General features: G+C 39.7%; 3 protein-coding genes across 7 annotated transcripts in view; 1 reads left to right on the forward strand and 2 right to left on the reverse strand.

The window, feature by feature from the left end:
- The first annotated feature begins 6,343 nt into the window (after nt 1–6,343).
- CSTF2 (cleavage stimulation factor subunit 2) lies at nt 6,344–30,165 on the forward strand. 4 transcript variants are annotated; one of them, XM_025431723.3, is made up of 16 exons: nt 6,344–6,499; nt 7,537–7,615; nt 8,145–8,314; nt 9,015–9,151; nt 9,615–9,734; nt 9,849–9,986; nt 11,855–11,978; nt 17,011–17,073; nt 19,656–19,715; nt 19,896–19,982; nt 20,363–20,504; nt 21,469–21,644; nt 22,187–22,479; nt 25,888–25,998; nt 27,141–27,266; nt 29,955–30,165. In XM_025431723.3, the coding sequence occupies exons 1-15, from the start codon at nt 6,442–6,444 to the stop codon at nt 27,261–27,263; spliced, it is 1,881 nt and encodes a 626-aa protein (XP_025287508.1). In that variant the 5' UTR covers nt 6,344–6,441; the 3' UTR covers nt 27,264–27,266; nt 29,955–30,165. The 4 variants fall into 4 exon arrangements, with proteins under 4 accessions (XP_025287508.1, XP_025287509.1, XP_025287510.1 ...); XM_035711835.2 differs by lacking the exon at nt 6,344–6,499 and adding an exon at nt 6,546–6,687; XM_025431724.3 differs by lacking the exon at nt 19,896–19,982.
- Nucleotides 30,166–32,438: 2,273 nt separating this feature from the next.
- NOX1 (NADPH oxidase 1) lies at nt 32,439–59,860 on the reverse strand. 2 transcript variants are annotated; one of them, XM_025431726.3, is made up of 13 exons: nt 59,637–59,860; nt 54,268–54,363; nt 49,183–49,293; nt 48,862–48,946; nt 48,369–48,520; nt 48,084–48,265; nt 47,864–47,996; nt 38,916–39,008; nt 37,550–37,785; nt 37,188–37,350; nt 36,638–36,784; nt 36,334–36,458; nt 32,439–33,248 (listed from the first exon to the last, which is right to left on the reverse strand). In XM_025431726.3, exons 1-13 carry the CDS (start codon nt 59,679–59,681, stop codon nt 33,122–33,124), a joined length of 1,695 nt encoding a protein of 564 aa, XP_025287511.1. In that variant the 5' UTR covers nt 59,682–59,860; the 3' UTR covers nt 32,439–33,121. The 2 variants fall into 2 exon arrangements, with proteins under 2 accessions (XP_025287511.1, XP_025287513.1); XM_025431728.3 differs by lacking the exon at nt 36,638–36,784.
- Nucleotides 59,861–72,029: 12,169 nt separating this feature from the next.
- The window catches only part of LOC112649336 (NADH dehydrogenase [ubiquinone] 1 beta subcomplex subunit 2, mitochondrial-like), a 309-nt gene continuing 249 nt past the window's right edge, over nt 72,030–72,089 (reverse strand). Inside the window, exon 1 of the mRNA XM_035712308.1 lies at nt 72,030–72,089. This exon is cut by the window's right edge and continues 249 nt beyond it. Coding sequence (XP_035568201.1) covers nt 72,030–72,089 — 60 coding nt within the window.

Consider the following 72,089-nt stretch of genomic DNA (forward strand, 5'->3'; position numbering starts at 1 on the left):
AAACAATAAAAGAAACAAACAAAACGAAAAGGCCACCTACTGAAAGGGAGAAAATACTTGCAAATGACATATCTAATAAGTAGTTAATATTCAAAATATATAAAGAACTTATATAATTCAACACCACAAAAAAGAATCCAATTTAAAAATGGGCAGAAGACATGAACAGTTTTCTAAAGAAGACATATAAATGGACAAAAGACACATGAAAAGATGTTCAATATCCATTTTCATCAGAGAAATGCAAATCAAAACCACAATGAGATACCACCTCATACCTATCAGAATGGCTAAAATAAAAATAAAAAAATAACAAGTTTTAGCAAGAATGTGGGAAAAAAGGAACTCTTATGCATTACTGGTGGTAATGGAAACTGGTGAAACCACTGTGGAAAGCAGTATGAAGGTTCCTCAAAAATTAAAAACAGAATTACCATGTATCCAGTAATTCTACTACTGGGTATTTACCCAAACAAAAGAAAAACTCTAAATAGAAAAGATATATGCACCCCTATGTTTACTGTAGCATTATTTACAATAGCTAAGATATGGATGCAATCCAAGTGTTCATTCATAGTTGAGTGAAGAACATATGGTATATATACAAACACATAAACATATACATACACATACACATACACACACTCTCTCTGAAATATTACTCATCCATAAAAAAGAATGAGATTTTTGCCATTTGCAACATGGATAAACCTACAGAGTATAAAGCTAAATTTAAAAAGTCCATCAGAAAGACAAATACCATACGATTTCACTCATATGTGGAATTTAAGACATAAAACAAAGGAACAAAAAAGACAATAAAAAAGATTCTTAAATACAGAAAAACTGGTCGTTGCTTGAAATAAATGAGATCAAGAGTACACTTATCTTGATGACCAGAGTAACATACAGAATTATTCATTATATTATATTCCTGAAACTCATATATATAACACTGAATGTTAACTTTACTTAAATACAGACATTTTTAAAGAAGAGTAAATTTAATAAAGGAGATGCCTTTAGTGCTAAAAACTAAAAAAGGTTGCTGAAAGAAATTAAGGAATACACAAAATAAATGGAAAGATGGCATCCCATGTTCATGAGTTGGAAGATTCAATATTGGTACGATGTTAATGCCACTGAAAGCAATCTACAAATTCAAAGCAATCCCTATTAAAATCCCAATGACCGTTTTCAGAAATACAAAAATCCAACCTAAAATCCATATGAAATCTCAAGGGATTCTGAATAGTCAGAATAATCTTGAAAAAAAAAAAAGTTGGAGGTCTCACACTTCCACATTTCAAAACTTACTAAAAGCTACAATAATCAAAATGGCATGGTACTGGCATAAAGACAGACATGCAGATCAATGAAATAGCCCAGAAATAAACCCTCACATTTATGTTCAAATGATTTTTCAACAAGGGTGCCAAGACCATTCGGGGGGGGGGGGGCGGGGGCGGAGAAAAACATTCTCTCCAACAAATGGTGCTGGGACGACTGGATATCCACATGCAAAAGGATGAAGTTGGACCCTTACCTGAACCATATATAAAATTATCACAAATTATCAAAGACCTATATGTAAGAGCTAAACCTATGAAACTCTTAGAAGAAAACATAGGAGAGAAGTTTCATTACACTAGATTTGACCAAGATTTCTTGGATATAACACCAAATACACAGGCAACAAATAAAATATACATAAGTTCGATTCTATCAAAGTTAAAACCTTTTGTGCATCAAAGGACACTGTCAACAGTGAAAAGGCTACACATAGAATGGGAAAAAGTATTTGCAAATTATGTATCTGATGAGGGATTAGTATCCAGGATTTAAAGAAAAAAAAAGACTCCTACAACAACAAAAAACAATCCCATTAAAAAATAGAAAAGGGGGCAGCCCAGGTGGCTTAGCGGTTTAGCACCACCTTCAGGCCAGGGTGTGATCCTGGAGACCTGGGATCGAGTCCTATGTCGGGCTTCCTGCATGGAGCCTGCTTCAACCTCTGCCTGTGTCTCTGCCTCTCTCTCTATTTCTCTCATGAATAAATAAATAAAATCTTTAAAAAAAATAGAAAAGGACTTAAACAGACATTACTCCAGAAAAGATATACAAGTGGCCAACGGCAGATGAAAACATGTTCAACCTCACTCATCATAGAAAATACATATATGGGTCTCTGCACCTGGCTCTCCATTTAGAACTCCTAAAACCCTTATAATTTCTAAGTGATAAGAGCATTAGTTGTGTCTCTTATTCTAATATTTGGTACTTGACCCTGTCCCTGATACAGGGCTCCTAAATCCCTTGTAAATTCCTAAGTGATAACAGCATTAGGAGTATTGTTTGCCCTAACGAGGCAACTCTGGGTGGATTCCTAGATGGGGGCTGGTCACCAAATAACTAAGCCATAATAAGATGTTGGAATTTTCAGCCCCACCCTTCGTCCGCCAGAGAGGGAAGTAAGGTTGGAAATGGAGTTAACGACTGATCTTGCCTAAGTGATGAAGCCTCCATAAAAATCCCAAAAGTAGGTAGGGAGACTCACAGAGCCTCCAGGTAGGTGAACACATCCGTGTACCAGGGTGCCACATCCCAACGCCATAAGGACAGAAGCTCTTGCACTCAGGACCGTCAGAGCTCACCTTATGTATCTCTTCATTTGGCTATTCACCTGTATCCTTTATCATATCCTTTAAGAAACTGGTAAATATTAGTACCTCTTTTCCTGAGGTCTGTGAGCTACAGTAGCAAATTAACTGAACCGAAGGTTATAACCAATCAGTGAGAAGCACAGGTGACAACCTAAACTTGCAATTGGCATCTGACGTGGGGTGGGGGCAGTCTTGTAGGATCTGTGGGATCTGACACTCTCTCCAGGTGTCAGAATTGAGTTAAATTATAGGACACCCATTTGGTATTGCAGAAAATTGCTTGTTGTGGGGGAAAAAAACCCACGTATTTGGTCACCAGAAATGTCAAAATTAAAGTGTTCCATTTGAAAGCAAAGGAAACACACAGGAGATAACAGTAGGTTTCCCAATATAGTAGTGAAAAGCAAATCAAAACCACAATGGAATACCACTTCACACCTATTAGGGTGGCTATCATTCCAAAAACAAAAAAGTAAATAAGAAATGTTGGTAAGGATGAAATGGGAACCCCTGTGCACTGCTGATGGAAATGTAAAATGATGTAGCCACTGTGGAAAATGGTACAGTGGTTCCTCAAAAAATTATACAAAAAAATTACCATATGATCTAACAATTACACTTCTGGATATATATGCAAAAGAATTCAAAGCAGGAAAAAAAAGAATTCAAAGCAGGAACTCAAACAGGTATTTGTACTCCCATATTCATAGCAATATTATTCACAATAGCCAAAAGGTGGAAGCAGCGTAAGTGTCCATAACAGATGAGTGCATAAACAAATTTTGGTGTGTACATACAATGGAATATTATTCAGTCTTAAAAAGGAAGGAAATTCTAACACATACTACAACATAGATGAACCTTAGAAGACACTATGCTAAGTAAAATAAACCAGTCACAAAAGTAAACATAGAGTGAAGATTCCACTTACGTGAGGTACCTAAAATAGTCAAATTCATAGACGCAGAAAGTAACACGGTGGTTGCCAGGGGCTGGTGGGAGGGGATGATGGAAGATTAAAGTTTAATGGGTATGGAGTTTCCATTTGGAAAAATAAAGAAGTTCTAGAAATAGGATAGTGATGATGGCTGCACAATATGAATATACTTAATGGCACTGAATTGTACATTAAAAATTGTTAAAATGGCAAATCTTATTATGCATACTTTGCTATAATAAAAAAATATGCAGCACACTAAAATAATCTGCCAGGTTTTGTGAGACTGAAGATCTATGTAGAAAAGCTTGGTAATTTGTACAGCCCTTCACAAATACTAGCTCTTTTTAATCATTTTCACCCTGTTTACCCCAACCTGATACCATTATCCACATGTTCTGTCCAGTCATGTTCACTCAGCAGTACACTGTTGGTGTTTAATGTGGTACAGTGATATCCACCTTCGATATCCACCTTCCACGTGTCACTCCAACAGGCTCCCAGAGTTCTGGTTCTGAAACAGAACAAGCCCCCCAAAAGACAAGTTTTAGACAAGCCTCATTAGACTCTAAGAGAAAAAACTTAGAGACTTCCTCCTCTTGCCCAGTTTTCCCCAATGCTTGGTTTGGAAGCAGTCCTCATTCAGCAGCAAGAGGTCACCATGCCATTGCCAAGAACAGGGAAAATCTTCCTCCAATTCAGCTGACCACCTAACTCCCTGGCCTGCTACCAAGCAATATATCTTGTAATGCAGCCCTGGAGCAGGCGAACAATTGGGAATCTTCTGGATTCTAGAAAACAAATATAGGAAATGTATTCATTGAGCATGAATTGAGAATAAAAGTAATTAGATAAGAAAAAAATGAAAATACTAAAATTAAAAGACCAGAATGAAGAGCTTGGATGAACTGACAATTCTCTATATTGTAGCCTCAAAGCTGAACCCTCAAATACTCACAGAAAGAATACTGCTGCAGAACAAATGTGATAATGCAGTAGTGCAAAATTTAGGAATGATGTTTCTTTCTGAAAAGCAGGCTAATTGGGACCTACAACCAGATATTTACCAGGATCTGTGTAAGCATTCAGGTGCTACTCATTGAGAATTTCTCCTAACATGAGTAATGCCACAGTGCCATCTGCAATCTTTTTCATGCAATGATATATATCCAGGAGTTGCTGCCTTTGCAGATATTCCCAGGAGGACCTATGAAAGATTTTATTACATGGCTCTTTGGGGAACTTTAAATGTAGATCAAACATGAAGTGGTACTTACCCCCAGCCTTGGAAGTTTGACTTTCTATGACCAAGTCTCTGTGCCCTCACAATGCTAAATGTCTTTGTTTCACTTATGACTTAACCAAGATTCTTATTATCATCAAGACTAAATAAGAATTCGGGACTTTCCCACAAAACTTTCTGCCAATGCCCCACAAATCTTTGTGGCTTCCCAAATTCTTTGACTCTCCTCCAGGCATCCTTTCTCTTCTGCACAAGCTCCCAAATAACACTTATTCTAAATATAGTCCCATTTGTGTAGAAATGCACCTTTCCTAGTTTTTCCCCTTACCTCTTCATACTACACCTATACTCTTGTGTAACTGAAGTTCAGTCATAACACCTACAACAACATCAGACACCCTATCTTCTGTCTTCATTTTGTTATAATCTATAGGCTAAAGGTATGTGTCACTCCAAGAGTGTTGCAGTGAAGGAAAACGACTCTGAGGGACAACAGGCACTAAGGCAGGAGTCACTAGCACACGGCCTGTAAATGAAACCCAAATATACAAAAGCAAAAGCTTAGGAAACATCCCTTGCACACTCCTCCTTTTTTAACCAGTAAAGTAGGGTTGGTTGATGAAGTGAGAGAACCAACAGTCCATTCTCTACAAATGATTGATGGCAGCACAACAAGCCCCTGGTTATAGATGCCTCAACCTGTACTAGCGAAGTTCATTGTTATGAGCCACTGTCCCACAATCCCCAAGTCATACGGTCTAAATCGTTTTCCAAAAATGGTAATAAAATATGTCGAGTCATTCATATTCCCTCAGTTATACTGGGAGGCAATAGCTACAGCAGCTAAGCATTCAGTCTCTGAGCCAAAGCAACTTGAGTTCAAATCATGCTTTAGCTGCTTGTTGAGTACCAGCAGTCAAAGACCTTTTCTAGATACCCCTTTGCCTCCGCCTTCCGCCACCTTGCTCCCTCACCACCACAGAGCACATGGAACCCAGGGGCAGACAGGGATCTGTTCTCCCTTTACCTCCCCATCTCCTCAGCTACGGTGACGCCTTGAATCTGAGCGATCCTCATTCTCATTCCCTAGACCGCCACTACTGTTTCCTCACGTTGCTTGGTACACTCCAGCCTTTACAAAATAACAGGCAAGCTGCGGGGGTGGGACCAAGCACTTTTCCCTGAAAGGGCGGAACTAAAACCAAAGCGCTAAGGTTATTAGCAAATGACTTCCCTGTTACCATGGTAAAGCGGCAGCCGCCATCTTTATTGTGGTCGATGATTCCTCGTGTTGGTCTCAGAAAAAAAGGAAAAATAAGGAATTTTACAGATTAAAATCCTGGAAGCTAGCCTGGGGCCGCTCAAACCTAGTTCGGGAAAGAGTTATCCTCTGGTCGCAACTCAGCTCGGAGGGGTTAATGCTCTTGGGGACGGAAAGCGCGCCGGCTGCAGACCGAATGACGCCAGAGGAGGGGCCATGCTGTTCGGCCCGCCCAGGTGCTTCCGGCTTACGCGCCGTACAGAAGCGTGTTTAGCGCAGAGCTCATGCGCCGTACACAAGTGTGCTCCGGCGCACCGGAAGCTTCCGGAAGAGAGCGATGGCGGGTTTGACTGTGAGAGACCCTGCGGTGGATCGTTCTCTGCGTTCGGTGTTCGGTGAGAGGAATTCGTGAAGCCAAGCATCGGGGAGGGACAGAAAGAGACAGGGTGCGGCGAGGAATGCCCCCTGCACCTCATGAATCGCCGGAGAAGCTGGTGATGGGTCGAGCTTGCAGCTCTACCTGCCTATCCTGTGGGGCGGCCAACCTAGTGGACTCGCGGGCAAAGTGATGCCTCCCCCTGAGGTCTCACTGCCTTTCCATGATGTGGCAGAGGAAGTTAAACTAGCATTCAGCTTCTATGCATTTCTTCTTTCATGAGCTTCACTTATTGTCTGGAATCGAGGGCGCATGGCAACTGTCCCTTACTACTTTTCACCCTCTACCCTAAAATACAGATTATATGCTGAGTGTCTATACGCTCCTTGTGTCCACTTCCCGCCCTTTTATAAGGACTTTTATCCTCTGTTGTTTACTGTGACATTTTAGTTCGATATTGATTGTGGCCACCTTACGTCTTAAGGTGGATTGTAAATGAATGAATGAACGAATGATTAAGACCTTGTCGAAGAAATTTTAAAGAGGATCATAATATTTTGTTTAAGTAACTGTAGTGATTTTTAAAGCTTCTTTTGGAAAGGACATGATAAAATAGTTTAGAATAATTTTTAAACATCCTTCACTACATTCATGGTTATTCTTTGTGTGCGTGCGTGTAGAAATATGGACATAATGAGCCAGTTTTTAAAATTCCAATTGCTTTGGTATTTTTAGTAGTTATTGATAAGACTTGCAGATCTTCAGGTAAGTACCAATGCCAAACTATTTTCACTGAAGTTAAGGAAAATCATCACACTTGTCAGATGAGCCTGAGAACTGATATTTAGAAGTGCCTATACCTTTAGTCTTAGCAGTTTATATGTTTTGTAATTAAAGTCAGCAGACAAGATTGAAATCATGCCGAAATACCATGGAACTGCAATTGTAGGAACACTATTTTGAGATATTTGTTACATTTTCAGTAGGTGGACACTGTTTACTTACAAGGGAAATAGATCACAAACTCAGAATTTTAATGTCTATTTTCTTCCATAGTGGGGAACATTCCATATGAGGCTACTGAAGAACAATTAAAGGACATCTTTTCTGAGGTTGGACCTGTTGTTAGTTTCAGGTGAGATTCTCCTTTGACTACTTGGGGTTTTCTTTAAAATCACAAATTTAGGGACACCTGGGTGGCTCAGCGGTTAAGCGTCTGCCTTTGGCCCAGAGCGTGATCCTGGAGTCCCCGGATCGAGTCCCACATCAGGCTCCCTGCATGGAACCTGCTTCTCTCTCTGCCTGTGTCTCTGCCTCTGTCTCTGTGTCTCTCATGAATAAATAAATAAAATCTTTAAAATAAAATAAAATCACATATTTGGCCCTTAGCAATAATGGCAAGGTTTTTACTGGTGACTTTTCACATGCATCCTTCTGTTTGTAACAGCCTTATTCAGATATAATTCACATACCATATAATTCACAATTACTTTTACTAAATGATACTTTTTTTCATTTAAAAATGTTTTAAAAATATTTCAGCAAAGCAATCAGAGTAATAAAGTTATTTGTCTTACAGTGAACCAAATTAGAACATGGCCGTGTTAGCAGGAACCCTGTATGTGTGTAGCATTTGTGCCTGATACTTGGTTCTACCCTTCCAGGTTGGTGTATGATAGGGAGACAGGAAAGCCAAAGGGTTATGGCTTCTGTGAATACCAAGACCAGGAGACGGCACTTAGTGCCATGCGAAACTTGAATGGACGTGAATTCAGTGGGAGAGCCCTTCGAGTGGACAATGCTGCCAGTGAAAAGAACAAAGAAGAGTTGAAGAGTGAGTATAAACCTGATTTATATGCAACGTGAGTTAGTAAAGATGTAACAAGATTTTTCCATTTATGATGTTTTTAGCACCTGCTGAAATGGTTAGGCACATAGCTTCTTGACCCACTTGAGGCACCTGCATTAGGGAATTGTATATCTTTGAGAAATAAAGTTGACTTTAGGAGTTGTTCAGGTGTGAAGGAGTTAATTTACAGTTGAAGATGAATTCAGGTTCATCAAACCATTAGTTGCACTAACTATGTCATTAGTTTACCACTGCTGTAACTATTTGCCAGATATGTAATTGGTGGGATTACTAAGGCATTCTGGGTCTTTTCATGTGGTAACAGACCAGGAATTCCATTTTGAAATTAGCATCTTTTTCTATTATTTTGTTTCTAAAAATTAGCATCTTTATTGTTTCGTTTCTGGAGTGACTTGTTAGAGGAAATTAATATGCCTCATCCCTAATTAGGTTAACATTTTCCATCTGTGTGATCCTAGTCCTAGCTTTCTTCTAAGAGTGGAAAATATACTCTGTCACTTTCCTCTACAGAAATAAGAGACTTGCAACTCACTTATTTCTCAGTTCCAGAAAATGTAAAGTTACAATGGGTCCTAGAAAGAAAGTGGCCCTAGAAGGTAGATACTTAAAATGATTTAGCTCATAATTTTGCCTCCTTAACTTTTTGTACTTTCTTCCCGATCAGGCCTTGGCACTGGTGCCCCTGTCATTGAGTCACCTTATGGAGAGACCATCAGTCCTGAGGATGCCCCTGAGTCCATTAGCAAAGCAGTTGCCAGTCTTCCACCGGAGCAGATGTTTGAGTTGATGAAACAAATGAAGGTGGGAGGAGGCATTAGGTTAAGAACAAATCAAATCACATCAAATTTTCATAACTTTTGTTAATGGAAATAATTCCCTGAGCTCAAATATAAGGTGTGCCTGTTGACCACCATTTCTTGCACCTTTGATATGCCATACGTGCATAGCATATTTTACATTTCGTGAAAAAAGCTTTCCATTTTTGTACACTAATATAGCTATACAATCTGGCTTTTTGTGGCCCATGGATATCAGATATAGATATTCAAATGTTAACTTTTCTCCTAAATGGTGGTTTTATGGTATTTGAAATGCCTCTTCCTTCTCTTGCCTGTCATGACCAAAATTTTGTGTGCTGCGCAAAAACTGATGATAGTTTAAAAAGCCTCTTGAGTATTATATTTCTCAGATGAAAATAGTTCTAAGTCACTGTTACTTTCTAAGTAATTATTGAACCTGATGATGAATCCATTTATCTTCTCAGCTCTGTGTCCAGAATAGTCCCCAGGAAGCACGGAACATGTTACTTCAGAACCCTCAGTTGGCTTATGCTTTGCTACAAGCACAGGTAGTGATGAGAATTGTGGATCCAGAGATTGCCCTGGTGAGTGCTTCTTATTCTTCTATGGAAACACCATGGTAAACCTTGAGTGGGGTAGGAACTGCCTGTTTGCGTTGTTAAACAGACAGATCATAGATTTGTCTTTTCATTTTTTAGAAAATTCTGCATCGCCAGACAAATATCCCAACGCTGATCGCAGGCAACCCTCAGCCAGTCCACAGTGCTGGGCCTGGCGCAGGATCCACCGTGTCAATGAACCAGCAGAATCCTCAGGCCCCTCAGGCCCAGTCTTTGGTAGGGCTTTATCTCTTAACATTTCATTTTACCTGTTTGAGAATGCCATTTTCATTTTAGTTCTTTAGACTAAAAGAACAGTCAGGAGCTGACGATAATTTCAGTTCCTGGACATAAAAGCAATTTTCAGTTTGCAGAGTACATGACCTCTGAATGAATATAGATTTGATGCCAAGTTTGTGAAACAAAGAGATCCTTCCTGTGTGTCCTTTTATATAGGCTAATTTGGTGTTTATGTGCATGTGTAATACTACGGTTGGCACTTTGTTATTCTGCATACATTATTTCTTTTAGTATTTACAGCAATTGTATGAGGTTGGCACTCTTATTATCTCCTTACCAATGAAAAGAAGTAGAGCTTGCTTTCCAAGCATGACACAAAACTAAAGCCATAAGAAAATAAATAAATTTGGGACACCTGGATGGCTCAGTAGTTAGGCATGGTACCTTTGGCTCAGGGCATGATCCTGGGGTCCCAGGATCGAGTCCCACATGGGGCTCCTTGCATGGAGCCTGCTTCTCCCTCTGCCTGTTTCTCTGCCCCTCTCTCTCTGTCTCTCATGAATAAATAAATTAAATCTTTAAAAAAAATACGTTTGAAAACTGAAAAATTTCTGTATGGAGAAAAAGAAATAAACACAAAGACAAATGACAAATTGGGAAAAAGTATTTGCCACACACATGATGGACAACAGGCTGATTAACAGTCCTTAATCATGGGCAGCCCGGCTGGCTCAGCGATTTAGCACCTGCCTTCAGCCCAGGGCGTGATCCTGGAGGCCCCGGGACCAAGTCCCACGTCAGGCTCCCTGCGTGGAGCCTGCTTCTCCCTCTGCCTGTGTCTCTGTCTCTGTCTCTCTGTGTCTCTCATGAATAAATAAATAAATAAAATCTTTTTTTAAAAAAAGAGTCCTTAGTCATGTTCAAGAATGTTTATTGCCACATTATAATAGTAAAAAGTTGAAATATCCTTAATATACATCAGTGGAAGAATGGGAAAAATATTGCATATTTATTCAGTGGAACACTTATAATGGTTAAATAAAGGACACGTGTCACCATGAATGACTTTCAACAAACATAATTCCATATAGCAGTAAAGATAAACTAGGATATATGGTATCAACACAGATAACTCAAAAGTGAAAAAAGTGAATGTGAGAGCTTTCCCAACATATGGGATATATGTGTTTTCATATATCCCAAAAACCCGTTGAATGAGTTGCAACTATGTTTAGTATGTAATGATTTACATACAATTTCAAAACATCTGTAAAAATTCTTAAGTGGAAAAAAAATTCTTTTTTTTTTAAAGATTTTATTTATTTATTCATAGAGACAGAGAGAGAGAGGCAGAGACACAGGCAGAGGAAGAAGCAGGCATCATACAGAGAGCCTGACATGGGACTCGATCCAGGGTCTCCAGGATCACGCCCTGGGCTGCAGGCGGCGCTAAACCGCTGTGACACCGGAGCTGCCCCGGAAAAAAAAATTCTTAAGTGGTTGTCTTAAGAAAGGATGCACTTGGGAAGACCATACGGGAGATTTCAAATATATATATTTATTTCCTAAACTGTACGTTTATTTTCTCTACAATTTATATATCTGGAATGTTTCATAATTAAAGTGTTCAACCTCAAAATACGGTAAACATAAACAGAAAGAACAGTAATTACCATTTTTACCATTCAGAGTGGGGGAGGTAAACAACTTGAAGTCAACCATAGGTGCTCCATATGGCCTCACAACTGATCAGATTTGTCAGTCTCTTTTCAGATTATGGTCCATCTTAATTGTGTTCTATTAACCAGGCTCATCATGTGTATTGTCCAGAGGTGTGTACATACTCTATTTTTTCTTTTGGTCAGGGTGGAATGCATGTCAATGGTGCACCCCCTCTGATGCAAGCTTCTATGCAATCTGGAGTTCCAACACCAGGGCAAATACCAGCAGCTGTAACAGGACCTGGTCCTGGTTCCTTAGCTCCTGCAGGTATGTTTCATTTGCAGTCTTCACCGTTTTGGTATTTTGCTAAAGTTTTGTTGTAGCAAATGTTATAATGTAGCCAAATTATTACATGGTAATGAGATCTTGATATAAGATTAATATACAGGGGTGCCTGAGTGGCTCAGGCAGTTCAGCATCTGTCTTCAGCTCAGGTCATCATTCCAGGGTCCTAGGATTGAGCCCCATGTTGGGTACCCTGCTCAGCAGGAATCCTGCCTCTCCCTCTCCTTCTGCCATTCCCCCACTTGTGTGGAGTCTCTCTGTCAAATAAATTAAAAAAATATTTTTTAAAATAAAAAAAATTGTATATAAAATTAACATACAGTTAGGAAATGTGTATCGTAGGTGGAGGAAATAGTTGATCTCTTATACACGGAAAGCAGGGAAAAGGACCACAAAATGAAAAAGTATGGTAAAACTTCCAAATTAACAAGGGGGAAATAGAATGAATGGAAACTAGATTAAGCCAGCAAATAGAAGGAAAAGAAAACAACATTGTGAAGTAAGTAATAATAAATGTAGAGTAAGGAGGAAGGAATAAATTTTCATATAGTTGTTATTCTGCTGAATGTGAATGGACGGAATTTTCCCACTAAAAGCCAGAGACTTATATAGGTTAAAGGGACATTTAAAAAACAGACACAAAATACATAGTCACATTTGTTATTATTATATTTAACAGATGTGAAATTACATTTCATTAAATATAATCAGACCAAACAACAGAATTTTTAGAACTGTATTTTCATTGAAAGTAAAACTCTATATTTTCTTTGAAAGAAATTAATGGAGTATTGCTATTATGCTTGTAGCTTTTTGTCATTCAGCAATCATAACTACAGGCACTGAGTGGGGCACATGACGGGATGAGCACTGGGTGTTATGCTATATGTTGGCAAATTGAACTCCAATAAAAAAATGTAAAAATTAATTAATTAAATAAAAAATAAAAAGAATTGAATGAAATAGCGATTCCCTATATGAAACTCTTGTATGAACACATGACATATATCAATATTTAAAGTTTTTTATGCAACAGATTTGCCTCTTGTTAATTATCTAATCTGGGTTAGATTGACTACAACATACTCATAGAGGATAATTGAATCTACATTGTTCTGTTCTGGGGCATCTGGATGGCTCAGTAGTTGAGCTTCTGCCTTTGGCTCAGGTCATGATCCCAGGGTCCTGAGATCGAGTCCCACATCAGGCTCCCTGCAGGGAGCCTGCTTCTCCTCTGCCTATGTCTCTGCCATCTCTCTGTGTCTCATGAATAAATAAAATCTTAAAAAAAAAAAAAACCTTGAAATATCTTTCAATGAGGGGCACCTGGATGGCTCAGTTGGTTAAGTGTCTGCCTTCAGCTCAGGTCATGATCCCAGATCCTGGAATTGAGCCTCACATTGGGCTCCCTGCTTGGTGGGGAGTCTGCTTCTCCCTCTCATTCCTCTTCACCTCCTCAACTAAATAAAATCTTTAAAATATTTTTTTTTAATGAAAGAAGTAGATTCTGTATTTTATATATTTTTAAGTTATGGGTGCCTAACTTTATAATATCTTAAGTGGTCCTACAACACATGACAAGTATGCAACCCATGACATGTGTAGCTCATAATGTGAGTTGAAAAACACTCAAAGTGGTCTATATCTTTTTCAGTGAGACAAGTGCATTGATCATGCACTTGGATGTCACAGGAGTGTCAAACTGTTGTAAAAGTTTCTAAGTGTCTGCTCTCCATTTCTGCACTTATATTGTCATAAATTGTTAACATGCAGTGTGTGGATCAACATTGTCTGTGGACCACACTTTGAGTACTTTTGTACCAATAGACAAAAAATAAGACACTGAGGGAAAAAGTACTGGAACCAATAAGCATGATTTATCATGATTTATATTGGGAGATTTATATCTTCAAAGAATACACTTTCGCCCCCAAATGACCTTGGAATAGTAAAAAAAAAAAAAAAAAAAAAAGAAAAAAAAGAATGACCATGTACTTGGCCATAAAATAAAAACAAATTTAAAAAGTAGAGATTTTACATTCCATGTTCTCTCGTTATAAGCCAATAAGATTAGAAATAATTAAAAGATGACTGAAAATAACCTTTACTTGGAAAATTCAGGAACATATACTAGGTAATCCTTGAATTAAAGAGAAAATAAAAGGAAATTTTTAAATCATCCAAAAGATGACAAAAAGTAGTGTACTTTATACAAAAAAAGTATGACAAATAGTGATGGCAGTACTTGAGATGAATATCTTCAAATGCCTGTGTTGTTAAAGAATAAAGGAACTCTACTAGTTTTAAAAAATTAGGAAAATAAATTTTTTAAAGAAACAAGATACCAAGAAAGAATTAGGAAATATAGAAGCTGATGGGGTGCCTGGGTGGCATTGTCGGTTAAGCGTCTGCCTTCAGCTTAGGGTGTGATCCCAGGGTCTTGGGATCGAACCCCAGTTAGGCTTCCTGCTCAATTGAGAGTCTGCTTCTGTCTCTGCTTCTCCCTCTGCCTCTCCCCTGCTCATGCTCGCTCACTTCCTCTCAAATAAATAAAATCTTAAAAAAAAATAAATACAAAAGTTGAAAATAAGTGTGAAAGGAACTTAAATTACTGAATTTTCAGGTGGTATTTTTTGTGAGCTTGTAGCATTTCTGTTTCTTAAGTTACTAAAACATCACTAAGATTCTTGAAATACCCTGTACAAAACTCTATGACAGTTGAGGAGGAGGAACAGCCTAATAGAAAAAGTAGGCAAAGAAAATGAGTAGGCACTTCATGGAAGAGCAAATCCAAATGGCAACAAAATCAAGCTCATTTGTAGTCATGGGATTGCAAATTAGATAACAAGATTTCACTTAAACCCATCAGACTAGCAAAAGTTTCAAAGAGAGATGATACTATTGGTGGAAAAGTGGTATCATAAATTGCTAGTGGAACTGTGAAAGTATTCAGCCTTTTAAGAAAATAGTCTATTTAAAATAATCATGTACTCTTTGACCCACCAATTCCACTTCTGGGAAGCTAGCCCATACAAATAAAAGTGTCACCTTGTGATGGAGTATAACATGAGAAATTATGCCCATAAGTCCTGCCACTGCTTTCCTCAGACCCTAAATCTTTGTATTGTTTTAGCGAATGGTCTGAATAAATCATAGAATGGTTTGTGGTTAGAAGAGACCTTTGAAATTATTTAGACCTGTGGTTCTCAAACTTTAATGTACATTAGAATCACTTGATTAGCTTATTAAAGTACAGATACTGGTCCCCATCACCAGACTTCTAAATCAGCAGGTCTGAGGTCGGGCCCTGGAATTTGCAGTTCGTGGTTTTGTTTTGTTTTGTTTTGTTTTTTGTTTTTAAGATTTTATTTATTTGAGAGAGGGAGACAGCAGAGCAGGGGGGAGGGGTAGAGGGAGAAACAGACTCCCCCCAGGGAGCAGGGAGCAGAATATGGAGCTCGATCCCAAGACCCTAAGATCATGACCTGAGCTGAAGGCAGATGCTTTACTGACTGAGCAACCCAGGCACCTCTGGAATTTGCAGTTCTAACAATTCTTTAGTGATATTGATGCTTCTGGTCTGAGCACCACATCCTGAGGACAACCGGTTTAGACCAACTCATTTACTTTACAGATGAGTAAGCGTGGGCGTATGTTAACTTTATTAAATCACTTGTTCAGAATCACAGTCACTTAGTAGGAGTAGGGCTAGGACAGGTTCAGGCTCTTAATCCATGCTTTTGGTGCCTGGCATGTTAAATAGAACAAGAGAATATGATGTGTACTTGATATTTTAGTTAAGCATTAATGAAGTGCAAATAGTTCAGCTTGTCTTTTCTCCCTACTCACAGCATATGTATTTCCTTTGAGGAAAAGAAAATTGCTATGTAGAAAGGACAAGACAAGGGCTTGTGGCACATAATTATTCTTTGTATAGCAGTCCTTATATCCCACCTGGTTAGTGTAGGGTAGAGCAGTGGTTCTCAACTCTACTAGACCCTGTGGCATCTTTTCACAACAGATATTTTGCAGTGACTTTTTACTATCCTGAAATGAAATGCACCAGATGTAATCTACTTAATGTGATTTCCAAAAAAATATAATACCTAAACTATAATAGAAAGAAGTAAAAGGAAATTAACGTATAATAGAAAATATTTTTAATATTCAAGTGTTCAGGCACAACTACATAAGAAACCAAAAGTAGCAGTCAGGTACTTGCACTTACACCATCAATGTAAAAGCTACAGATGTAGACAAATACATTGGTATGTAGGTATCTTGTTTGGCAATGCAAATGCCAAAAGGACTGTTGACGTTAGTGTTGTGATTGTCTCAAATGATGAAAACTCTTGGTAAAGTTCTTAACAAAACAAAATGCAATGCCTGTAATTGACTCAGTAATTGTATTTCTGAAAAATTCAGTATGTATGTGTACATATGTAAATAGAGAAAAGAATTTTTTTTTTCTTACAACTACAACAGGCTTAGGTTCTAAGTTCAGATGACTGTAAACAGGTTTTCATTTGTGTTAATGTTCACCAAGACATTTGAAAATTTTGCAAGACAAGATAATTCTGGATTTGGGAGGACTATCTCAGACATTGCAGGGCACCTAGTATCCCCATTGGCTTCTCATTAAATGCCAGCCATGCCCCATAAATCTTTTCATAACTAAAACCCACACATTTACAAAATACCCTAGGAATAGTATTGTCTCGTGTGAGAGGAATTATGTGGGTGAGTGCCATTGTTCCTCTATATAACAGAACTTCTCCCAAGGTTTTGGAAGCCAGTGAGATTAAGTATTCTCCTTTAACTCACTTTTCTGTCACTGAAGCATAGAGTTTACTAACAAACTTTACCTTCTGTACAACTGCATTGTTTAGTGGTAGCTGTGATCTTTGTAGTTTTCTGCCTATGAGGCAGAAAAAGGAAATTTGTTAACTCAGCCACTGTCCTTTTTCTCCACTGTCCTAATTTGTGTTTTTCTTTCCTTCCCTTCATCTCCTAGGAGGAATGCAAGCCCAGGTTGGAATGCCAGGAAGTGGACCAGTGTCCATTGAGCGGGGACAAGGTAAATAAATATCAATAACTGAGTAATGTGGACTGGACTCAGAAATGTTGCATATCTGCACTATCTTAATATGGCAGCCACTAGCCATACATGGCTATTTGAATATTTAATTAAATTTAAATCAAAATTAGGTGGAACTTAAAATTCATTTCCTCATTCACTCTAGCCACATTCTTTTTTTTTTTTTCCTAGCCACATTTTAAGTGCTCAGTGGCCAACTGAGGCTAGTGGATACCATTACTGGATATTGCAAATATGGAATATTTCCCTCATTACAGGATATTATTGAACACCTCTAGTCTAGACTTTCCATCTAGTGACTCAGAGCCAGCTCTACAAGAATTGATAAAGCAAATGCATCCTTTGTTTCTATTTAATTTATGTCACCTTTTCCTAATAGTCTAGTAATTCTGCTGACATGTTCTGTCCCACTCTGTGGATATCTATTGATCAAGTAAGCCATTTTAATAATGAGCATATAACATGTGGCTGGGCATGTAGAAGCTTAAATTTAAACCTCAGAGAAAACTGGGAAGGGAATCAAAGGCCTATAAAGCCCACTCGATAAGGGTATGTTGTACTGTGGCAGTAACACTGGGTACCACAGCAACAGCCACTCCAAAATCTCCATATTATTTTCCTCAGTTGCTGGAGTTTGAAGAAGCAGAAAATGCAGTGGTTTGACAACATTAAGAGGAGAGAGAATAAGAAAACAGAAAGAACTACCAATAAAACTGAGTGCATACTATAGGCCAGGCACTTTAATGTTCATAAACAACTGTGAGTTAGGTGGCAGCACCTCAGTATTCAGGTAGAGATGGAAGCTCAGTTTTTTTAAATAATAAATTTATTTTTTATTGGTGTTCAATTTACCAACATACAGAATAACACCCAGTGCTCATCCCGTCAAGTGCCCCCCTCAGTGCCCGTCACCCATTCACCCCCACCCCCCACCCTCCTCCCCTTCCATCACCCCTAGTTCATTTCCCAGAGTTAGGAGTCTTTATGTTCTGTTCTGGAAGCTCTGGAAGCTCAGTTTTAAGTTACTTATTCAAGGGGACGTGGTAAGTAAATCCTGCCATCTGAGTAGGGTGGATGGGACTTGGGGCACTCACCTCCTCCAGCTAGTAAGTGGCAGAACAAGATTCTGAGGTCTCTGACTAAAATCTTCCTCTTTCTGAAAATCCACACCGCCTCAATCAACTTCCAGAAATACTCTTCAGTGTCTTCTATTCTTTGTCATCTTCTCATTGTGATGAGAAAGAACTGCTTTGGACAGCATAGAGAAGTTTAAGTTCCTTCTTCTTAGCATATGGCCTATAAGTGAAACCCATTTTTTAAAAGCAAAATATTTAGAGGCCTGTGTACTATATTCCTTGTCTACGGTTAGTTCATTAGGGTTGATTGCTGAAGTGACAACTAAGAATCTTGTCAGATGTTTGACAGTGGGACAAGCTCTTAAACAAATGCCTCATTTAAGCAGCCTGTGCTTTTGTGCTGTCATGGCCCATGCCCTTGGCCTCTCTGAGTGTGTGTAACCAGAGTATTTCTGCATGAGGGAGAAGGAATTGGGGTTTCAGGCATATTTTTCTTCTTCCCAATCCATCAGTCATTCAAACTCTAGGTGTTTAATACATATTTCCACAAAGACATATTCTTTCCTGCTATAGTTTTCTTCACCTCTCCGGTCAAAAGCTAGCAGAGGGAAATGACTTGATTTTTGAAGGTATATCGAGTATGTCTTCTTGAAGAGAGAAAATGAGATGAGTTTCCCTTTATAGTTTTTCTTCAGTACCCAGCAGAGGAAGCAAGAATCTTTCCACTTGTACCCAGTTTTCTTTCTTTTCCTGGAATCTATGCTTCTTATATGCTCCTTTGTAATAGTGAAAGGAGATAGTGAGATGCTTAAGAAGATACTTCTTGCCTTCTGCCACCTTTGTATAGTGTTAACACCCTTGTCATCTCATTAGTCTTTGTTTGCTGTTGTCATGGTGTTTGGTTATTACCAGAGACCTATAGTGGCAGTGTTTTTTGAGGAGTGGTAGTGTCTTTGTCTAAAGTTCGTTTGCTGCATTTCTTGCAGAAATTTTTGTGCTTTAAATTATGGCAGAAATAGTACGGTCCATCTCTGTTATGGGCCTCTTCAGAATAAATCTTGCCTTCTAGATTCAGTACAATTTCTTTCATGTTTTGTTTATGAAAATATGTTCTTTGCCTAGCTAGAGATTCAGAACCATACTTTTTATATTTTGCTTCTTTTCTTACAATGGCATAAGGAGATTTAGGTGGGCTCATAGTAGCAGAGGTCAAACTTGAAAGGGGCCTAATAAAATCAGTGGCCCACATATTTCACCTTAGGAGACAGTCTCATTACAGCAGAACAGTTTCAGATCCCCAAGAAGCTACTATAGTTTAGGAAGATGTTGTAGTCTGAGGCGGTTCCTGAACTCTTGGCTTTTTTATTTACCTGTGTACATCTCCAGTGCCTGTATGTGTATGATTGTCTGTGTATGTGCGTGTGTGTGCGTGCAAGCTATTTTAAGTGTCTGCTCTTTCTCCTTTTGAACTTACTGCTCACCTAGGAACCCTACAGCACTCGCCCGTGGGACCCGCCGGGCCTGCATCAATTGAGCGAGTTCAAGGTACCCATTGTATCTACGGGTTTCCTTTTGCTTATGGTGTTCAGGGTGGGACGTTGAGAGGACAAGGGCTGCTTGGCAGTCATCCTCACGTTCAAAACCCAAAAGGGTAGTGTTTTGGGCTTTTGTTTTTAAATTTTTTCCTGTTGGGGCCACAAGCCTAAGATTGACCTCTTCACACAGGGCAGAGAACATGGATGATATGGGCATCTGTCCGAGGCTGTACTCCCTCCCTACTGGTGTCAGGAGGCTTGGATGGAATAGCAGTCTGTAAGGAGACAGCAGGTTCTTGCAGAGCCATGGCAGTGTTCACAAATGCCAAGACCCTACCTCTCTTTTGTGACTCTGGTCCTTGAACTAAGGTTGATTATATAAGGAAAACCAGGAGCATAAGTTTCTACAGGTTGAAGTGCTAGTCCTTGGCAGGTTGCCCCCCACTTTGCTCTTTATATAATTCCATCCATACCTCTGACATGGCACAGATTCTGCCTACACCCTGCTTCTGTTCTTGAGCTGCAAGAGGAGTCTGCTGTGGTGAGGTTTCACCCACTCTCAGGTGTCTGAATTATGTTGTCAGTGGTATATAGAGTCATTTCTTGTTTCCTCATGTGTCCTTCACAACAGTAACTCCCTGTTTGTTTCCCTGTCAGTGCCAATGCAGGACCCCAGAGCAGCTATGCAGCGTGGGCCCTTGCCTGCCAACGTCCCAACCCCTCGAGGTTTACTAGGAGATGCTCCAAATGACCCACGTGGAGGCACTTTACTCTCTGTAACTGGAGAGGTAGAGCCTAGGTAAGCACTAACATAGAAAGGAAAGATTGAGGGAATCTTTCTCGATTTGAGAACACAGTCTTTCTGTACCTATTTGCCTACTTCAAAAGGTAAGTAAATATTCACGGCCGCTGTCCAAGGCTAAGCACTTCTCCTTGGACAGAACTATGTAGTTGATTATGTCATTTTGAATGAACCATGGCTACTCCATCTTTAGAAATTTGAAATTCTCAGGTGCCTGGGTGGCTTAGTCAAGTGTCTGCCTTCGGCTCAGGTCATGATCCCAGGATCCTGGGATTGAGTGCCGCATCGAGCTTCCTGCTCCGTGTGGAGCCTGCTTCTCCCTCTCCCTCTGCCTGCCATTCTGCCTGCTTGTGCTCTCTCTTTCTCTGTCAAATAAATAAATAAAATCTTTAAAAAAAAGAAATTGGAAATTCTAACACATATCTAAACAGGAAAATCTTCTTGCTTATCAGTAGTAGTAATAATAATAACAATAATATAATGATGATTGATATTAATGAGGATTATGCCTCTGACTACTGTGAGTACTTAGATTATTTCATTAAATCCACATTGACAGTAATATCAGTCCTATTTTACAGATAAACTGAAGCATAGAGAAGTCAAATAAATGTGCTCAAGATTACACAGCTAATAAGTGATAAAGCTTAGATTTGAACCCATACAGTAACCCGTGTTCTTAAGCACTGTACTCCATATTCATTCTGTACAATGGATGTCCATAACCTCCTCCTTAATTATGAGTGCCCTGACCAAATATAAAATTCCAGGATATACAGGTTTATTTATCCATAGCTGTTGTTTTGTTTTGTTTTGTTTTTTACCTATTTGGTGTTAATCCTCTTAGCATTTGTAACTAATGTTAGCATCAGTTCTTTGATTTTTTTTTCTTACTGATCTCCTGGTTGACACTTTTTTTGTTGTTCTATTTTAAAATATAACTTTTTTTCTCCATCTCTAGAGGTTACTTGGGACCGCCTCATCAGGGTCCACCCATGCACCATGTCCCTGGCCATGACAACCGTGGCCCACCCCCACATGAGATGAGGGGAGGACCATTAACTGAGCCCAGACCTCTAATGGCCGAGCCAAGAGGACCCATGCTAGATCAGAGGGGTCCACCCTTGGATGGCAGAGGTAAGGGGAGACCACATCACAAGGCTGACTGCTGGTTGTGGGCTGATAATAAACCCAGCTATCTTAGGTTCTAATCTTGGATAAAAGAAGGCTAGGGCAATGGGGTTGACAAACATTTTTAAGATTTATCTGTAAAACTGAGACAGAAAGCAGTCCCTGAACAACACATTTGAACTACGCAGGTCGATTTATACATATTTTTTTTATAAATACAGTACAGTACTATAAAGGTATTTTCTCTTTTTTACAATTTTCTTAATAACATTCTCTTTCCTCTAGCTTATTTTGTTGTAAGAATGCAGAACATAATATACAAAACACGTATCAATCAACTGTTTATGTTTTTGGTAAGGCTTACCATCAGCAGTAGGTTGTTAATAGTTAACTTTTGGGGGAGTACTCCAATCCTTGCCTTGTAAAAGGGTCATCTGTAGTTGGGGGGAGATGTGACTGGAGAAATAAATTTCTATCTTTGACTATTGGTTCTTTTTGCCATAAAGATGAGTAGTTACACAGTGGTTTTCTTACAACTTTCTTTATAGGCGGTAGAGATCCCCGAGGCATAGATGCACGAGGGATGGAGGCACGAGCCATGGAGGCTAGAGGATTAGATGCCAGAGGATTGGAGGCTCGAGCAATGGAAGCCCGTGCGATGGAGGCCCGTGCAATGGAGGCCCGTGCAATGGAGGCCCGTGCAATGGAAGTCAGAGGGATAGAGGCCAGAAGTATGGATGCAAGGGGCCCAGTCCCTGGCCCTAGAGGCCCTATGCCTAGTGGAATCCAGGGTCCCAGTCCAATTAACATGGGGGCAGTTGGCCCCCAGGGATCCAGACAGGTATGTGCAATACTTCTTGCTTCTATATGAAATCTTGATCTATTCAGGAATTAACTATTGAAGCTGACTGTTACTGCTTTCCGACTTGGACTATTTCTCAGCTTGTTAAAACAGGAAGATTAGAAACTCCCTTCCTCTAGTTTCACTGTCCCTTAAGATGGTTATTTTCTGGCCACCATTGTAGCAGCTTTGTCCTACCATTTAAGGAACTCTTCCATTCAGAGCAGAGCACCCACAGATTTAGGAGGCAGCGTGTGTATCACTAGAATCTAGGCATGGATATTTGAAAAAACCTCCCCCAGGTGATTCTAATGTACAACCGTAAGAGCTGCATTAGAGCATGTGAAGAGCTGTTAGTAGTCATTTCGATAATCTTAGGTTTGCAGAAACCTATTTTAATTTGCTTTCATCACACAGCCTAAGTGGACAGTGGAATATGAAAGGCAGTTTTTACTAATGTTCACCTTAAAACCTGTGGAACTGAATTCTTATCTCTTCTTTCTTCTTATCTGGCTCTCTCTAGCTATGTGTATGTATATGGTGATCTCTGATTATCTGTGTGTTGTTATCTCCTCCCTCTTCAAACACAATTGGTTGTGGGGAGATGGTATGTGAGTGTCTTCCCTGAATTTTTACGTGCTGGCACCTTCAGCTCCCTCTTGCCCCTGCCAACCTTCCTTTTTCTGTATGTCTTCCTCCTTCCTCTACCATATGTTATGTGTCTTGGTCCTGTGTGTGTGTGTGTGTGTGTGTGTGTGTGTGTGTGTGTAAGGGTGGGGGGAGAGTGTCACTGGAATGGAATATGTCAGTCATCCAGTTCTCTCATTTCATAGGTTTGGAAACTGAGATCCAAGAATTCAGCTGACTTGTCCAAATTCACACAACTAAAAAGTGACAGAGCAAGGACTAGAACCCGCTATTTTTTTTCACTGTACCACTCTGTCCTGTTAGCTGCACATTATGTATGTGTATGTGTGTGTCTACCTCCCCCTCTTTAATAGGAAATATGAATATGTTGTTTCCTGGTATGTGTAAAAGAAAACTGTTTTCTATTTTTTTTCCAAGTTGTGTTTTTTAAACATGTGTTTGTGGGCCTTGATGTTTATTCTGCCCTCTATGATCAGTAGCTTTGTAATAAGAATGGGTTTTATGCATCTATTCAGTCCTTCAACACATATTTATTGAGCATTTACTGTGTACCAGAGAGAGCTCTAGATAACTGAGGATATAGCAGTGTGAACAAAACAAAGTCCCTGCCCCTTGGAGCTTGCATTATAGTGGAGGAAACTGACAACAAATAAGTACATGATGTCCTTATATAATTCTGTCAGTCGTTTTGTGGAGAAACACATTGAAAATAATGGTTGGAAGACCATTTCTGGATTAATGTCTTGCTGTTTTATCTCTGCTAGTGCTTGAACTCATTCTGTAATATTGGATTCATACAGTTTTCATTAGTAGATTGTATAAAGCCTATTAGATCTGAATAGAAAAAATAAAAATTTTATCTTCATTTTTATATTGTTTAAATTAATATGTTCACTCACATATAAAAGATATACAGTGAGAACCTTGCTTCCTGCCCTGTATCCATCTCCCTTGTGACCCCAGTCCTAGAGAGAATTGCTTTTATTCAATTTTTGATGTATCTTTCTAACAAAGAAGAGTATATTATTAGGAAAAATGCATATATTTTTCCTTTCACTGTTCAGTGCCTTGTTTTTTCACCTAATGGTATATCCCTAATTCATAATTTCAAATCAGATTTTATTTTATTTCTTTTATTCATGAGAGACACAGAGAGAGGCAAAAACAGAGAGAGAGAAGCAGGCTCCCTGTGGAAAGCCCAGTGTGGGACTTGATCCCAGGACCCCAGGACTACGCCCTGAGTTGAAGGCAGACGCTCAACCACTGAGCCACTCAGGCACCCCTTAAACCAGATTTTAAAATTAATTCCAGTTCACCTAGTTGGGAACTTGTCAGTAAAAGGCTTATTATTACTAGGGTGATTATATGACTTATCCAAACAGGGACATGTTTGAGAGTGAGAGTATTTATTAAGTTGTTACTCTGGGGCAAAAGCATAAGCTGGGACTATCTTAGGTAAACCTGGATGTGTGGTCACCTATATTGTGACTTGTCTGCCTAGAACAGGCACTCCTGGAAACTTTAAATGACCATTATTGAATGGTTAGATCACGATATAATACCTCAAATTAGTATTAACTGAAGCTTCAAAAATGTTATGGATGTGTCAGATCTGTAACATAACATTAAGATTCGGACCAGTCTGGATTCAGTATTGATAAGAACAGAAAGTGATAATGCAGTGTATTATGTTTCCTTCCCTTCTTAAACAAGATATGAAAAATGATTTAACCATTTCTGATTACTCAAGATTATCATTAAATGTACATATTATTGTATATGCTATAATAGAAAATATAGTCATCTCCTGTTTGGTTTCTGGTCTCCTTCACCATCAGGCTGTCGCCTGGCTCTTCACATTGTTGTCACGGTATCTGCTCCTAACAGTTTATCCACGTTTCTTTTTGTGCTTTGCTGCTTCTAATCTGCTGGGGAAGCAGGTAACAAGTTTGTTAACAGTTTGTGTTTCTTAAGAGTACCTAAACTCTGGGTGAATGCCTGAGTGTGAACATAACAACATAGGGCCTTTAACAGTTATTCTAGGTGCTCTGAGAAGCCTTTTCTCTTTCCTAAGATCGAACTCACCAAAGATCTTAAATAAGTGTGATACAACTGCATTTTGTTCTTTTAACCTGGGTCCGTCATGTTTCTTGGTCTGTATTTAGCGGAAAACATCTGTTGCACATTCTCTCCAGAAAGTACTAAAAAGCAAATGTTGGGCTAATAGTCTTTTCCACAGAGGCCTTCCCATCTCCTTCCTGCCTCTGCCATTATGATCATCTCTGCCTTACTTGTAGGATAGGGCCCTTTGGGACCAACTGCCTATGTCTGATTGAACTAGAGGTAGGCAGTATCTCTGTAAATGTAGCTTCCCCAGTGGACCAACATACAGTATCTCTAGAATCTGCTGGCTTTCATTTCTCTTTCCACTGAGCACTAGTTTCTAGGATGCTGTCAGTTTTCTCTGTGCTTATGCGGCTGGATTTTGCTTGATTTGGTGGTATCTGATTGTGCTGTGTGATATTTGTTGATGCTGGAGCTGTTGTAAGCAAATGTGTCTATAACTCGCTAGTTGATCTCTTGCTAAACCCTGCCTTCTGCCATTGCTAACAGTAGGAAATGATCTTCTGAGTCATTAATTTGCTTTTTTTAATTTATATCTATAATCAGATCATATTTTTCACGTTGCTCTTACTGGATTCTGAATACCTCTGTGAGAAGTTCTGAAAAACCTCTCCTCGTCTCTCTTTGTGCCCATAGGTTCCAGTCATGCAGGGAGCAGGCATGCAAGGAGCAAGCATTCAGGGTGGAGGTCAGCCTGGGGGCTTTAGTCCTGGCCAGAACCAAGTTACCCCACAGGACCATGAGAAGGTAAGCAATACTATCTATCTCCAAAGGCACACATCTGTTGGATTCCTCTTTTCAGTTATGATGTTCCTTTAGAGTTCCTTTAGAAGTCATGTTTACTTTTACTTTTGATGAACCTGTTACCTGAAAAATGTGTAGGCCTGATCTTAAATGAAATTAAAATTCTTAAATCGATGTATGTACATGGGAGCTTATCTTATATTTCAGAGTCATCAGCCAATAACTTTTTTTCTGCAGGCCAGAGTGACCTGAAAATCCAAGTACCCCCCCCACCCCCCATTTTGCCTTATCCCTAAAAACAAGAGCAGATTCCCCATGAGGATTATCCCTAAAAACAAGAGCAGATTCCCCATGAGGATGTCTGTTCCTATATTTGACCATTGTGGGGAGCTCGTGTCTGATGAAAAGACTTAAACTTGTGAAATAGAGACTTTTAAAAATGGGATTAAAGGGACACCTGAATGGCTCAGTCATTTAAGCATCTGCCTGAATTCAGCTCAGGTCATGATCTCAGGGTCCTGGGATTGAGCAGCATCAGGTTCCTTGCTCAGCGGGGAGCCTGCTTCTCCTTCTCTGCCCCTCCCCTCCCCACCACCCCACCACCGCTCATGCTCACTCTCTCTGTCTCTCAAATAAATAAATAAAATTTAAAAATCTCTAAAACGAGATTAAGGGCACCTGGATGGCTCAGTGGTTGAGTGTCTGCCTTTAGTCCAGGTCATGATTCTGAGGTCCTGCGATCAAGTCCCACATCAGACTCCCCACAGGGAACCTACTTATCCCTCTGCCTTTCTCTGTGTGTCCCTCATGAATAAATAAATAAAATCTTTAAAAAAATAAGATTAAAAACAAGACTTCCCAAGGTTCATAGATACCATGTTAGTTTACAGGAACTTTGGGTTCATGTAGTGTCTTTCTGATTTGAGTCACATAATCTTAGGTCTTACCGTACTTGAGCTTTTCATTGGGCCTTTTCTCATCAGCCCATTTTGGTTTGATTTGATTTGGGGATTTTGGGGGGGGGGGGGGCGTTGTTTTTGCCTGCAGTATTCCATGCGTGAAGTATCTTTCCTTTTTGGATGGGAGCTGTGGTGTTTTTTTTAGCTGCTGTCATTAAAACTCATTCCCTTTTTTTCTCTTCACAGGCTGCTTTGATCATGCAGGTTCTTCAGCTGACTGCAGACCAGATCGCCATGCTGCCTCCTGAGCAGAGGCAGAGTATCCTAATCTTAAAGGAACAAATACAGAAATCCACTGGAGCACCTTGAAAGGTGAGCAGACTTAACCTGCATAAGTTGGACAAGCTGCTTGTGCCTTTGGAGTATTAGATACTTTCTTTTTTTTTTTCTTTTTAAATTTTTATTTATTTATGATAGTCACACAGAGAGAGAGAGAGAGAGAGAGAGAGAGGCAGAGACACAGGCAGAGGGAGAAGCAGGCTCCATGCACCGGGAGCCCGACGTGGGATTCGATCCCGGGTCTCCAGGATCGCGCCCTGGGCCAAAGGCAGGCGCTAAACCGCTGCGCCACCCAGGGATCCCAGTATTAGATACTTTCAGCCTTAACCAGCAGCACTGTCCTAATCTAAACACTGTCTGAGGACTACACTCCTGTTGGCTAGATTCTTCACCCTTCATTAAGTCAGTTCCTGTCAGGATAGGGGAAGGCAATAGGAGATCTGTTCAGTTGTCAAGTTGGTTGTAGTCTTGTTTAATCTTTCTTCCCTAATGGCAAAAGTAATGTGATCACTTTTACAAAATTAATCATACAGAAATGTAGAAAGGGCAGGATGGGAAGCTCTGCTTCCTGAATCTCATTCCCCAGACAACCTCTAAATATAGCTTGGTGTGTCTCCTTCCAGAATCAGTTGTGTTATTTTATTCCAACTGTCCCATCAAAATGGAGAAACTACAAAGCATTTCAATAAAATGTATAAATATTTTGGTTTCCAGTATTATTTATATTGACTATTTTGATGTTAAACTGTTAGAGTGCATATTTCAGGGTAGTAACTATACACCACCACCATCAATGTCCCTTTACATTTTAGAGGTTGCTGTCACTGCTGCCCTTTATTTTTCTTGCTTATCTGTTAGGTAAAAGGGATCATGATCATGGAATCCCTTAACATCTTATATTTCATAAATAATTGTTTTTTTTTCTTTAAGACTCTTCTATTTTCTTATTAAAGATTTTTCTTATTTTTAAGTAATCTTTGTACCCAAGTTGGGGCTCAAACATAACCCTGAGATCAAGAGTCATATATGCTCTACCAACTGAGCCAGCCACGTTCTCCAATAATTCTGTTTTCTAAAAAACAGCTTAAAAAATAAAATAAAATAAAATAAAATAAAATAAAATAATAAAATAAAATAAAATAAATAAAAAATAAATAAAATAAAAACAGCTTAAAATTTTCATTGTCCCAGTATCAGCTGGAATATCACATTTTGAATTTCTACTTTTTACCCCATCTGTATTATAATTCCCATCCATATATTATATAATAGTGAACTCATTTACGCTAATTACCAATCTTTACTAAATATATTGTATTTTAATCCATATTTGCAATATCATTAAAACATCCAAACCGGAAACATGCATCTTATTTGTAGACTTAATTTTTTTTAAGATTTTATTTATTTATTCATGAGAGAGGTACAGAGAGAGAGAGGCGGAGACACAGGCAGAGGGAGAAGCAGGCTCCTCATAGGGAGCCCGATCACTCCCTGAGCCGAAGGCAGATGCTCAACCACTGAGCCACCCAGGCATCCCTGTATTTAGACTTTAAATAACTAAACTATAATAGGAAGCTATCATAGATGCATAGCTAGCTAGACTTTTGATATGACCAGTACTTTAACTTTTTAGTCCAGATACCTGAGGCATTTTCTTTAGTAAAATTATAGGCTATTTTATTCAGATGAATACATTAAAAACCATTTCCCTCTTTTACTTTTTCTAATTTATTTATGTCATAGAAGGCATTCCTTACAATATGAGGAAATTACTATTTTTGGATAGTGGAGATAGAAATGTTTTTAAAAGTTCTTCCATTACGTATTCTAGCTTATAAAATATTTCAGAACCCTTGCACATAAACCACAGAGCAAGGGTTTTTGTTTTACATTTTATTTTGGAATAATTATAAATTCACAGAAGGTTGAAAAAATAGTACAGAGAGCCTTATGTACCCTTCCCCCAGTGATAACCTCTTCAGAACCCATTGTGCAATACCTTTTTGGTTTGTAGTACAAAACCCAAAAACTGACATTGGTATATTATTGTTAAGTAGACTACAGACCTTATTCAGTTTTAACCATTTTTATTTAACCATTTTTAAAACCTACATTAATGGGGGGAGGTGGTGTTATGTGCATGTAGTACTATACAGTTTTACATGGGGGAGGTTTTAATGTATATTTGCTGTTACTTGTGCATACTGTGGCCAAAATGTTGGTTCTCCATCCATCCTGCACCTTAGTAGTTGTGATCCATTTCTGCTATCACTTGACAGGCTTTTATACCATTAACATTAGATTAATAGTTCTCAACCAGAGGCAGTTTTGCTCCCTATGGGACATTTGGAAATGTCTGGAGACATTTTTCATTGTCACAACTTTAGGGGGCATGGTATACTACTGGCATGCAGTGGAGAGCAACCAGAGATGCCTTTGAACATCCTATAGGATATCCACCCCTCACACCCCCCACCACCCTCCACATAACAAAGAGTTATCTATCTCCAAATGTCCACAGTGCTTAGGTCGAGAAACCGTGCTGTAAGAGGTGATTACTGTGGGGATCCTGGAGGCAGACACCTTAGCAATCTCTCCCTGGTAATTTGCTCTTTTGGCATAGCCTCCCTCCCCCACTTTAAATTTTTTTTTCCTGATGTTTGGGGAAGAGAACTTTGTCTCCATCTCTAATAGCTTTCTCCCAACTTTTCCTTACAGGTTTTCAAAAATACCTGGCAACAAATCGGGACACTAATTCCATAACTTTGTTGGAACGTTGCAAAAAGATGACTTCTGCATCCTAACCCTTGAATGACTCAAATTGGTGCCAGGTGGAGGATTCACATCACCTTCTCTCAGAACAAAATCAGTTCATTCTATTGTCTTAGTTTGTATATTTTCTGTGACTTGAAATAAACTTTGAACACAATTTTAGTATACTGTAAATTGATATACACGACCTTTTTGCTTTTAAAAAGCTGAACACCAGGGGTGAAACCTTAGATATGTTTTCAACCCTTACCGCAGTACTGTGCTTTAATGTTATATTGCCATAATTCTGTTTTTCCTTTAAGTTAACCACTTATTCGTCTTGGTGTTATTTGAGAATTTCTTAGAAGCAATGTTTTCTAGAACTTAGTTTTTTGCTTTGTTTGCTTCCAGCAGGAATAATAAGATTTTCCCTTTGAGAACTTGCTAGAGCTTCTGAGTTTACTGGGAGAAAATAGTCCATGCTTAGAGCTATAAAATTGTCAGAAGGCCCACAAAGCAAAGAGCCTAGTAGAGCAGTGTATGTACTTAGTTTAGAAAAATCCAATGATCAGAATGCACTTTTTTCAATCAATAGCAGGTTTATTCACATGCACCATTCAGAGTTAAGACAAAAATGTTGTATTGGCACTGGTTCAGGTGTATCGGCAACACAAGAGACTGTTGACATTTACCTGTCTTAAAACTCTTCAGTCTCAGTAGTCAACCATAAAAGTTTAAAAAGCCACCAATTTTTCACATGTTCAAAATGAAATAAAAACAAAATAGAAATCAAGTGAACAAAATACATTTCATTCTGCCTTCTAGATAATCACTAACCTACAGCCTTCCCCCTATAACCAAATTTATTCTGGGAAATTAAAACATAGAAAACCCTAAAACTTTTACATTCTTCTCACTTATTTTAAGAGGACCAGATGTAGAGCATAAGAGGTCAGATTGCCCATTAGGCCTGCCCCTGCCTGCTGCCTTGCAGATAGATGTGACAATAATTAGTGCCACTTGCTCTAACCTATGGCTCCTCCTGCCTAGTATTCTCTCATAGTGGTGTTAAGGAGGAACATGATTTCTCTCCATCAGGCCAACCTCAAGAGGTTAAGAGATGCCTTAATAATTAGTAAAGTTCCACTGGAACTATTCTTTGAGCCTATTTGTATTCTCAGAATCCTACCCCCTTCTGGGTTAGGATTATGGTCAAGTGAATTAAAAGCCTGCCATAGGCTTAGAGAATGTAATAGCATATTGCTTACATGTCAAGCAAAAGAATGCAAAGATAATCAACTTTATGAGAGACATTGAAATTGTGAGGGATTTTTCTACTCTGATGTAAACATTTACTACCAACAAAAGTTTGCTGAATAAGCTACTTCATATTACAACCTAGGAAGAAAAACTTGCTCAAAACAACTGAGGAGATTTCTGGGTATCCTGCTCATCCCTAATTCTGGCTTGGATGTTGATTATACATAGGATTTATTATTATTACCTTTTCTGCCTACTTCCATGAATATTCTAGGCCTTAATATGTTGATTTTAGCAGCAGTCATATCTTGAAGTATTGATATATTTAGACATTGAAGCCAAGAGCAAAGCCCTTTTTATCAGGAATTCATAAGTTTCAAGGAACCCTAAGATTCCAAATCAGAGTCAATGAAGATCAAATTTTATGGTCAGCAATTGTCTAAGGAATCATCCAGATTCAATTGTGCATTTTCCAAAAGCCTTATTCAATTTAATTTAGGTAGTTGAAATCCAGGAAATCAGCAACAGCAGGGGTATTCTAATCTATTCCTATGTAAGTACCCAGTACTATTTTTTCCTGATGTCCAGTTAACAAATGGAACATGATTAGCCACTGTGAGTTCATGACACCTTTGTTTTGTTCAGACTAGTTACTGAAAATGGATCTTACTAATCCTTCAAGTCATACAAGTTTCTGGATAATTCAAAACAACAATTGATTCATTTTTGGTCACTTAATTGTAGAAGAAATAGGTTACTAAGTTAGAATACTAAATACTAAGTCAGTAGAAACATTCTTACAAATTTAATGAGTGGACTTGTCTGGGCACAACAAAGTAAGGGTTTTTTTGGGGTTTTTTTCCCCTCTCTTTTAAGGGCCCCAGTCTTTGCTTCTACTGACTCACTGGGACTACTAACATCCCCGAGCCAGGTGGATGGGGAAATAAAAAGCATTTTGATAGGAGAAAAGACATGTTGCTTATGTCATTAGGTGAATGATTCTTTAATAAAGAGGGAAGAGCCCCAAAAAATGGTATCAAAATTGTAAATTACCTTTTTAAAAAACTAAACATTAATAAACCCCCCTTAACAAAAATGGCGATAAAGAGCCCCTGTTGACCAAGTCATCTTAAGATGGAGTTCAAGTTTTTGCAATTATTTCCAACAGAACAATGTAAGCTAATGACAATATATCTTTCAGTTATAATTTCCATTATAATTAGCATAGCTCCCAAGATTTTCTTTCCCAAATGGGAGAACCTAGATTAAGTAATCAAAGATTCATTCATTAAGCAAAGGAAAAGCAAGGATAAGTAAGGCATAAATTGCTATTCACACTGGATAAGAACGTGTTTAAAATAACAGTAAGAAAAAAAAAACAGTAAGAATGTACATAGTGTTATATAGGGATGGAGTTCTTGGTGATTTTATGTTCATTTATTATTTATGCTTATTATGTTTTGTCATTAATTCTTCAATAAATATTTTATTTAAAAAAATCACCCTATTTAGAAATCTTCTTTGAAGGTGAGAGGGAGGGGAAAATATGACCAAAGGCTGGGAGATACTAACTCTTGGAATCAACGATATCCCCCAGGGCCAAGTTGTGTAACTGTCAACCACCTCTGCTATCAGGCCTTGTTAAAGTCATGGCATTCCAGAAGGATTTATAGTTCTTTTCCTAAGAAAGGATCCATGACCTTTGCAATTATCATGACTTCATGAAAATCAGTGATGTCCAAGTTGAATCCAGTCAAAAACAGGGTGCCAGGGAGTCAGAGCTTAAATGGCTGTCCCAACCCGATCAAACCAAGTAAGTTGCTAGAGATTCAGAGGGGAGACTAAATGCAGATGATCATCCTTGTTCCTGTAATTCAGAAGTTTTCTTTGTTGAAGTAGAATTGAACCTTCCTGGGATCCAGGCTGGAATATTGGCAACAGCATTTGCTCAGGCTCTTTGCCAAAGTCTGAGGACCGCATAGGAAGACTCCCACCACAGACCTGCGGGAATAGAACAATCGTAAGGGCTAGAATACAGCAAAAGCTTCTATGCTAGTGAGGATGGAGAACCTGCCTCTGCTAGGCCTCTACTGTTCCCAACGACCTTGCATATTCAGCTGTTGACTCTTTCACATTCTTCATGGTAGTTTCCTTACCTATTCTGCTCTTAGGCCTTGTCCTCAGCTGCAAGCCTTGCCTATTCCATCAAGAACAGATACTCAGAAGATACTGTGCAATGTCGAGGTTTAAGTGCTAGACCCTTGAGCCCCGCTATCTGGGTTGAAATAACCATCTCTGACACTTATCCCAGCGGTGTGACTTCAGGCAAGTTTCTTTTAACCTCTCTTTCAGATTTATTCCATGTAAGATGAGGATAAAAATAGTACCCACCTCACAGAGTTGTTTTGAGGTTTATTTTTTTTAAGGTTTTATTTATTTGTTCATGAGAGACAGAGACATAGGCAGAGGTAGAAGCAGGCTCCCTGCGGGGAGCCTAATGCAGGACTCGATCCCAGGACCCCAAGATCATGACCTGAGCCAAAGGCATCTAGATACTCAACCATTGAGCCGCCCAGGTGACCATGCTTTGGGGTTTAAATGAAAAGCATATGTAAAGCAATTAGAAAAACGCCTGGCACATAGCAAGTGAATATGTGCTAGCCATCCATTGTGCATCTTTCCCCACTTCAAAATTCTCACACTGAGGAGGTGATGAGCCTTCTTGCCAAGAATAAGCTTTCTAACTGTGCACTGAGTCTCACCCTCACCTTCCCTCTCTCATACCTTCCTCTCCCCTTTTTGACTTGAGAAAGAATTCATGTGTCACAACATTCATCTTTTTAAAGTGTGCACTTAGTGCTTTTTTTAGAGAGAGAGAGTGCAGGCAGGGAGGGATGGAGGGAGGGAAAGAGAGAATCTTAAGCAGGCTCCATGCTCAGTGTGGAGCCTGACTTGGGGCTCAATCTCTGGACCCTGAGATCATGACCTGAGCCAAAATCAAGAGTCAGGCCCTAAACCTACTGAGCCACCTGGGCACTGCTACAGTTAATGCCTTTTAGAATAGCCACAAAGCTGTGCACCCATCACCCCTACCTAATCTGAGGACATTTTCATCATCCCCAAAAGAAACCCCATACACATTAGCAGTCAATCACTCCCCATGTCCTCCCAACCACCTCCTCCCAGCCCTAGACAATCAAATCTCCTTTTTCTCCCTAGATTTGCCTATTGTGAACATTTCATATAAATGGAATCATGTAATGTGTGGCCTTTTGCATCTGGTTCTTGTACTTAACATGCTACTTTCAAGGTTTATCCATAGCACGTGTCAGTACTTCATTCCTTTTTTTTTAAGATTTATTTATTTATTCATGATAGACACAGAGAGGGAGAGAGAGAGAGAGAGAGAGAGAGAGAGACAGGAGGAGGGAGAAGCAGGCTCCATGCCGGGAGCCCGACGCGGGACTCGATCCCGGGACTCCAGGATCATGCAGTGAGCTAAAGGCAGGCACTAAACCAGAGCCACCCAGGGATCCCCCTCATTCCTTTTTAATAACAGGATAATATCCCACTGTATGGATATACTATATGTTGTTTATCCCTTCATTTGCTGATGGATGCTTATTTCTAGTTTTTGGCTATTCTATATGCATTCATGTTCAAGGTTTTGGGTAGATAGCAAAGGCTGTTTTCAATTCCCCTGGGTACATACTTAGGAATGAAATTGCTGGGTCACATGGTAACTCCATGTTTATCATTTTGAGGAAATGTCAGAGTTCTTCCAAAATGCTGCACCATTTCACATTCCCACAAGCAATGTGGAGGAACTCTCCTACAATTTCTCCCCTTCCTTACCAACTCTTATTGCCACTCCTTCACTATGGTCAGCTCAACACAATAATTAGCATAATCTCTTTTGTTCAAATGCTGCTTTACTGTTTTTTTTTAAGATTTTATTTATTTATTTATTCATGAAAGAAAGATAGAGAGAGGCAGAGACATAGGCAGAAGGAGAGGAGAGGCAGGCTCCCTGATGCAGGACTCATTCCCAGGACTCTGGGATCATGACCTGAGCCAAAGGCAAATGCTCAAACACTGAGCCATCCAGGTGTCCCCTGCTTTACTGTTTCCAGAGCATTTTTCATATATGTATTGCTTAACTGTTTATAACCATTTTTCAAGTGAGGAGAGAAGGCATTTACTAATATAATTCCCATTTTATAGATAAGAACTCAGAAAATCGGAGGACTTTCTAGCTCAAGGTCTCAGAAATGGAGTGTCAGAACTAGCATTAGCACCCAGAATCATCTGAATCTAAGCGACTGAGTGTTCTCACCACTGCCTTCATGAACCCTGCCCTGATCACCCCATGTGGACAGAGACTTTCCTTCCCTCCATGTCTATGTATCTGTTTCATGGAGTGCATCATTCTGTTTTGAATTGATTGTATGCATCACTTATTAAAATGTGTGCTCCTTGAGGGCAAGAATCATATTCTATTTATCTTTCAACCTCCAAACCTTCTAGAATAGTGAATGCTGAGCTTATAGAAGGTAACCAGTGTTTGTGGAATTGAATTGATCTTCAGCTGCCAACTTGTCCCAGGAACTTATCTAATGATCACCTTATTCTCCTTCCCATTGGAATGGCTGGTTTCGTGGCACCCGGTTTTCCTATATGCTCAAGCATGTCTCAAAGCTCTTCTGAAAGACTGAGTTCAGGTCATCAGTTAACTAGACAATATACTCCAAACCTTTCTTACTTGCAGTAGGAATTACTGAAGCCAGAAATGATACATTTGAATTTTTCCAATTTTCCATTTTATTTGGTAATGCTAATGGGAACTGAGTCCCCTTGCCTCACTGTTTGAATGGGGACTTGTAGAGACAGGAAACATCTCATCCATTACAAGGTCACCACCCTTATTTGGCTTAAATCTCAGATGAATTTTTTTTCAGCTGTACGCAAGAATCCGAGAATGGTGCAAATAGTTTCTGCCCCAGAGATCTTTTTTCCCAGGATGCTGCGATATCTTTCCTAAACCTTAACTCTGAAAACTCAACTAACTAGAAGAGAATACACTTACCTGGGGTGGGCATTAGCTATTGTAGAAAATTCATTGTCCCACATGGGTCTCCCAAAGGAAGTTTTCTGTTTCAGACCTGTCAGGATGTCAGTGGCCTTGTCAAAGTTTAATGTGGCATGACTGGCCTGAAGTCAAAGAAATAAAAGTTAGAGAAAGCAGGTCCTGACAGGTCTTCCTGTCAGCCACTTTTAAACTTGGGATAAGGGTGAGGCACTGGAAATAATTATTTCCAATCAGCATGCATGACCTTGTCTGACATTCATCTCACATCTAACATCAGAATTAATGTGTTGTTTGAACTTACAATATTGCTGTCCCATCCGGTGAGGAAGAGACGGTAGTTTAGAAAATCCACTTTGCCTAATTCCTCCATCTCACATTCCAGAGAAGCCAGCAGGTCATTGAACCAGGCAAAGGCACCTGTCTCCCTGCAGATCCAGTAGAAATAGATCTGGAATCAGCAAGAGAGAACATAGCCTTATTAAGTGTCTTTAAGCTGTACGTTGTGGCGACATAATTATTATATATACTTTATATTTGTTGGTCAAGTCTACAGGTGACCTGAAAAATCAGATGTACAGAGTGGCATGAATGTCCAGAGTTCTTACAACTTCCCTTAAGGAAAAAGACTTCCAACATCCTTTGGTTCAAGGTAATTTTAAACTCCAAATTGAAAATGAAGACCCCATTCTTATGATGAATCTGTAGAAATGGATGCCTTGGCAGAGTAGTGATCACTCACTCTCATAGCTCCAGGGATGGTTACTCTTTTATCAGTTGTAAAGAGCTAAAAGTCACAAAAGCAATGGATCTTTCAGGCCCAGACCAGATTAAAAGTAGCATAAGGGACTTACCGTTTGTGTTTTAAGGTTGTGATCTTCATGCCTAAATTTGTACCAGATAGATTTTAAGATGGAAGCAAAGGGGGTGACCCCAATTCCTGCTCCAACCAACACAACCACTTCATACTGGAAAACATCTTCACTGACAGTGCCAAAGGGACCATCCACCTCAATCCTGGCAACAGACAGAAGACAATGGGCAAGTGAAGTCTCACCTCCACCCCCAACCTCAAACATTCTCCCAGGACATAGCTGTTCCCATGGCTCCTTTAGTGCCTGTTTATTTTAATCATATTCTATTGCACCAGACAAGGTTCAACAATGAATCACCTCTTGCAGAAGCCTCTGGGTCTCTGCTGCTCTCAGGGACCTACCTGGGAATTGGTGAACACTGCTGCTCAAAAGCCCTTATGAGATTTTCTGTCCAGTCCCCCACTGCCCTGATATGAACGGAGAAGAAATCTTCCTCTGGAGCCGAGGTCAGAGTAAAGGGATGCCACTCCAAGTAAGAGACTGAGGGGCAATTAACAAAAATATACTGTCCCACTTCCATGCTGAAGCCACGCTTGATCATCTGCAATTCCAAAACTTTGGATGGGTGCATAACAACCTATGAACAAAGCACAGAGGCAAATTCAAGTGGTGGTGGGGGGGGGCTGCTGGTGATGGTGGTGAACTGTGAGCAGAAGTCCTTTCTAAAGGGGGCAGAAGCTGTTAGCAAGCAATTCAACTCTCTGAACCATCAGTGTGGGGGCCAACCAAAGCATGTCTGTGGGCTCACCCAGGCCACCTGTTTACAGCCTCTGACAAAGAACCATGCTGATGATTTCTGCCAAACTCTCTTCCCCCAAAGTTCTTTCCAGCACTGGAGGAACTAAAGTATGTTGCCCCTGATTCTTTTTTGTTCCCTTCAGGGCGACAACATGGCAATCTAGTCCTATATGCAGGAAGAAAAGAACTCTTATCACTGCTAGAGGAAACTGTATGTTCTTTTTTTTAACTTTTTAAAAAAGATTTATTTATTTCTTTTAGCCAGGGGTGGGGGTGGGGGAGAGAGTCCCAAGCAGACTCTGTATTGAGCATGGAGCCTGACTTAGGGCTCCATCCCAAAACCCTGAGATAAGGACCTCAGCCAAAACCAGGAGTTGGACACTTAACTGACTGTACCACTCAGGTGCCCCAAGTGCATATTCTTTTTTAAAGTTTTTTTTTTAAGGGATGCTTGGGTGGCTCAATCAGGTGAGTGTCATCTTCAGCTTGGGTAATGATCTTGGAGTCCTGGCACTGAGCTCCACATTGGGCTGCCTGCTCAGCAGGGAGCTTGATTCTCCCTCTCGCTCTGCTCCCCAGCTCCTGCTCTCTCGCTTGCTCTATCTCAAATGAATAAATAAAACCTTTTTTTAAAAAATAAAGTTTTTATTTTTTTTATAAATTTTTTTATTTATTTATGATAGTCACACACACAGAGAGAGAGAGAGAGGCAGAGACACAGGCAGAGGGAGAAGCAAGCTCCATGCACCGGGAGCCTGACGTGGGATTCGATCCCGGGTCTCCAGGATCGCGCCCTGGGCCAAAGGCAGGCGCCAAACCGCTGCGCCACCCAGGGATCCCCCAAAAATAAAGTTTTTAAAAGTAATTCCTACACCCCTTTTGAGACTTGAACTCATGACCCCAAGATCAAGAGTCACACGCTCCTCCCACTGAGCCAGCCAGGCACCCCAGAAAGAGCATATTCTTTACCTTGGTAATCACAACCTTCTGCTGCGAGCGGTAAAATCGGAGAATCCTTTCAAGAATATAAAGAACACCTGGTGCAAGGATCCACTTCCAAGACTGCAAAGAAAGAATAAAGAATGAGGTTACATGTTAATCTCTTATTGAGGATTCATATGTGTTGCAGTTCGTTTCTTCATTCAATAATATTTATCGAGGGCAGCCCGAGGGGCTCAGCGGTTTAGCGCTGCCTTCAGCCCAGGGTGTGATCCTGGAGACCCCATATCGAGTCCTATGTTGGGCTCCCTGCATGGAGCTTGCTTCTCCCTCTGCCTGTGTCTCTGCCTCTGTGTGTGTGTGTGTCTCATGAATAAATAAATAAAATCTTTTTTAAAATACTAATATTAATACTACTAATAATAATATTTATCAAGTTCTCTGATATGTATCATTATTAAGCCACTAATTTCACCAAATTTTGAGGACGGAAATGGAAAGGAATAAATTACAATGGTTTTGTTTGCTAATCTGTTACTCATAAAGCAGATCATTTCCTGAAGTTTTACAAGTCTTACCAGGAAGCAAAAGTACAGAAATAAAATATGTGGTAATTATACATATAATGCAATACAAGTCTTACCAGGAAGCAAAAGTACAGAAATAAAATATGTGGTAATTATACATATAATACAATAATAATAAGAAGAATATTATTCTTAATTCTTAAATTATATATACATTTCAATTTTAAGACTCCAAGACAGTCTTCCAGGACAATTTGTCCAATCTGAAAACCCAACAGAGAAGATAGATAGACATGACATAGAAGCAGATGATTAAAAACAAAACAACCAACAAAGAAGGGAAAGTGTGAGTGGCTGATACTATTGGTAACAATCTATAAAACTTGGTATTTCTTTATACATCACTTCTTTTCTCAGGTGCTCAAAACACCTAACATAGTAATACACTTTTTATCTTTTCTACATTTTTTAAAGCAGCATTTCTATCCTGAGATCCTCTCAAAGGTAACAGATTGCTTCCATATGCACAGGAGCTACTAAAAATGTATTTCCTAGCAATGCTAAGTCATGTCCTTTTTTGCACAATTGCTTCAGTGTGACACATCGGAGCTGTATAGAATGAGGTCTTCTATGCCATTTCAGGCAAACAATTTCTTGGGTATCTCCAGGGAGGAAAGGGGCAGAGATGGGGCAGGTGAACTGGACAGTGGGAATTATACAATTTGATGCTACTCCTTATTTGGGAAAAATTCCCCATGTCTTCAGATAAAAACACATATATATACGTTTTTAATGATATATGATATATATATTTAATGATATATACACACACATACACATATGAATGGCCAATAACAATGTGGTAAAAACTTTTGACCTCAGAAGTAATAAGAGAAACTAATATTAAACCAAAATAGCATTTTAACCTCTCAGATTAGAAAACAACATTAAACAATAATGCCCACCATTAACTGGGATGCAGAGAGATGGGCACACTCATATGTGCAGCCAATGGAGGGACAAATTAGTAGCATCTTCCCAGAGAGCAATTTGGCAATACATCCCAACAGCCTTGAAAGCATTCCTTCTATTTGACCCAGAAATTTCACTTCTAGTAAATAGACCATAAAGATATAATTAAGGCATGCCCAAAGTATACAATATAGGAATGGCCATATCATTTACTAAGAAAAAATGACAAAAATGATAAACTACACAGATTTTTTTGCAAATACCCAACTGTCTTTTTTAATTTTTATTTTTATTTATTTTTCTGTATTGAGATATAATTGACATATATCATTATATTAGTTTCAGGTGCACACCATAATGATTCAACATTTGTATATGTTGCAAAATGATCACAATAAGTATAGCTAATATTTGTCACCATACATCATTGCAAAAATTTTTTTCTTGTGCTGAGAACTTTTAATATCTACTCTCAGCAAACTTCAAATATACAATATAGTATTATTAACTATAGTAACCATGCTATACACAACATACCTATGACTTATTTATCTTATAACTGGAAGTTTGTACCTTTTGACCACCTTCACCCATTTTGCCCACTCTCCCACCCCCTGCCTCTGGAAACCACCAATCTGTTTTCTGTTTCTATGAGCTACGTTCATTAAAGTAAGATTCCACATATAGTGCAATCATACAGTATTTGTCTTTTTCGGTCTGACTTATTTCACTTTGCATAAAGCCATCAAGGTCATTAAAAATGATCATGTAAAAAAATTGACAAAAATGGTATACCATAGAGCTTTTTAAAAAACAAATGTTTCAGGGCAGCCTGGGTGGCTCAGCTGTTTAGCGCCGCCTTCGGCCCAGGGCGTGATCCTGGAGACCCGGGAACTGAGTCCCACATTGGGCTCCTTGCATGGGGTTTGCTTCTCTCTCCACCTGTGTCTCTCTCTCCCTCTCTCTCTCTCTCTCTCTCTCTCTCTCTCTCAAATAAATAAATAAATAAATAATCTTTTTTTGGTATTTTTTATTGGAGTTTGATTTGCCAACATATAGGCATATCACCCAGTGCTCATCCCATCAAGTGCCCCCCTTAATGCCCATCACCCAGTCACCCCGTCACCCTGCCCACCTCCCCTTCCACTACCCCTTGTTCGTTTCCCAGAGTTAGGAGTCTCTCATGTTCTGTCTCCCTTTCTGATATTTCCCACTCATTTTCTCTCCTTTCCCCTTTATTCCCTTTCACTATTTTTTATATTCCCCAAATGAATGAGACCATATAATGTTTGTCCTTCTCCGATTGACTTACTTCACTAAGCATAATACCCTCCAGTTCCATCCACGTTGAAGCAAATGGTGGGTATTTGTCATTTCTAATGACTGAGTAATATTCCATTGTATACATAGACCACATCTTTTTTTTAAGATTTTATTTATTTATTAATGAGAGAGAGAGGCAAAGACAAAGGCAGAGGGAGAAGCAGGCTCCATGCAGGAAGCCTGACATGGGACTTGATCCCAGGTCTCCAGGATCAGGCCCTGGGCCGAAGGTGGCGCTAACCCCCTGAGCCCCCCGGGCCCATCTTCTTTATCCATTCATCTTTCGATGGACACTAAGGCTCCTTCCACAGTTTGGCTATTGTGGACATTGCTGCTATAGACATCGGGGTGCAGGTGCCCTGCCGTTTCACTGCATCTGCATCTTTGGGGTAAATCCCCAGCAGTGCAATTGCTGGGTCGTAGGGCAGATCTATTTTTAACTCTTTGCGGAACCTCCACACAGTTTTCCAGAGTGGCTGCACCAGTTCACATTCCCACCAACAGTGCAGGAGGGTTCCCCTTTCTCCACATCCTCTCCAACATTTGTGGTTTCCTGCCTTGTTAATCTTCCCCATTCTCACTGGTGTGAGGTGGTATCTCACTATGGTTTTGATTTGTATTTCCCTGATGGCAAGTGATGCAAAACATTTTCAAATGTGCTTGTTGGCCATGTCTATGTCTTCCTCTGTGAAATTTCTGTTCATGTCTTCTGCCCACTTCATGATTGGATTGTTTTTCTTTGCTATTGAATTTAATAAGTTCTTTATAGATCTTGGATGATAGCCCTTTATCTGATAGGTCATTTGCAAATATCTTCTCCCATTCTGTAGGTTGCCTTTTAGTTTTGTTGACTGTCTCTTTTGCTGTGCAGAAGCTTTTTATCTTGTTTAAGTCCCAATAGATCATTTTTGCTTTTGTTTCCCTTGCCTTCATAGATGTATCTTGCAAGAAGTTGCTGTGGCCAAGTTCAAAAAAGGTGCTGCCTGTATTCTCCTCTAGGATTTTGATGGATTCTTGTCTCACATTTAGATCTTTCATCCACATCAGGCTCCCTGCATGGGGCTCACTTCTTTCTCTGCCTGTGTCTCTGCCTCTCTTTCTCTCTCTGTGTGTGTCTCTCATGAATAAATAAATAAATAAATTAATTAATTAATTAATCTTTTTAAAATGTTTCAATGAAGCAGCAGAAAGATAATAAAGAAACATCAGGGATGCCTGTGTGGCTCAGCTGCTAAGCTTCTGCCTTTGGCTCAAGGCGTGATTCTGGAGTCCCAGGATTGAGTCCCACATCGGGCTCCTTGCATGGAGCCTGCTTCTCCCTCTGCCTGTGTCTCTGCCTCTCTCTCTCTCTCTCTCTCTCGGCCTCTCATGAATAAATAAAGTCTTTAAAAAAAAGAAAGAAACAAAAAAAAAAGAAAGAAAGAAACATCACTTACTATTACACCAAAAATAATAAAATACTTAAGAATAAAGTTAACCAAAGAAGTGAATGACCTGTACTCTGAAAACCATAAAGCACTGATGAAAGAAATTGAAGACAACACAAAGAAATGGAAAGACATTCCATGCTCATGGATTGGAAGACAAATACTGCTAAAATGTGCATACTCCCCATAGAAATCTACATACTTAATGTCCTAATCAAAATACCAACAGCATTTTTCACAGAACTTGAACAAACAATCCTAAAATTTACATGGAACCAGAGAAAATCATGAATACCCAAAGCAATCTTGATAAAGAAAAACAAAATTGGAGGTATCACAATTCCAGACTTCAAGTTGTATTACAAAGCTCTAGTAATCAAAACAGTATGGTACTGGCAGAAAAATAGACACATAGATCAATGGAACAGAATTTTAAAACCCAGAAATAAACCCACAACTGTATTATCAATTAATTTTCAACCAGGGAATAAAGAATATCCAATGGAAAAAGTATCTTCAACAAATGGTGTTGGGAAAAACTGGACAATAACATGGAAAAGAATGAACCTAGACCACTTTCTTATACTGTCCACAGAAATAAACTAAAAAAATGGATTAAAGACCTAAAAGGAACCATACAAATCCTAGAATAGAGCACAGGCAGTAATTTCTCTGACATCAGCTATAGCAACATTTCTCTAGATATGTCTTCTGAGGTAAGGGAAATAAAAGTAAAAATAAACTAATGGGACTACATCAAAATAAAACACTTCTGCACAGCAAAGGAAACAACCATCAAAATTAAAAGGCAACCTTCAGAATGGGAAAAGATATTTGCAAATGACATATCTGATGAAGGGTTAGTATCCAAAGTATATTAATAACTCACCAAACTCAACACCCAAAAACCAAACAATCCAGTCAAAAAATGGGCAGTAGACATGAATAGATATTTTTCTAAAGAAGACACACAGATGTCTAACAGACACATGAAAAGATGCTCAACATCACTCCTCATCAGGGAACTGCAAATCAAAACTACAATGAGGAGAGGTCGGAAGCAGCCAGCTTCCGCCAGCTTCTGGCTGTGTCGTGTGGCCATGGTAAGGGAAACTGCATGACCTAAGGTGGGGACCAGGACCCAGGGTGATGTCTGCAGCACCTATCTCTCACTTCTCTGGAGCTGTTAGTGAGGTTTAGGAACAGAATTCGGAGATGATGGTGGCAGCTACAGGAAGAGCTATGGCCTCAGACTGCCAGGTATAGCCAGTACATGTGGAATGGGAGTGCATTCAGAATATCCTCACCACGCAGCACAGAAGCCAACAGCTATTCCAGTGCATGAAATATCCAGAATTCCAGACCTGTGTCTGCTCATGAAAATGAGCAAAATTATTCTACTTGTTATAAGAATGAGAAAAGATTGAGAAGAATCTAAAGGAGAGTCGAAGAAAATGTGGAAGTGGAAGCTGAATAAACAGAAATCATAGTGAATTGGCAAGAGCTGTGAAGTGTTGGACTAAATCCATCACCAAGGGTCAATGCAACATTATATGAGGGACTAGAAGGGAGAGACAGTGGACTGGAGAAAGGGGTTGACAATGGCCATTGATGATAACATGATCCTATAGAAATCTGAGAAAAGAAGAATAAACAGCCAAATAGAAACCATTGGGAAAGTCCGATTCAATACTGAAACTGATCCTGAAACAAGCCATGGACAGAGTTTTACTAAGGAGGGTGGAGACAGATCTACAGTGATCTGGAAATTTACTAAATACAGAAGATCCTGAATATTCCAAGTCAGGAAAAAAAAACCCTAAAATGAGATATCCCCTTAGACCAGTTAAAATGGCTAAAATTAACAATACAGGAAATAACAGGTGTTGGCATGGATGCAGAGGAAGGGGAGCCCGCTTACACTGTTGGTGGGGATGCAAACTGGTACAGCCACTCTGGAAAGCAGTATGGAGGGTCCTCAAAAAGTTAAACATAGAACTACCCTATGATCCAGCAATTACACTATTAGGTATTTATTCAAAGGATACAGAAATACTAATTCAAAGGAATACATGCATCCCAATGTTTATAGCAGCATTATCCACAGTAGCCAAATTAAGGAAAAAGCCCAAATGTCCATCGACTGATGGATGGATAAAGAAGAGGTAGTATAATGGAATATTACTCAGCCATAAAAAAGAATGAAATCTTGCCATTTGCAAGACGTGGATGGAGCAAGGGAGCATTACACTGAGGGAAATAAGTCAGTCTGAAAAATACAAATACCATATGCTTTATTCATATGTAAAATTTAAAAAACAAAACAAATGAGCATAGGGAAAAGAGAGAGAGGCAAAAACCAAGAAACAGACTTAACTCTAGAGAACAAACTGATGGTTATTAGAGGGGAGCTGGGTGAGGGGGATGAGTGACATAGGTGATAGGGATTAAGGAGTGCACTTGTGATGAGCACCGAGTGTTGTATGGAAGTATTGAATCACTAAATTGCACACCTGAAGCTAATATTACACTGTATGTTAACTAACTGAAATGTTAATAAAAACTAAAAATTTATATATAATAAATTTTAATATATATTTATTCAAATTTATTTTACTTTCTTTTCTGGCTTTAAGGTCTTTTTAAATCTTATTAAGGAAATATTTTTGTTACCCCTCCAATATTAGAAAAAAATTTCTCATGTGGTGTTATGAGGCTTTTATGATTTTTTTCCTTTCTTTAAAACTTAAATCCTTGATCCATGCAATCTAGATTCATATTTTAGTGTAAAGTGTGGAATCAAGACTCAGCTTTTCTTCCTGGGTGTATAACCTATTATCCTAAAAAAATTATTTAATGATATATTTTTTTCCCAACTGATTTGAAATGCCAACTTTAGGGGATTTTTTAAGATATTGTTCTCATTTTAGATGAGGATCAAGCTATAGCTCTTAATTCTGCAACTGATTTAAAGACTAATCACCCTCAGAGCACTTTGAGACACCACAAGTCAACCTTCCCTTTCCATTTATACCTCCAACCTAACATATTTTACGAGCATGCAAAGGTAAACCATGATATCCATAATAATCATCCCAAGGCACACCTTGAGTTCCCTGGAACCCAGTTTCTTGACTGTCCACTATTTAATAATAATTTCCAAGCATGTTCTTATAACACCAAAGAAAGCTGACTTCGAGAATGCTTTAAAAAAAAAAGTTGAACTGGATCCCTGGGTGGCTCAGCAGTTTGGCGCCTGCCTTTGGCCCAGGGCGCGATCCTGGAGTCCCGGGATTGAGTCCCCGTCGGGCTCCCAGCATGGAGCCTGCTTCTCCCTCCTCCTGTGTCTCTGTCTCTCTCTCTCTCTCTATGTCTATCATAAATAAATAAATAAATCTTTAAAAAAAAGTTGAACTCATAGAGAAACAGACTAGAAAGGTGGGTAACCAGAGCCTAAGACTGGAGGTGGGGGAGTGATGGAAAAATGCTGGTCAAAATGTATGTGCCTTCAGTCATAAGATGAATAAGCTCTGAAGATCTAATGTAAAGCATGGTGACTACAGATGATAATACTATAGCATACCTGAAATTTGCTAAAAGAGTAGATCTTAAGTATTCTCACCACACACGCACACATGCAAAATGGTAACCATGTGAGGTGATGGATGTGTTAATTAATCTCATCATGGTGATCATTTCACAAGGCATGCATGTGTCACTCACCACATTGTACACTTCAAATATATACAATTTTGTCAATTGTACTTCAATAAAGCTGGGGGGGAAGAATGCTTTCTTTAAAAAAGATTTTATTTATTTATTTATTCATGACACACACACACACACACACACACACACACACACACACAGAGGCAGTGCACAGGCAGAGGGAGAAGCAGGCTCCATGCAGGGAACCCGACATGGGACTCGATCCCAGGTCCCCAGGATCAGGCCCTGGGCTGACAGCGGCGCCAAACCGCTGCCCAAAAGAATGCTTTTCTTCCCCTCAAGAAAAGTGACTGGGGATCCCTGGGTGGCGCAGCGGTTTAGCGCCTGCCTTTGGCCCAGGGCGCGATCCTGGAGACCCGGGATCAAATCCCACGTCGGGCTCCCGGTGCATGGAGCCTGCTTCTCCCTCTCCTTCTGCCTGTGTCTCTGCCTCTCTCTCTCTCTCTTTCTCTGTGTGACTATCATAAATAAATAAAAATTAAAAAAAAAGAAAAGAAAAGTGACTGGATTTCAGAGCTAAGCTTTGGTACAGTAGTACAGTAGTCAAGAGCACAGTCTTTGGAATCTGCAAAGCCTGAGCTTGATTTGCAGTTCCACTAGTTACTTACTGTGACAGCTTGACAATTTAATCGCTTTGAATTTTAGTCCTATTGTCTCACAATGGAGACAAAAAAAATACCTACCTCTTAGATTATTGCTACGTATAAATGAGATAATCCATATTACACAGCAAACCTGTCCCATGGTAGACACTATAATAATGGGAGATATCATTATCACCTTTGAAGAGGGTCTCACAACATGCAATAACCATCAGTCCTTCCTCTACAGGATCTCCTGCTAATGGTAATTTCCTAGCCAGTGACACTGGAGTTCCTTGATGGTAGGAGACTTGTAGCAATATCCTCCACAGGACTCAGCACAGTAACAATAATAAGAGTAATAATAACAACAATAACAACTCCTAACAAAAGTTTATCCTTGTCTGTGGGGTTCTTACCTCAGCGGGGAGCCCTTCAAATCGGGGATGCTTGCAATGGGAATCATGATCATCCCACTGCTTGAAAGATTCTGCACACCTGTGAGGGTGACTCTCATTCAGGCTCTCTTCGGTCTGACCCCGGACAATTCCACTGAAACAAACAAAGAAGGACAGTTTGGACAAAGAATTATGCAAGGTCAGGGGCTGCAGCATGAGAATGAGTGTTTGAGGACCTTACCCAATGCCGTGAATCCCTAAGCCAATGAAGTAGATGATAAAAATATGGTGTGTATACCAGAAGACCTCAAAATAACTCCTCCGGATAAACTCCATAGCTGAAGTCACCATGAGAACCAAAGCTATCGTGATGATCACTCCAGTGAGACCAGCGATGCTGGTAAATGTCACATACTCCACTGTCTATGAAATGAGAAATTTCAGCCTGACACAATGTGTGCCAATCATATCATGCCCTTCCTACTCATGGCCAGATCCCAGATGCTTCGCCATTGAGTCAACTCACCATGTTTGGGGACTGCATAGGATTTAGCCAAGAATCTTCCTCTTTCCCTTGATGAGACAGGGTGGAGAGAATGGAAGCAAGGGATCCATCTGTGGCCTGTCGGCTTCTGCTGTACCGTTCAAAGTTAAACAGGTGTGCAATGATGTGAATAGCTAAATGGAAAGATGAAGAGGATTGAAAGGTGTCTCAGAAGCATCATTGCAGCTTGCCCCCAGTAGCAAAGGAGAATTCTACGTATAATGCCTAGCAGAATTCTGAGTCCACCGAAGGTGACCAATAAATCGTGATTACAGTGAGAACCAAGATCTTTCCTATTCTCATTCTGTTCCCCCAAATAATCAAATGTAAGTTCTACGAAAATAGGCCTACAATAGTGCCTGACAAATAGTGCCAGGTGTTCAATACATACTGTTTGAATGTCTAAATGCAGAGATGAATGAAACTACACTCTGAATGCCCACAAGCTTGCAGTTTTGTGGTTTGCCTCAGTCACCTGTGTGTAGGCAGATCATATATGCTACCAGTTTGTGGAAGGTGAGGTTGTGATCCAGTTGCTTTCTCAGGGTGCGCCTGCAAAACTACAGATGGAAAGTGATCAAGGTCAGGTGTCTCTGGGCAGATTATAAAATTCAGTAACATGTCTTAAACAAAGCATACCAATACCCACCCACGCTTGCCTACCCCCTTGGCTACCAAAGGAGACCCCTGAATTCCATTCCTAAGGGTTTGAAAGTATCGGGTTGTCCTACTGTGGAGGAGTTCAGGGTCTCTTGTCTTTAATGTGGAAGTTGACCTAGGAGTAGTTGGGACTCACAGAGCAGGTACCCCTCAGGAAGGACAGTAGATTTCGACACACAGGAAGCAGTATCAGCATGCTGTTAAAATTCAGGCAGCGAGCAGAGGCTCGGGCCCAGGCCAACGTGGACTAGAAGAGATGAGAGAAGAGACTATCAGGCTGCTTCATCTCATCATCTAGTAGGTGAGCACAGCCCAGTCCACTTGTCTGAGACCTGGAGATGGGCAGGGCGGCATCTTCCTCACCCTTTTTTCAGTAGCCAGCACACTTGGTCCATGCTCTCTGCTTTGCAAAATGACAAAAGATTTGCTGAACTTAATAGCAAATTGAGAAATTCTCATGACAAGTGGCTTGGAAATATTTGACTATACATCTAACAATATGAAAAAGAACAGGATTTAATAATTTCACGTTAACAAATACATCCCATCGATGGATACTTTGCAACAAGTATCTTTGCTTAATACACTCAATTGTTGGGGCGCCTGAATGGCTCAGTTGGTTAAGCATCTGCCTTCGGCTCAGGTCATGATCCCAGGATCTTGGGATCAAGCCCCGAGTCGGGCTCCCTGCTCATTGAGGAGTCAATTTCTCCCTCTCCTTCTGCCCCTCCCCCCGCTCATGTTCTCTCTCTTGCTGTGTCCCTCTCAAATAAATAAAATCTTTAAAAAATACACCCACTTATTATTTTATTGTTTGTCATTTGTAAAACAACCTTGAAGATTGTATATGTTCTTATTTGCATTTTAAATAAAGCTTAGATATTTAGAGGTATAATTACAGATGGTGACTATTCCCTCTTCTATATTTTCTAATGTTGCAATTATAGGCATGTCATAATCATCCAAATGAACAATAAAAAATTTAACCATTTATATTTGAGATGTCTTTAATAGGGACACCTGGGTGGCTCAGTGGTTGAGCATCTGTCTTTGGCTCAGGGCATGATCCTAGGATACTGGGATCGAGTCCAGCATCAGGCTCCCCACAGGGGCTCTGCTTCTCTGTCTGCCTATGTCTCTGCCTGTCTCTCCATGTCTCTCGTGAATAAACAAATAAATAAAATATTTTTAAAATTTCTTTAATAAATGAATACAGCTTAGGCAAGACTAATGAACCCCTCAGAGCAAACATTTTAAACTTAGGTAAAGATCTGAGAAAGGAGAACTTCTGAGAACAGAATTTCAAACTGATTTCCTTAGGTGGCCAGACAGCATACATCAAGATCAATCTGATCCAGCAGTAGAAGCTGCCAGAAAAGGACACAAGGAATGAATGCTTCAAAGAAGTATCTAGTGCCAAAACAGGCTTGATTAGGTATAGGCTGGACAGAACAATGCTCAATCCCATGGTAGTCAAATCCAGCTTCTCTACTTGACTGTGCAACTGGTCTCTGAGTCAGCTCCATGTACTTGGGACTGCAAGTTACAGAGGGCAACAATCTCACATCAGCAGCAGAAGTGGTGGCAGCAGCCAGACAATTTGTGTCTCACTTTAGCTGATTGGCCAGACTTACCTGTGTGCCAATCAGCAACTCGAAGAAAGGAAGAACATGGGTTAGAGTTCACAATCCCCCCCCCCCAACTCTCCTTTTCTTCTTCTTTTCCTCCCTGTTTCTAAAAATCTCTCCAGCACGAAAATTATTTTTCCATATGACACCTAAACCCAGGGCAATGTGACATCAAGCCAAGTCGAGATCTGCCTAACATCCCTAATGGCTCACAGTGTTAAGCAGTGCAGCGAACAGAAGCTGCCCTACTGTTTTCCATTTCTGGCTCTTCCATATGACCTGTATTTTCTCCCTCTGCTGAGTCACACTCCAACTGTTTTTGAAAGAGACATTCTGTTCCATTTCTGAGTAAATTTTCTCTGCTCATCTCAAAAATCCTGCATTTCCACACTGGTGTGCACAGCTTGCTGACTTGAGACACAGAGGTTTCTTAAAGCTAAAATCGGCAAGTGAATGGAAGAGATAGGACTACAATTTCACAGTTCCATATTCTGTAGGGGCTATCTCTATGGGGATAAATTCTTTTTAGAGGACATCTTTTTTCCCCATTGCAGCACATTGGAATATCCCAATTTATGTGCACTTTTCAATATCAACCCTACCTGATGTTCAAATTCAACTGCTGCTGTCATTAATGTCTCGCTATGAATTTAAATTGCTTCTTCTATTATTTATTTGCTCTGCTTCATGGTGAATCAAATAACTCTCTGTATTTTCCTAGAGGAAGCACAAATTTAAGAAATAACTACAGAATGATTAAACAAATTATGGCCCATCAATGCCATGGACTGTTAGGTGCTTAAAAGGATGAAAGCTATATATGCAGTGGAGTAGGAGTGGTAAATGTTTAACATCCAGCTTTCAGGGAAGAGGGGAAGTCTTGATTTCCAGCATTTGTCAATTTACATGATGTAAATACTCCCACCGTGGCAGATTTCAAGATACCAATTGGATGTCATTGAACACCATTAAATATAGGGGTGGGAAGAGATGCACATAATTGGCTATTGCAAGCTGGCATGAGCTAGTTCCAGCATATCACTAGTTACATACTCACATGGAAAGATATCTGAAATATAATAAGAAGCAACTTCCAGCCAATATCTATGATGTGATCCCTTTTTCAATTAAAACAAAAAACTCTTTGCTACTGTATGTGTCTATCCAAACTCATAGAATGATACACCAAAAAAAAGCAAATTTTACTGTATACAGGAAATATAAAAGTGAATAAAAATAGTACCTACCTCAAAACAAAACCTGTATGTCTGATACATTTGTGAGCTTATGCCAGAGCATCTATTTTTTTTTTTTAATTTTTTATTTATTTATGATAGTCACAGAGAGAGAGAGAGAGAGAGAGAGAGAGAGAGGCGGAGACATAGGCAGAGGGAGAAGCAGGCTCCATGCACTGGGAGCCCGATGTGGGATTCGATCCTGGGTCTCCAGGATCGCGCCCTGGGCCAAAGGCAGGCGCCAAACCGCTGCGCCACCCAGGGATCCCATGCCAGAGCATCTAAAGAGACACACACCCCAGAATTATTTTTTAAAGATTTATTTATTTATTTATTTATTTATTTATTTATTTATTTATTCATGAGAGACACACAGAGAGAGGCAGAGACATAGGCAGAGGGACAAGCAGGCTCCCTGTGGGGATCCTGATGTGGGACTCAATCCCAGGACCCTGGGATCACAATCTGAGCCAAAGGCAGATGCTCAACCACTGAGCCACCCAGGTGCCCCCCTGCCAAAATTATTAACAGTGGTTATCTTTGGGGAATGGGATGGGAGGGCAATTTTCACATTTTAGTTATACACTTCTGTATCATTTGATGTCACTGAAAGCATTATTTATAATTAATTTTTTTAATAGAGAGGATTTTTTTTTAAAAAATGAAATGAACAAGATGTCCACAGGATATCAGCATGATTCATTTTTCTGCTGCTGACTTTTTTTGGTCATAAATAAATTAAGCTCTTAATAACTAGTCACATTTATTGCATCATTCTTTTATTAAAAAGCTTTTTAAAAATAAATTAACACTTCCTTTGGAGTTATAGTTTCCAAAGAGGGCTCAAGGACCAACATTTAAAATGGAAAACAGCAGGGTGAAATAAGCCATGAACAGAACATTCAAATTAGTTGTGATCTCAACATGGATCTTTTGATTTTAGAGAGAAAAGGATTTTTTTAAAAGGACAAGCTGTCTTTAACCATGTACACTGGATGGGTCTTTGTGGAAATCCAATGATCTAGTCAAGGTGAAAGTGATTTAACCAAATCCCTTACCCGTTACTGAAAAACTCACTAGAGTTAGCAGTCAGTTTTGCTTTTCTAGTTGGATAGTGTCCAGATTGATGAGCCTGTGAGATGATCATTTTCACCTCCATGCTTCTTCCTGGTCATCACCAATGTCCCCTATCCACCTCCCCCCACCCTCCCTCTTCTGTTCTTCATCTATCTCTTCCACAGCCTTTTCCATCCTGTTATCTTCACCTGACCCCTGCTTTTCTTCAGCCCTTGAGTTCTGCAGTGCCACTCACCCCACAGACCCCCTAAATCTCCCTCTTGTTTGATAGAGAGGTATTATTCTGTGAGAGCAGTCTACAGCAGTGGTTTTCAAGTTGTTTGTTTACTTGTTTTAAACCAAACTCTTTCCGGAAATCATAAGCAAGAGTCCATAAGACAGGTAAAGGCTGCTTTGGTTAAAGTAGGGGCAGGGGCACTGTTAGCTTAACTGCAAAGTTAACTGCAAAGTTAGCTTTCCCCTCACACTCTATAGGAGTACTTGGGTCATTTGAAAAATGACTGCTTAGGGGTGCCTGGATGGCTCAGTCAGTTGGGTGTCTGCCTTCAGCTCAGAACATGGACCCATGGTCCTGGGATCAAGCTCCACATAGGGCTCCCTGCTCAGCATGGGGAGCCTGCTTCTCCCTCTCCCACTCCCCCTGCTCATTCTCTCTCTGGCAAATAAAATCTTTTTTAAAAAAAAAGAAAAGAAAAGAAAATGACTGCTAAATAATTTTCTTTATTGTGTGTTTTTATTATTGGGTCTGGGGAGTACACCCTAGATAGGGCTGTCAGATTCAGTGAACAAAAATACTGGATGTCCAGATAAATTTGAACTTCAGATTTTAAAAATCAAATAATTTTTTAGCATATCTATGTCCCATGCAATATTGAAAATATACCAAAAATGATTTATTTTTCTGGAAATAAAATTTAACTGGGGCGGGGAACGGGTGCCTGGGTGGCTCAGTCTGCCTTCAGCTCAGGTCATGATCCTGGAGTCCCGGGATTGAGCCCCACGTCAGGCTCCCTACTCTGTGGGGAGTCTACTTCTCTCTCTCCCTCTGTTCCTCTCTGCACCCCCCTCCCCACTCATGCTCTCTCTCTTTCACTCACTCACTCACTCTCTCAAATAAAGTCTTTAAAAAAATTTAACTGGGCATCCTGTATTTTCTTTTTCTGGGAACCCCAGCCCTAGAGGAAATCAGGGCATTGGGTCTCAAAGGAGCCCAGGTCGCAAATAACAAACAAAAACAAAAACAACAGAGGTTCTCCATATCACCACAACTGTGATACTCACCCCCAGGATTTCTCTGGTATAGTAGTACTTATCAGCTTTCTCATATGACAGGAAGGCATGTACAAACAGGAAAACATTCAGCCCCAACCAAGTAGCCTAGAGGAAAAAAAAAACAAGCAAAGAATCAAGAAGAATTTGGGTATGGAAATGAATAGGTAAGGGATAGGAAATAATGTCACCATTTTGGCTATTTTGTTTCTATCTGTTTTCATTTTAAATGAATACAATCCATCTAGCATCTAACTTATTTTCAGAAAGAGTTAACACTTAAGAAATGCATTAGACCCTAGCAATCAGGGTCAGCAAATCAAGGCCTGTGGGCCAAATCCAGCTCACCACTTGCTTTATACAGCCTACAAATTAGGAATGGTTTTCATTTTTTTTGTTTTCACATGTTTAAATGGTTGGAAAAATCAAAAGAAGAATAATATTTCATGATATGAAAATTACATAAAATCCTAATTTCAGCATCCATAAATACAGTGGTATTGGAACTTAACCATACCTTCTTATTTTTATATTGTTTATGGATGTCTTCATAATTCAATGGAAGCATTGAGTAGCTGTGACAGAAACTATATGGCCTCCAAAGCCTAAAATATGTACTACCTAGCCCTTTACAGAAAAGATTTGCCAACTCTGGTCTGGGAGCATTTGAACTATTGTGGCTAAAAGATAGCAATAAGTGAATAAATGGATTTCTAAAGAAACAAGGAATAAATTTAACATCTGTAACAATACCCATCTGAAAAGGACTAAACCGTTCCAGATGGGCCTGCCTCTTTAATTACGCCCTGACACACATTTTCTTGTTTTTAGATTGTGAGTCTCCTTTCAAATTAACCTATCATTGCTCTGGACTCAGTTGAGCTCTTAAGTCTGCTTTTGTCTATCCCAAGCTCTGTCTCTGCATTGGCAAAGGGGGAATTTGGAACCTACTGCCCCATTGCCTTGGAGACCAACTAATGTGGCTCTAGCTCAAGCTTTGAGGCTCCAGTTTGTTGTTGTTTTAAGAGTCTATTTGTTTATTAGAGAGAGAGTGTCTGTGAGCACAAGCAGGGGGAGCAGCAGGCAGAGGGAGAGGGAGAAGCAGACTCCTTGAAGAGCAGGGAGCCCCAACTCGGGCTGGATCCCAGAACCCTGAGATCATGACCTGAGCCAATGGCAGACTGAACCACCCAGGTGCCACGAGGTGCTAGTGTGTAACTGAGCAGGACTGTAGGTCACTAGGATGCCCCTAATATATATTGTTGGCCCCAGGGTGGATCAGAACCATCTTAACCCCACAAGTAGAGGGTCCTTTAGCCTAGGACAGGGCCCATTCAGATTCCCTAGATCTGGACCACTCACACACCTCCAGTAGCATAGCATAATGATTTAAAGTGATACTGGAGTCAAACTCCTTGGGCTCAAATTCTAGCTTCACTGCTTTCTAGTTCTGTAATCTCAGACAGACATGTGATTTAATTTCTCTGAGCCTTAGTTTCTTCTATACAGTGAGGTTAATAACGATATCTAACTCATAGCAATGCTGTGGGCTTATGTGAAATGATGCATGTGGAGTGATTAACCATGGTCGGTGCATACTGGGAGCTCAATAAATTCTAATTATAGACTTGTGTCATTACCAGGCTGGCTTTACTAACCAATTTCTTCCTGCATTCTTTGCTCAGACACTATTTCCAGAGTTGAGTGTCTTTCAGAGATCCTTTGATCCTAATAGAAGAGGAGAGGTGAAAGCCACAGACACCTCAAGAGTTCAGAAGACTGAGTTTTTTTTTAGAGAAAGCAGAAATAGTTCAGGCTCCGAGAGTTCTTTGCCCCCATGGCAGACCATCCCCAACTGTAGGCAAGGTGAATACAGTGACATCTGGGAGTAAGGAATTGCATTTCCCACCCTCACTCTCATTTCCTTCCATCACGGGTGGAAAGTGAAGTGGAAGCCCGGGCAAAAGGAGGAGTCGGAATGTTTTTTGGAATAATCTCTCTTTGCTTTTAAAAAATAGCGCATAGGGGGAGCCCGGGTGGCGGTTAAGTGCCCAACTTTTGGTTTTGGCTCAGGTCATGGTAAGTGGTAAGTGGTAAGATCTGGTAAGATCAAGCCCCGAGAGGGCTTCCCGCTCAGCGGGGAGTCTGCTAGAGTTTCTCTCTCCCTCTCCCTCTGCCCTGACCCCCTGCGCACTCTCCAGCACACATGCTTTCTCTCTCAAATAAATAAATAAATACATCCTTTAAAAAAATAGTGTGGGGCGCCTACGTGGCTCAATCAGTTAAGCATTTGCCTTTGGCTCGTGTCGTGATCCCGGGATGCTGGGATGGAGCCCCGCATCAGGAGTGTGCGCCTCCTTCTTCCTTTGTCCCTCCCCCTGCTCATGCTCTCTCTCACTCACCCTCTCTCAAATAAATAAATAAAATCTTTTTAAAAGAGTGCATAGGGGGCAGCCTGGGTGGCTCAGCAGTTTAGCGCCGCCTTCAGCCCAGGGCGTGATCCTGGAGACCCGGGATCGAGTCCCACGTCGGGCTCCCTGCGTGGAGCCTGCTTCTCCCTCTGCCTGTGTCTCTGCCTCTCTGTCTCTCTGTCTCTGTCTCTGTCTCTCTCACTCTCTCTGTTTCTCATGAATAAATAAAATATTTTAAAAAATAAAGCGTGCATAGGAGTATATGTCAGAGATAGTAAGAAGTCTGAGCCTGCCAGCAAGATTGGTAGGGGGTGGAAATTCAAAGCTACAGAGTTAAATGTGAGTCGCCATATTGGGTGATGAGCTCTATGAGAAAAACCAAGAGAAGGGTACAAAATGCAGAGGATTTTATAACTAGACACAGGCTTATACTTGTATCTAGTCTAGTTATTTAATTTACCTCCTCCCCCCAACACACATATGCGTAGGTGATGTGAAGTGTAGAGAACATAAATAATTTGATCAAGATCACTCAACAGGCGAAGTGAAACTAATCCTCAGGTTCCCTGTCTCCTAAACTAGTGCAAAAGGAATTAAATACACAACATTGAGCATTGAAAATATAAAGCATAGGGTAACATACCAAAATAAGTACTTGGCCTTTTGTTAAATGCAAAACAAACAACCCTCCAGGGGAATATGATTGCCCTTTACACTTTTCTCCCTTGAATACCTGGGCAGTCCTTGGGGACCCAAAGGAAACAATTGAAGAAAAGAGATAACCCCAGAAGGTGTGATGACATGAAGATCTAGGAAAGTGAGAAAGAACACAGGGTGTTCCAAGTTCAGGGATGGCTCAGAAACGGATGAACGAGAGTGGGGATAGGTGTGTGTGTGTGTGTGTGTGTGTGTGTGTGTGTGTGTGTAGAAGGGGATTGTGCATATATGGTATGGTAAAGAACACTGGGAAGCTGGATTTGAGTGATGGCTCTGCAATCAATTCACTGTGTAACATATGGGTCTTATTTTCCCTTGTAAAAAATAAAGGAACTGGTTTGTATCTGCACTATGCAATGCCATAGCCACTACCCACATGTGATCACTTGAAATGTGGCTAGTCCTAATTTAGATATGCTGTAAGCATAAAATACATAGAGGGTTTCAAAAACTTAGTAAAAAAATACATTAAACGATCTCATTATTATTTCCTTTTTTAAAAATATTTTTTGACTGTAAAGTTTATTGGAAAATCTATGTGAAGCATAATTTAAAATCATTTAAAACAAATTAAAAACCTCTATAAAGGAATGCCTGGGTGGCTCAGCGGTTAAGCATCTGCCTTCGCTCAGCACATGATCCTGGAGTCCCCGGGGTGGAGTCCCACATAGGGCTCCCTGCATGGAGCCTGCTTCTCCCTCTGCCTGTGTCTCTGCCTCTGTGTGTGTGTGTGTCTCTCATTAATAAGTGAATAAAATCTTTTAAAAATAAATAAATAAATACCTTTATAAAAGGTCAGGACATTCAGTATTTTAAGATAAAACTTATTAGGAAAATTGTAGTATCATGGTTAAGAAAATAATAATTATGGGAAGCTATATGTTTGTAAATTATAGAAAACATTAAAAATTAAATATCTAACAAAATATGTTTTGCTATTGCTTTGGGAGAGAATATGGGGACACATTTTTTATTTTATTTACATATACTTATTAAAAGATTTCCCATATGACACTGCAAATAGTCCCATTTCCCTTGTATTTTGCTATAATACATGAATTCCCACAAAGGGTATGGAATACATAAAATTACAAATATGGTAGAAAAGTAAACCATATCACACCCAAATACACAGTGAATTACTGCAAAGTGCATACCTGAACATATAAGGCACATTAGTTTTAGAAAAAGAGCACTGCCCATCCCCAACATGTTAATATTTCTTAGATGTATTTATTTATTTATTTGACAGAGAGAGAGAGAGGGAGAGAGAGAGCACAAGTAGGTGAAGTGGCGGGCAGAGGGAGAGGGAGAAGCAGACTCCCCGCTGAGGAGAAAGCCCAATGCAGGGCTTGATCCTAGCACCCTGGGATCAGGACCTGAGCCAAAGGCAGACGCTTAACTGATTGAGCCACCCCGGCGCCCTCATTAATATGTTTGATATTGATTATCTGTTAAAAGGATAACATTGTTCATATATTGGGTTAAACCAAATATATTACTAGACATTAATATAATCTAATGTAGGTACTAGAAAAATTTATATTTACATATGTAGCTCACATCACATTTCTATAATGGACAGCACTGGGCCATGATCTCCAAGTTTAGTTCTATCTCAAACATTCAATGACTTTATGAAATCTCAATGAAGATGAGAGAAGTACAGTGGTAGTACAGAAAGGATGAAGAGAAATGAATGTGCATGGCAGTGGTTAGAAGTGAGATGGAAGAGAAAAAAGACAGAAAATGAAAACATTGAAATTCCAAATACTTGTGGTTTATATCATTTGTCTCTTTACCAACCAATTTCTCGAGTTGGAGTTTTTCCCTTTTCTAAAATGGTGACATATATCATACACAGATTTTAGAAAACATACATGTGTAATCTTAGAGCTGGGCTTTTTAACTGATAAAACTGGCCTTAATGGGCCCAATACTGGCATAGAATATTTCCTTTTCGAATAACTTTAGAAATATTAACAAAAATAATCTCTCCTTACTCTATTAAGAGTGATTAATAGATAGTGAAACATGGGCATGTAGGTGGCTCAGTGGGTGAGCATCTGCCTTCCGCTCGTGTTGTGATCCCAGGGTCCTGGGATCGAGTCCCGCATCGGACTCCCTGCATGGAGCCTGCTTCTCCTTCTGCCTTTGTCTCTGCCTCTCTCTGTGTGTCTTTCATGAATAAATAAATAAAATTTTAGAAAAGATAGATAATGAAACAAAAAAAAATAGTGAAACATTACTTACCAGAAACAAAACTGAGAACCAGTGGTTAACTACCCAGTTGCCCATGGTCTGGAGGTGGTTTAGAGTCTCTCTAGGCAGCAGGAAGATTCAGCAACCTGGATTCTAGAGAGGTTCTTCAAGGTTAGCACCTCTGTCTAGCTCAGAGTATGTGAGTCTTTAAGATAGGAAAGATGCACAATTACCCAGAAAGCTTCAAGGAATGAAATAAGTGCATTCTGCCTTCCTCCTCTGGACGGAACTATGTTATCGGCTTCAGTAGACCAGCCCTACTTATGAGAACCACAGGGGTTTTCCCTAGTGGGGATTTATCCCTTCAGGAAATAGCAATCTTCTTGAGTGAGAATATTCTCTCTCATCATCTTATCAACATGACCTAGTATGAGGCATTTCTTTCCTGATAAGACAATTGCTAAAGCTTGTCACTAAAGGCTGGGGCTACAAACAGATGACCTCAGGAGAAGCAGAGCAGGAAGCAAGCCTGTTAAGCTTTAAGAAAAGCTGCCACATCTGCACACTGGATTTGGACCTCAGACCAGCTAGCTCAGAAACGTCACCATATGTGTTCCCCTGGAGGATGATCTGGCTCTCCAGAGAGCTAGACTGGCTGGCAGGACAAGTGAAAAAAATGGCTAAATAAATAAGAGAAAATTTAGGAGCTAAATTTGGTTCAAAACAACAAAGACAGAGGGACGCCTGGGTGGCTCAGTCGCTTAAGCATCCGACTCGATTTCGGCTCAGGTCGCGATCTCAGGGTCCTGGGATTGAGCCCACGCCAGGCTCTGAGCTCATCGGGGAGTCTGCTGGAGGATTCTCTCTCCCTCTCCCTCTCCCTCTGCCCCTACCCCACAAAAAAATAAATAAATCTTAAAAAAAAAAAAAAACCCAGAGGCAGAATACTCTGACAGGTGATAGTTTTCTAATATGGATTAACTAGAGTTGCGTGTTCAGTTCTGGGCACTGATCTTTTTTTCCTTTTCTAAAATGGTGAAATATGTCACACACAAAAGCATGCATAAAACATATATATGTACTTTAAAGAATAATTTTAAGGAATGAATATTTATGTACACACTACCCAGGTTTAAAAAATAGAATATTTATTTCCAGCATCTTAAAACCCTCTGTGTGTCCCTCTTTTATTACAATTCCCATATTCCTCTCTCCCTCCACCATCAGATGTGACTACTATCTTGAAATTTGAGGTAATTATTGCCTTGTTTTTCTTCATAGGTTTACTAACTGAGTGCGTCCCTAAACAACATACCATATTGTTTGATTTTTCCTGTTTTTGAGCTTTTTAAGAAATGAGACCTAGTTGGTTGTATGTATATATGTCCTTGTGATTTGCTTCTTTCACTCAATATTGTGTTGGATGATGATAGAACAATGTTGATAAAATGATGTATATATGCTACAGTTACTCTAGAGTATATATATCCTGGAGTGAAATTCCTGGGTCCTGGGATTTGCACACATTCAACTTTACTGCGTAATGTCAACTTTCTCTAGATGCTTACCAACACTTGATATTTTTTATTAGACTTTTTTATTTTTATGATTCCAGTGATAATAAAATATTACTTTGTTGTGACTTTAATTTTCATTCCCTGATTACTAATGAGGTTGAACATCTTTTTTAAAAGATTTTATTCATTTATTTGATAGTGAGAGAGAGCGCAAGCACGCAAGTAGGGGGAGGGGTAGGCAAAAAGAGAAGCAGGCTCCTGGCTGAGCAGGGAGCCCCATGCAAGACTTGATCTCAGGACCCTGGGATCATGACCTGAGCTGAAGGCAGATACAACTCACTGAGCCACCCAGGCACCCCAGGTTGGGCATCTTTTAACTCAACTATTGACCCTTTGAATTTTGTCTTTTGAGAAGTGACCATTTTAGTTTTTGGCCTATATTTATATTGTTTCATTTTTCTATGTTTATAGATTTGAGTTCCCTTTATAATCTGATATTAATCCTTGATCGGTTACATTTATGGCTTGTCTTATCATCTTCTCAATAGTGTTTCTTGATAAATAGAAGTTCCTAATTTTAATGTACTCTGATTTATCAGTTTCTTTTGTAATTTATACATTTTGTGTCTACTTTTAGAAATCCTTTAATACCCAGAAATCATTAAGATGAGAGACTCCTAACTCTGGTAAATGAACAAGGGGTACTGGAAGGGGAGGTGGGCAGGGGAATGGGGTGACTGGGTGACGGGCACTGAGAGGGGCACTTGACGGGATGAGCACTGGGTGTTATACTATATGTTGGCAAATCGAACTCCAATAAAAATATGCATATTAAAAAAAGACATTTTTTTACAGGGACACCTGGGTGGCTCAGCGGTTGAGCATCTGACTTTGGCTCATCCCAAATTGAGTCCCAAATGGGGCTCCCTGCATGGAGCCTGCTTCTCCCTCTGCTTATGTCTCTGCCTCTCTCTCTCTCTGTGTGTCTCTCATGAATAAATAAAATCTTTTTAAAAAATTATTTTGCATTTTCTTCTAAAAGTTTTATATTTTTGCCTCTCATATTTGTTTTGACTCCATCTGGAGTTGATGTTTTTATGTATGGTATGAGGTAGGGGCCCAATTTACTATTTTTCCATATGGAAAACAAATTGTGCCAGCACTATTTTTGAAAAGTACACTTTCTTCACTGATCTAAATGTCAGTTCTATATACAGGTGGGTTTATTCTTGAATTCTATTCAGTTTACCCCATGCCATGGCCTTAATTCCTATGGTTTTATAATAAATCTTGACATTTAATAGGACAGGTCTCCCCACCTTGTTCTTTAAGAATGTTTTGGCTATTCTTGACCTTTTGCACTTTTATGTAAATTTTGGATTCAACTTCCCCTTGCACCTCCTTTGTTACATTTGTTGCTCAGTACTTTATATTTTTATAGGATTATAAATCATACCTTTTTAACTTTTAATTATAGCTATTACTTAAAAGGGCAACTTATTTTTACATATTGATTCTTATATCTAGCAATGTCGCTGAACTTATTAATTCTAATATCTTTGTATTTGATGTTTTGGATTTTTATAAACTAAGTCTTATTTTTGGTATAATGACAATTTCATTTCTACCTTCTTTTATCTTTTATTTCTTCTTCTTCTTCTCCTTCTTCTTCCTTTTTGGCTTGCTGCACTCACTAGAACTTCCAATACAATGTTGAGCAAAGATAGTAACAGTGATCTTGTCCAATTCCCAGTCTCAAAGGGGATTCTTCCCACATTTCACCCTTAAGTATGATGTTTGGCATAACTTTTTGTCAATACCTGGCTGTATGTTCCTATTTTACTTTAGGCACAAAAGTGAATATTTAAAATAAGAAATCACAGCACATTTTTGACAGCTTTATTGATGTATAATTTATATACCATAAAATTTCCTCATTGTAAATATACAGTTCAATGAATAGCACATTTCATATTTTACAAAGCTAAAAAATCTCTTCAATAGCACAAAACTCACAAAAAACACTTTTAGGGACGCCTGGGTGGCTCAGCAGTTAAGCATCTGCCTTCAGCCCAGGGTGTGATCCTGGAGCCCTGGGATCGAGTCCCACCCACATCAGGCTTTCCGCATGGAGCCTGCTTCCCCCTCTGCCTGTGTCTCTGCCTCTCTCTCTGTGTGTCTCTCATGAATAAATAAATAAAATCTTAAAACAAACAAACAAAAAACACTTTTATTAGCTTTCTAACACACATGCAACTTAGTGTCACAGTGCTATGTGAAATCAGCACAGTAGGTGGTGAAGTCATTCCTGTATTAAGACAGCTAGCAATCAGTTAACTATGAAAGTATCAGTGCACCACATAATATATATTCTTCAAAATCCAAACTAAATATACCACCAACACAACTTCCCTTTAGTTCTATCCAGAAATGCGTATGGCCACTCCAGTGTGGCTTGACATGAGGGGAAGTATGACAGAGGGGAAGGAGGAGCAGAAAGAGACCATCATCTTAACCAGGTGTGATAAAAGTATCTTACTTCTGCAAATTTTACAGAAGCACTTGAACACGCTCAAGACCACACCTTAAAAGAGAAACTAAAGCTTGTCCTTGGGAGGGTAACCAGAATGATGTAATGATTTGAAACCATTTTATATTAGGAAGTGTTAAAAGATTTAGGGAATTTGGCCTGGAAAAGAGGTTTGTGGAGAAAATGAACTTATCTACATTTGGGTTTTGTTGTTGTTGTTGTTGTTGTTTAAGGTTTAGTTTGTTTTGTATGTGGTTCCAAGAGGTCAACCCAAGATTGAAGACTCTAAAGCAGCAACACATTTTTTTTAAAGATTTTATTTATTTATTCAAGAGAGACACACACACAGAGAGAGGCAGAGACAGGCAGAGGGAGAAGCAGGTTCCATGCAGGGAGTCCTACGCGGGACTCGATCCCGGGTCTCCAGGATCACGCCCTGGGCTGAAGGCGGCGCTAAACCACTGAGCCATCCGGGCTGCCCCAGAAACATATTTTTGTTCAATAAAAGCAAAATTTTCTCACACAGGTGTTTAGAAAAGTGAAGAGGTAATGAGTTTTCTGTTAATTTGAGATGCTGAAGGAAAAATGAATGCCTTCTCCCCAGCTATTTTATAGGGGGAATTTCAGCACCAGATGGATGGTTAATTAAATGTCTTTGAAGTATCTTCCAATGTTGAGATCCTGTGATTCATGAGAGAATGATTTATAATCTAGATGACAATTTATGTATTATCTGAACAATTAGACATGCCACACTGAATGAAGCCTTGTGTCTGGAGGGAGGGGCCCCTATTCCTAATATTAGAGTATTAGAAAGTCAATTGATAAATTGATGAGTATAGAATCTGGCAAAGACTGTCTGATGATTGGGGCACCTGGGTGGCTCTGTGGCTGAGTGTTTGCCTTTGGCTCAGGTTGTGATCCTGGGGTCCTAAGATCGAATCCTGCATCAGGCTCCCTCCGAGGAGCCTGCTTCTTCCTCTGCCTATGTCTCTGCCTCTCTCTGTGTCTCTCATGAAGAAATGGAATATTATTAAATTGCAGCAGCAGGATCATTTGTGCCCTTTCAAAATAAAATTATATTAATCCAAATAAAATATTCATGCCCCAAATCTGAGGCTTCTTTTTCTTGGGCAATCGTGAATACACTAAAAATTTCTTACTGGTAACCTCCCTTTTTTGGTAAATTCTCCAAGAATTGTTTTCCTTCTTTTGGCTGTAGACTTTATAATACCGCCCTTCCCTTATGTTTTACCAGACTGTCTCAATGTTTGCATTTCCCAGGTTTGTAGATTGACAAGTTTGAGGTTGACCTCTAGGGAGTACTTAAATGTCATCAGTAACTTATCTACAGTTATACTATAGGCTGTAGTCTTTTGGAAAGATTTCCTGTAGACAGTTGATCCCACCCACCTCAGGTGGATATTTGCAAATTGCAAACATAGAGCCCCTCCCTCCCTGACTTGCCTGCCTGTCGTCTTCCTGATCACTTGCTTCTGTCACTGTCCCAAAATTACCTTTACTACTGTTACTTTATACATCTTTTCCAGGAATTAACATGTAACAGTAATAGTACTGAATTACTTAACAAACATGTGCTTAGGACACCCAGGAAAATGCTTTTAAGAATTCTTTTAAGACTGTGTTGGAAAGTACCTGGCTGGCTCAGTCAGTAGAGCATGTGACTCTTGATCTTGGGGCTGTGAGCTCAACCCCCATGTTGGGTGTAGAGATGACTTAAAAAATAAAAATCTTTGGGGTACCTCAGTGGCTCAGTTGGTTAAGCATCTATCTGCCGTTGGCTCAGGTCATGGTCCTGGGGTCCTGGGACCTAACCCTGCATTGAACTTCCTGGTCTGTGAGGAGCCTGCTTCTCCCTCTCCCCTGCCCCTGCCCATGCTCTCTCTCATAAATAAAATCTTAAAAAATAAAAGTCTTTAAAAAGAAAAAAGATTAATTGTTGGTTTTCAAAAAGAAAAATTTAAGCAGCCATGATGAAAAAAATTGGCATTTGTGTTTATTTTTCCATTTCTAATTGTAATTATTATTGTTTTTAATTTGAATCTGTAGAGGATGGTGTGGGAAAGACAGCTTTCTCTTTTTTAGAACTTAGAGCTTCTAAAGGTATTAATCTGGCCTTGATCACAGTGTCTAAAAACAAAACATCCCATAATGATAATGTGATATTGTTTGAAACAGATTCTTTTATTATTTATTATTCTTTTAAATTCTTTTCACTATGTTGGATCAGAACCAGATCTCACAAAGTGGCCTTTATTAAAGACATGATGTGATGAAGCTAGATTTAAATCCCAGCTCCCACTCACTACCAATGTTGCCTTGGAAAAGTCTCACATATCGCAGCCTCAGTTTCTTCATATGTAACTTAATATGTTGGTTCCTCATGGTAAAAATGTCTAAGCAGTAGTCTACATTAATGGGCAGAAAGTGAACTGGTATTAGGGAAGAGGCAGTGATCCAGTGTGGTATAGAAACAGATTTCAAAAAAAAGAAAGAAAGAAAGAAAGAAAGAAAGAAAGAAAGAAAGAAAGAAAGAAAGAAAGAAAGAAACACAGATTTCAGAGCCAGTCTATGCAGGTTTGAAGTCTGCCTCATTTTACTCATCCATAAAATGGGCTGTTGTAAGAATTTAAATGAGTTAAAATATGTAAAGCAATTATAACAATGCACTCCATAGTTGCCTATTGCTATGATGATGATCCCTAAGAAACTGTAAGCAGAGGGCCTGAACCCAATGGTACTTTCTTTTACCTTTGAAAAAGAAAGCAGAAATTATTAATTAGAAGCCAACCTTGTATCAACTTTGTAAGATTATGGAACATTTGCCACTCCCTTATGTCTATTTGCTTTATCCCCTGTTTCTCCAGAGTAGTCAGCAGATAAACTTTAAAATTAAATGAGCCTGTATGCTTGGCTTCAATGGCAGCAAGTAAGTGGGGGAGGTAGAAAGACTGTCTTATTCTGCATTTAGGCTTAGAGAGACAGCTACCAAAAGGAGAGAAAACAGGGGTGTCCCTGTGGCTGCTAGGAAAAAGGAACATAGGGATCAGAACTGGACCTGGAAGGGGGCCTGGGGACTTAAAGATGGCAAGGTTCATGTGGTTCCCTGCCCTCCCTACATTCCATTATGGGGCTGTGGTGAGCACCAAAGAGCTTATGACAGTGCTTTTTTTTTTTAATTTTTTTTTAAATTTTTATTTATTTATGATAGTCACACAGAGAGAGAGAGAGGCAGAGACACAGGCAGAGGGAGAAGCAGGCTCCATGCACCGGGAGCCCGATATGGGATTCGATCCCGGGTCTCCAGGATCGCGCCCTGGGCAAAGGCAGGCGCCAAACCGCTGCGCCACCCAGGGATCCCGACAGTGCTTTTTAAGCTGATAAGTGTTATAGTGACATCACATTAAATAGCAGGGAGTACTTTCACTTTACAACTATTACTTTGGAAAGCTGCACTCAAAACTGTGTATTGCTAAGAGATAAACTGAGGCATATTAAAAATACTGACAGTTTATTTGAACAAAGATCAATTCTAACGGGCAACACCAAACCGGAAGTGGTTAGGAGCAATCCCCTGGCTGGAGCTAGGGGAAGAACTCTCCTAGAGAAGGTACAGAAGCAAAGAAAGGAAATTATTTGATTGACTATAGCTTAAAGCCAAGGAGGGCACTTGATGGGATGAGCAATGGGTGTTATACCATATGTTGGCAGATTGAATTTAAATAAATACATAAATAAATAAATAAATAAATAAATAAATAAAGCAAGCCTAGTTGGCTGTTTTTGATTGGTTTTCCTTAGGTTTCTATTTCTTAACCTTGAAGCATTTACATGCAGAGGTTTTAGTTTGTTTACTTACATAGGCCACCAAAGCATGATAGCCACCTCAGTCTAATGGCTTCCTTGTTTAATTAAACAGTACGTAAAACTTGTTCAACACACTGAACTCAACATTTTGATATCATTGGAACAATATTCAAACTTTTTTTGAGACTGACTGAGCAAGTTCTGCCTCTTCCAGGAAGCCTTCTCTTAACTCATCAATCACACCACACCCTCTTCTAATTTTCATAGGAGTTCCTCTTTTCTTCTTACCGCTCCTGCAGCCTGTGAACCTTCTATGGTTATTTACCTTTCTCTGAATAAGTCCTATCTCATCCAGATGGCTCCCTAAGGGAGAGCAGAAAGCTCTCTATTCATATAGTAGGTATTCAAAAACTATTTGTCAAGTGATGGCATGGTAGGCAGTATAATGGGCCCCTCTCAAAGATGTCCACATCCTGATCCCTGGAACCTGTGAATATGTCACTTTATATAGTAAAGGGGAACTAAGGGTGCCAGTGGAATTAAGGGTGATAATCAGCTGACTTCAAAACAGGGATACTGGATTATGCAGATCAGCCTGATGTAATCACAAGGACCCTTAAAAATGGAAGGAGGCAGAAAGATAGGTCAGAGTGATATAATGTGAGAACATGATCCTCTTGCTGGCTTTGAAGATGGTGGAAAGAAGCCAAGAGCCAAGGAATATAGGCAGGCTCTAGAAACTGGAAAAGGCAAGGAAATGGGTTCTCCCCCAGAACCTACCAAAAGGAATGTAACCCTGGAAATACCTTGATTTTAGCATAGTGAGACCCACTGCAGATTTCTAACATCCACAAGGTTAAGCCACCAAGTTTGTAGTAATTTGTTACAGCAGTAGTAGGAAACTAATACAGATGGCAGGAAATGAGTTTTCTATGACTGTATTCACTGGCTCTGAACTTCCTACTCAGCCCAAGAAAGAAGATAAAGCCTCAAGTTTGTTTGTTTCTAAAGATTTTGTTTATTTATTCATGAGAGCCACAGAGAGAAAGACAGAGACATAAGCAGAGGGAGAGGCAGGCTCCCTGCAGGGAGCCTGATACGGACTTGATCCTAGGACCCTGTGATCACAACCAGAGCCAAAGGCAGACATTCAACCACTGAACCACCCAGGCTTCCCAAGCCTCAAGTTTTCAAAGCTAAAGGTCGAGAGTCTATAGTTCCTATTATTAACATAACATGTGCTATGGCAAAAATGAGTTACAACTATTTTGGTTGCAAGTAAAGCAGGATATAAATGATTGGTCATTTTAATAAGGAAAGGTAACTGTTTTAAAAAAAACATTTTCCTCTATTCTATTAGAAACATTTAGCTCATTCTAGGGGTAAGGGAATACTCCCAAAAAAGGATGCAAATATTTGCACTCCCTTCCAGAGAGCACGGGATGAGATTATCTAAATTTTGAAAACTGAGCTTTTCTTACTGTCAGGAAAAGGGTTTTTGATTGTTAAAAGTTAGGAGTCTGGTTTCAGGCTCTTCACCATGGGTTAACAAAGTCTCTTGGTGAAGAAAATAGAACTGGGTTTTGGATAGAGAGGAGGTATCTTGAAACCGAGGGTGGATTTGCAGCATGGGTTGGGGGGAGGGGTGGGATAAGTGGAGACAAGGAAGAGAATTGCTGGATATGTTAGGGCAAGTGGCCCAGGGGCTCTGGAGCTCAATCCTAGAAAGCCATCCTCACACCTATAGCTAATCAAGTGCACTAATAGAATAGCCACACCAAAAGGTAAAACCTGAACCCAAAACCTGTGCCCATTGGTCTTCCATGGTCTGCACATGAGCAGGAACATGATTCCATTCTGCCCAATGCTTTACCAGCCGACCATCCTGTGGGAGGGAGCCAATGCCTGGACCTCAGATTTTTTTTTAATTGCAGTAAAATACACATAACAAAAAATTCACCATTTAAAATGTACAATTTAGGGGCATTTAGTACATTCACAACATTGTACAACCATTACCAGCATCTACCATCATTTCACAATGTATACAAGTATCAAATCATTATGTGTATACCTGAAACTAATATGATATATGTCAATTATACCTCAATTTTAAAAAAATAAGATTTTTTTCCCTGTCACCAACCACCTGTTCCATGCAGATATCTCCCCACAGTACTCACAAACACCACTTGTTGGTGCTACTCTTCCAAGAATCTCTTCCACTCCTACAAATCTTGCTGGATATGCCAAAGATGGAAGGTTCCAACCTGCTCTTTCCACAAGGCATGTCTCAGAGTTACTTATATTTGCAGCCGTGAGAGAGGAGGTATTACTTACCCAGAGACAAAAAGTAGGCTTTCTTCTGCTTGCTATAAATCAGTGAATCCACCAAGCTGAGTGTTCCTTGGCCACAAAGCAAACCTATTCCATGCACAGCATCTGCCTGGTCCGACCCTAGCCTGTCTACACCTCCCTGTGGGACTTGAGAGGCATGGGGAACCCACACAAAACAACATGAAGCTCCTGCTACTTGATGTGCCATGAGTAATAAAGTCCAATGTCTCTGACCCAGTAGTCTCGGGTCTTTGCCAGCATCCATGACACATATGGTCTCACTTATTAGCCTGTAAGTAAGGTAAAATCCTGGAGCCTTCAGTTCTTTTTTTTTAAGATTTATTTATTTATTTATTTATTTATTTATCTATTTATTTATTTGAGAGCGTTTACATGAGTGAGCACAAGTTGGGGGCAGAGGGAGAGGGAGAAGCAGACTCCCCACTGAGCAGGGAGCCAGATGTGGGGCTCAATCCCAGGACCCCGAGATCATGACCTGAGCCAAAGGCAGACACTTAACCAACTGAGCCACCCAGGTGCCCCATGGACCCTTCAGTTCTTGACACCTATAAGCCTTAGATATCTATATTAGGGTAGTGAAGGTGAGCTTACACATCTGTTCTGGGAGGGAATGTGAACTGAGCAAACTTAAACCCTAGGGCTGGGATACAGCATTTTGGTATTTTTAAATGTCTCTCTACAAAGTATTATTACTTAATCATAGAAGTCTTGCATATTTTTCTCTATATTTATTCCTAATAATTTATATTTATTATTGCCTGACAATTTGGATGATAATTTAGATATCGCTTTTATCTATTGTTTCATCTATATACGATTCAACTGATATATTTATTTTGTATCCAAGAACCTAGCTCAATTTTTAAAAATTCTAGTATCTAATCCGGACATTATTTGGATGTTATGATTTGAAAGTTAATGAAGTTTGTGGCCACCTTATAAAAAATCATTATTGGGGCACCTGAGTGGTTCAGTTGATTAAGCCTCTGACTCTTAATTTCAGTTCAGGTCATGATCTTAGGGTCATGAGATCAAGCCCAGTGTTGGGGCTCTGGGCTCAGCAGGGAGTCTGCTTGAGATTCTCTCATTCCCTCTCCCTCTGTCCCTTCCCTCTGTGTGCGTGTATGCACTCTCTTTCTGTCTCCAAAATAAACAAATGAGTCTTTTTTAAAAATCATTATTATTTAATTCAAGTTAGACAATATTTTTCAAACTATAAAGTCTATAGAGAGAAATATAAGGTAAGAAGTCCTAGGTGATGAAAAGATTGGGATCAACTATGCTACTGATCTTGGGGACTTTCATTCATCATAGAAAATGGAATTTTATATTTGATATTTATTGAACACTTGTTATATACAAGGTGTGAGAAAGTCAGAGATGAATGAGACATAGTCCTTTCCTTCAAGGAGATGACAGTGTAATGGAAGGGATAGAAGGAGTGGCTTTAATGTTCTATTTATGTGGAAACCACTGACTTCATAGCCTCCTATTCATTTATCCCTCTAAGCTCCAGTTTTTTTTCCTTCATTACTGCTTATTTCTTCACCTTTGTGATTCAAAGAACAGAAACTGACTCAAAGTACCGTAAAAAATAAAGAGGGCCTATTTTCAGGTGTATTTTCTGTTATTTCTATGGATTACTTTCCCTCTCATCTCTATACAGTCTCTGTTCTCTCACCAATGTACCTGAGAATAGAATTTGATTGCCTGAGCCTTTCTTATGCTACATGCCAGATGTGTGTGGTCGCTGGCTGTTCTATTGGATGGGATTGCCTATCCTTGTGTTATGTTACCATCCAATCAGTTAATGTGACTATTAGTGCAGGAGCTGGCCACTGAAGCAGGAGGAGGACACGAAAAGACTAAAGTATAGGTATGGCATAAGTAGAGCAGACAATCTCTAGTATGCGAATTTCTCTCTCAAGGGGCCCATTTTTGTTCCTAGAAATGAGCATTGGAATAAGCCATAAAAAATATTTTGTGCTGTGCGCTGAAGGACTAACTAAATAGTTTTAACTAGTTTCAATTCTACCAAAATGAAGATAGCAAAGATTGAAATACTGGTCAAACAGTACCAGGATTCTTTTTCTTCCCCCCTCACTGTTGACCAACACACTTTGTTAGATTTTCATGTATGATATAAAGTCCGTAATTGCTTGAAAATCTCACCTGACTCTTCTAAAGAGTTCTATCTACACTTTCAAGTCTTCAGTCATCAGAAAGGATATCTAGTTCTTCACCTGTCCACTGGAAAGGATCTGGGTATGG

The sequence above is a fragment of the Canis lupus genome, chromosome X (genome assembly GCF_003254725.2).
Source record: "Canis lupus dingo isolate Sandy chromosome X, ASM325472v2, whole genome shotgun sequence".
Lineage (NCBI taxonomy): Eukaryota > Metazoa > Chordata > Mammalia > Carnivora > Canidae > Canis > Canis lupus.

Coding starts and splice junctions, on each gene's coding strand:
- NOX1 (XM_025431726.3), bottom strand. CDS start 59,681: ATGGGCAACTGGGTAGTTAACCACTGGTTCTCAGTTTTGTTTCTG. Junction 49,294..54,267: donor ATACCAGAGAAATCCTGGGG/GTGAGTATCACA, acceptor CATCTCTTCTAG/TCCACGTTGGCCTGGGCCCG. Junction 36,459..36,637: donor CCGGATGGGACAGCAATATT/GTAAGTTCAAAC, acceptor CTTTGACTTCAG/GCCAGTCATGCCACATTAAA.
- CSTF2 (XM_025431723.3), top strand. CDS start 6,442: ATGGCGGGTTTGACTGTGAGAGACCCTGCGGTGGATCGTTCTCTGCGT. Junction 8,315..9,014: donor GAACAAAGAAGAGTTGAAGA/GTGAGTATAAAC, acceptor CTTCCCGATCAG/GCCTTGGCACTGGTGCCCCT. Junction 25,999..27,140: donor CCCCACAGGACCATGAGAAG/GTAAGCAATACT, acceptor TTCTCTTCACAG/GCTGCTTTGATCATGCAGGT.